General features: G+C 34.7%; 3 protein-coding genes across 8 annotated transcripts; 1 reads left to right on the forward strand and 2 right to left on the reverse strand.

Moving 5' to 3' along the window:
* Nucleotides 1–22,886: 22,886 nt before the first annotated feature.
* On the reverse strand, nt 22,887–23,516 carry LOC140014640 (uncharacterized). Its single transcript, XM_072065719.1, has one exon. It carries the CDS (start codon nt 23,514–23,516, stop codon nt 22,887–22,889), a length of 630 nt encoding a protein of 209 aa, XP_071921820.1.
* A 21,766-nt stretch (nt 23,517–45,282) lies between these two features.
* Nucleotides 45,283–51,050, reverse strand: LOC113709695 (2-methylene-furan-3-one reductase). Of its 6 annotated transcripts, none has more exons than XM_072066382.1 (7): nt 50,711–51,033; nt 49,160–49,244; nt 47,975–48,492; nt 47,526–47,787; nt 47,384–47,445; nt 45,834–45,876; nt 45,283–45,541 (listed from the first exon to the last, which is right to left on the reverse strand). In XM_072066382.1, the coding sequence occupies exons 3-6, from the start codon at nt 47,980–47,982 to the stop codon at nt 45,846–45,848; spliced, it is 363 nt and encodes a 120-aa protein (XP_071922483.1). In that variant the 5' UTR covers nt 47,983–48,492; nt 49,160–49,244; nt 50,711–51,033; the 3' UTR covers nt 45,283–45,541; nt 45,834–45,845. The 6 variants fall into 6 exon arrangements, with proteins under 6 accessions (XP_071922483.1, XP_071922482.1, XP_027088337.1 ...); XM_072066381.1 differs by having other exon boundaries at nt 45,820–45,876; XM_027232536.2 differs by lacking the exon at nt 45,834–45,876 and having other exon boundaries at nt 50,711–51,031.
* A 6,151-nt stretch (nt 51,051–57,201) lies between these two features.
* Nucleotides 57,202–58,985, forward strand: LOC113709634 (tyrosine decarboxylase-like). The gene has a single exon (XM_027232429.2). The coding sequence runs from the start codon at nt 57,281–57,283 to the stop codon at nt 58,805–58,807; it is 1,527 nt and encodes a 508-aa protein (XP_027088230.1). The 5' UTR covers nt 57,202–57,280; the 3' UTR covers nt 58,808–58,985.
* The last annotated feature ends 13,104 nt before the right edge of the window (nt 58,986–72,089 follow it).

The following is a 72,089-nucleotide window of genomic DNA, read 5'->3' on the forward strand; positions in this document are numbered from 1 at the left end:
GACGCGAAAATTGACACTTGTGGTGAAATCTCCGGCTACTAGGCAGCGATACTAGCGGAGTATAGCCAAATACTATTCATAAATAAGCACCAAATTAAAATAAAAAATCACACAAACCCGCTTCATTTCTTAAACATAGATAACTAAGATTAATAGTCGAACCAATTTGCATAAAAAAAATGCTAGACAAATATTTACAATACTTAGAAAAGTTAACCAAAAAGTGCAAAAGTCATAAAATCTCGAATATTCACCAAAGAGATACTTTTAGATTTAACTATGTCATACTTAACACCTTAGAGTGGAAAATCTTAGTAATAGAAAATTTTGAGACATCTAATCATCGTTTATCAGGAACAATAAAAAATATGCATAAAGATAGGCAAAAAATTGGATAAAATTCGACAAAGTCAAAAAAAATCTAACAAAAATGCCTACACTTGCACTTTTTCAATATATTATCAAGGTACTATTTCGCCACACCTAAATCTTACATTGTCCCTAATGTAAGAGATAAAGAATAGAATACGAAACAAAAGAAACAACGAAACTTCCCTGAACACGTAATAGAGGGTCTCGAGCAACTATGACATAGGTGGAAATGGTGGTGTGAAGCCAATATGGACCTTCACTGCCCTCAAACTAAATCAGAGATGCCAACAGATAGTGGAAATGGAGATGGTCATGGGTGGTGGCTAGCGGCGGCAGCATGGTGTTGTAGCGATGGTGACGAGCAGAAACTGCACAAGCAGCGGCGATCGCGTGCGAGCGGTGATTGGCAGCCGCGTACATCCGCGGCGAGAGGGAGAGATGGCAGCGGCAGCAAGAAATGAAGACAAGGGTAGGGAGAAGAGAAAGAAAAAGAAAGAGAGAAAAAGAATAGGACACCGTTGGATTTTTTTTGAATCGCTGCGTTAGACTTGAGCACGCCTAACTGCCCTCGAGTCTTCTGACCAACCCTCGAAAATTAAGTTCCTTAAGCCTGACCACATGATATAGGCACGCCTAACTAATGCTGAGTCTTCTGTCGAAGCGACGAAAATTTCATGCCTTAGGCGTGAACACCTAGCATGAGCACGTCTAACTATCGAAGAGTCTTCTGCCCGCAGGCGAAAATTACCTTCCTTAGGCGTGCCTAATTGGCGTAGGCACGTCATAATGGTAAGAAGCCTGCTAATAATCAACAACGAAAAATTAAGCCATCAAATATGAAAAGTCTAAGAGAAACCTATTGAAACACATAATAAATGATAAATAGTAAAAAAAATAACAAACAACTAAAAAAATGAATTGGGTTGCCTCCCAATAAGCGCTTTTTTTTAATATTTTTGGCTAGACATTGTCATGTTCATTCACGGAAGATAAAACCGTGTAACTCGTTTCAGTGCTTCATCTTCTGTATAGTCCTGCTATTCCTCGTAAATAGAGTAATCATTGAGCACACGAGGTATGGTCTTCCATGGATTAGTAGATGGCGTCAAACAAACAAATAATGACTTTAATTCTTCACTCACTCCTCCATCACGAGCATTTACTGGTTCAAGATATTTTGTCATCGCAACTCTTAACTTATTCCTATCATGAAACTTAAAATCTTTTAGTATAATAAAGTCAATCTCACTAACAGGAATTAAAGGATAAGAGTCAGGAGAATATTGATTAAGGAATGGAGGAGATGTCAACGCTTTTGGAGATTGTTCACTGGATGCATTCACTTGAAAAATTTGATATTGGGGGTCTCATTTCTTGCACTTCAACTTCCTTTTCAACTGCATCTTTAGATCCGTTTTCTTGAAACTCTTGCAGTTCCATGTCACTTGTCAGGATAATTACATTCTATCTTCCTTAAGGTAGATGATGATCTGTGAGGACAATTCTTCATAAATTGGAGAAATCAATTTGCTCAGTGTAGATGCCAATTCACGCTCTCCATCTTCCGTCCTTTTAATCATCCTTTGTGTGTGCTATTAAAAATAATATACCACTTTCTCAAGAGACATATCTGATGTAAATAATGGTTCTTGACGCATTTCATCCTTCATCGCTCCACTTCTCATTTGTGCCTCCTGTTCAAATCGATATGTATTAGCAGTTAGTAATTTCATTATTTTTCAAGAGACATATCTAACATAGATGATGGTTCTTGATACTCTTGTTGTTGGAAATCCATTGGCCCCGTCGCATAATTAAAATTGGAGTTATCCCACCATCCTTGATCATAGGCACTGATGTTGGTCTGTGAAGGCAATTCTTCACGCATTTGAGAAGTCAATTGCATTATCCTATATGTCAATAGATGCACTTGATCCGCCAGATTACGAATGCTCATTTGTGTCTCTTGATGAAATCGATGTGTGTTAGTAACTAGTGATTCAATCATTTTTTCAAGAGACATACCTGACATTGGTGATGGCTGTTGCTATTGATATTGATGTTGAAAATCTATTGGCTCTGTTGCATAATTAAAGTTGGAGTTGTTCCACCATCATACCCATTTGAATAAGAGTTATCACGTTTGACATCGAGGTGAAAAATCTTCATATTTATGGGTTGAGCCATTCAGGTAATCTTGAAATTCATGGCACACAATGGTTGAATGATCCGTGGCATAACAAATTTCACAGATTGCAACTGCCATTTTTTCTATAAAAGAGTTTTGTGAATCTAAATGCTGATCATCAGAAAAAATACAAGCCTCATTATCTCTCCTAGAAATAAAATTCAGTCTATCACCAAAATACGGAATGTTAGCAGCCATAAACTATATATAAAAAAATAAGAGAAAAAAAAATGAAAACAAGATGAACTTAAAAGGAGATAAATTAATCAGACACCAATCCCCGTCAACGGCGCCAAAATTGATAGGTATCGAGTATGTACAATGTTAAAGACTTACTCAACAAAAATATAGATTTTTATATAGCGGTAAGTAGGGTCAAATTCACAGGGATTGGGGATAATTTGTTTCTTCTAGAGTTCAAAATATGGGGGGTTTTTTAATAAAAATATAAAATTAACCAATTAACTAAATAAAAGCAACTCAAGAAAATAAACAGGAATTAATCAATAATAAATACAACTCTAGTCAAGATTATACTTTAGAGATGGTTCAAGTAAATGCACGTTGATGCAGTTATAATTCCAATATTCGTTAATAAATAGGTTTTTAACTGCTGATACGATCTGACAGTCAGTTTTTCCTTACTATTTCGATAATCAAGGTATAACCATTGACTATTTCTCTAATTTAGAAATAACGCTAGGTACGATCATAGAATTTAATTCCCGAATTGCATTAGAAACTAGAGAAACCTTGTTCTAATCAATAAACATGCTACTACGAGGGTTTACTTAAATTAGATTGTACGTTTTCCCGATAAAAATCCAATTATGCCTGTTGCCACCAAGATTAGAATAGTCAAATAATTACGGATTCAACTATTCTAATTAGCAAATAAATTACGTGTATAATTAAATATTGCGCACCTATTCAATCACACGCAATAATCATACTCTATAAAGCAGAAAATGTACAAATATCAAAGAATAGAGAAGATAAATAAAATCAATTAGATCTCACAGTAATAGTTGAACCAAATTCTTGGTGTTCCTTGACTAGAAATATGAAATTAGTTCTCCATTAATGGAGAACAAGCCATGCAAAAAGAATCTGTCGGAAGCTTACAATCCTAGTTCTTCTTAATTGTCCCCCAAAGAAAAGGAACTGCACGACTTTTTTTTTTTCTTCTAAAAAACAATTTCTTTCTTTGCCTAAATCTCCCATGACCGAGTTGCTTGATTGATTGGTTTCCTAATACCAATCAAATTCTTAAAGAGTTTTCTATTACAATTCAATTTCATAAAAACTTTCCTTTTCCTTGAGAATGATCCCGCGAAATAAGGAAGGTCCTGTCAGCTAACAAATTAGGAAGTTGACTCGGATTGGGAGACTGTCCAATATCAATCCCGACTTTCAGATTCTAAGGAGTGAGTTTAGGCGCACCTACGTGCAACCATTAGATGTTTTTCACCAGAAAATCTTCATTTAAGCATTTTTTTATTCCCGCTCCTGAAATAAGTATAAAATATCAAATATAAGCAAAATCCGACAATTAAAACAATATTCGGCTAAAATCAAGGAGAAAATAATTATAAATTTACCAACAAATTATGACCTATCAATTTCCCCCACACCTAAATCTTGTTTGTCCTCAAGCATGAGAACACAAATCAAGCAATCAAATTCAAACAATGGCTATTACTCGAATCATCTATTGCCAAGATACAATTAAAACATATGTCAAGTATTAGTGACAATTTTCAAGAAATATCTCTCTAGTTAGCTTTCAAGATCAACGACTCTTTCAATTTATGACTAACTAATCTAAAAATATAAAATATTCAACCAGCATCCATCAGCAAATGGTTCGACTATTAAGCAAAATCTCAACAATAAAATTCATGGATCAGCGGGCTAACAATTTATTCAAACACTTTCACATTTTTCATTATTAGCACATTTTTTTGTTGTTTTCTAAAACATCCCCACACTTGATTGATTTTTTTTCCAAGGGGAATGCTTAGTCTTTAACCATTTAAACGTTTTGATGCGAATTCCGATATTTACCAAATGAAAGAGCCCGATTATTCAGCTCTCATCGCTTGAAACCACATACTTATAGCTATCGCCGTTTTTTGACACGAAAATCAAAAATTATGGTAAAAACCTCCGGTTACTAGGCAGCGATACTAGCGGAGTATAGCCGAATACTATTAATAAATAAGCACCAAATTAAAATTAAAAATCACACAAATCCATTTCATTTCTTAAACATGGAGAACTAAGATTAATAGTTGAACCAATTTGCATAAAAAAATGCTAGACAAATATTTACAATACTTAGAAAAGTTAACCAAAAAGTGCAAAAGTCACAAAATCTCGAATATTCACCAAAAAGATACTTTTAGATTTAACCATGTCATACTTAACACTTAGAGTGTAAAATCTTAACAATAGAAAAATTTGAGACATCTAATCATCGTTTATCAGGAACAATAAAAAATATGCATAAAGATAGGCAAAAATTGGATAAAATTCGACAAAGTAAAAAAAAATCTAACAAAAATGCCTACACTTGCACTTTTTCAATATATTATCAAGATACTACTTCCCCACACCTAAATCTTATATTGTCCCTAATATAAGAAATAAAGAATAGAATACGAAACAAAAGAAACAACGAAACTTCCCTGAGCACGTAATGGAGGGTCTCGAGCAACTATGACATAGGTGGAATGGTGGTGTGAAGCCAATATGGTGGACCTTAACTGCCCTCAAACTAAAATCGGAGATACCAACAGATAGCAGAAAATGGAGATGGTCATGGGTGGTGGCTAGCGGCGGCAGCATGGTGTTGTAGCGATGGTGACGAGCAGAAACTGCACAAGCAGCGGCGATCGCGTGCGAGCGGTGATTGGCAGCCGCGTACATCCGCGGCGAGAGGGAGAGATGGCAGCGGCAGCAGGAAAGGAAGAAAAAGGGAGGGAGAAGAGAAAGATAAAGAAAGAGAGAAAAAGAATAGGGCACTGTTGGTTTTTTTTTTTTTTTTGAATCGCTTTGTTAAACGTGGGCACACCTAACTACTCTCGAGTCTTCTAACCAGCTCTCGAAAATTAAGTTCCTTAAGCGTAATCATATGACATGGGCACACCTAACTAATGCTGAGTCTTCTGCCGAAGCGACGAAAATTTCTTAGACGTGAACACCTGGCATGAGCACGTCTAACTATCAAAGAGTCTTCTGCCTGCAGATGAAAATTACCTTCCTTAGGCATGCCTGATTGGCGTGGGCACGTCATAATGGTAAGATACCTGCTAATCATCAACAACGAAAAATTAAGCCACCAAATATGAAAAGTCTAAAAGAAACCTATTGAAATGCATAACAAATGATAAATAGTAAAAAAAAATTAACAAACAACTAAAAAAAAAGATTGGGTTGCCTCCCAATAAGCGCCTTTCTTTAATATTTTTGGATAGACATTGCCATGTTTATTCATGTAGGATAAAATCGTGTAGCTCGTATCAATGCTTCACTTCTATGTAGTCCTGATATCCCTCATAAATAGAGTAATCATTGAGTACACGAGGTATAGTCTTCCATGGATTAGTAGATGGCACCAAACAGACAAGTAATGGCTTTAATTCTGCACTCACTCCACTATCACGAACATTTACTGGTTCGAGATATTTTGTCATCGCAACTCTTAACTTATTCCTGTCATGAAACTCAAAATCTTCTAGTGTAATAAAGTCAATCTCGCTAACAGGAATTAAAGAATAAGAGTCAGGAGAATATTGATTAAGGAATGGACGAGATGTCAACGCTTTTGGAGATTGTTCACTGGATGCATTCACTTGAACATGCATTCACTTGAACAATTTGATATTGGGGTCCCATTTCTTACACTTCAACTTCCTTTTCAACTGTATCTTTAGATTCATTTTCTTGAAACTCTTGCAGTTCCAAGTCACTTGTCAGGATAATTATATTCTATCTTCCTTAAGGTCGATGATGGTCTGTGAGAACAATTCTTCATAAATTGGAGAAATCAATTTGCTCAGTGTAAATGCCAATTCACGCTCTCGATCTTCCATCCTTTTAATCATCCTTTGCGGGTGCTGTTAAAAATAATATACCACTTCCTCAAGAGACATATCTGATATAAATAATGGTTCTTGACGCATTTCATCCTTCGTCTCTCCACTTCTTATTTGTGCCTCCTGTTCAAATCGATATGTATTAGCAGTTAGTAATTTCATTATTTCTTCAAGGGACATACTTGACATGGATGACGGTTCTTGAGACTCTTGTTGTTGGAAATCCATTGGTCCCGTCACATAATTAAAATTGGAGTTATCCCACCATCCTTGATCATAGGCATTGATATTGGTCTGTAAAGGCAATTTTTCACGCATTTGAGAAGTCAATTGCATCATCCTATATGTCAATAGATGCACTTGATCCGCCAGGTTACGAATGCTCATTTGTGTCTCCTAATGAAATCGATATGTGTTAGTAGCTAGTGATTCAATCATTTTTTCAAGAGACATACCTGACGTTGGTGATGGCTGTTGCTGTTGATATTAATGTTGAAAACCTATTGGCTCTGTTGCATAATTAAAGTTGGAGTTGTCCCGCCATCCTTGATCATACCCATTTGAATAAGGGTCATACCACATTTGAGATCGAAGTGAAAAATCTCCCAATTTATTGGTTGAGCCATTCAGGTAATCTTGAAATTCATGGCGCATAACGGTTGAATGATCCGTGGCATAACAAATTTCACAGGTGACAACGGCCATTTTTTCTAGAAGAGAGTTTTGTGAATCTAAATGCTGATCATCAGAAAAAACATAAGCCTTATTATTTTTTCAAGAAATAAAATCTAGTCTATCACCAAAATACGAAATGTTAGCAGCCATAAACTATATATAAAAAAAAAGAAGAGGAAAATAAAAAATGAAAACAAAATGAACTTAAAAAGAGTCGAATTAATCAGACACCAGTCCCCAGTAACGATGCCAAAAATTGACAGGTGTCGAGTCTGTGCAATAATAAGGACTTACTCAACAAAATTATAGATTTGTATATAGCGGTAAGTTGGGTCGAATCCACAAGGATTGAGAATAATTCGTTTATTCTAGAGTTCAGAATATGGGGGGTTTTTTTAATAAAAATTTAAAATGAACCAATTAACTAAATACAAGCAACTCAAGAAAATAACAGGAATTAATCACTAATAAATACAATTCTAGCCAAGGTTACACTTCAAAGATGTTTTAAGTAACTGATCATTGATGCAATTATAATTCCAATATTCATTAATAAACATGTTTTTAACCGCTGATACGATCTGACGGTAAGTTTCTTCTTACTATTTCGGTAATCAAGGTATGACCATTGACTATTTCCATAATTTAGGAATAACGTTAGGTAGGCCCATAGAATTTAATTCCCCAATTACATTAGAAACTAGAGAAACCCTTTTCTAATCCATAAATACGCTACGAGGACTTATTTAAATTAGATTGTACGTTTTTCCGATACAAATTCAATTATGCCTGTTGCCACCAGGATTAGAACAGTCAAACAATTATGGATTCAACTATTCCAATTAGCAAATAGATTACATGTATAATTAAATATTGCGCACCTATTCAATCACACGCAATAATCATACTCTATAAAGCAGAAAAAATACAAATATCAAAGAATAGAGGAGATAAATAAAATCAATTAGATCTCACAGTAATAACTAAACTAAATCCTTGGTGTTCCTTGACTAGAAATATGAAATTAGTTCTCCATTAATGGAGAACAAGCCATGCAAAAAGAATCTGTCGGAAGCTTACAATCCTTGTTCTTCTTAATTGTCCCCCAAAGAAAAGGAACAGTACGACTCCTTTTTAAAAAAATAAAAAACAATTTCTTTCTTTGCCTAAATCTCCCGTGACCGAGTTGCTTGATTGATTAGTTTCCTAATACCAATCAAATTCCTAAAGAGTTTCCTATTACGATTCAATTTTCTAAAAGCTTTTCTTTTCATTGAAAATGATCCCGTGAAATAAGGAAGGTCCTGGCAGCTAACAAATTAGAAAGTTGACTCGGATTGGGAGACTGCCCAATATCAATCTCGACTTTCCGGATTTAAGCATTGAGTTTAGGCGCGTCCACATGCAACCATTTGATGTTTTTCACTAGAAAATTTTCATTTAAGCACTTTTCATTCTCACTCCTGAAATAAGCATAAAATACCATATATAAGTGGAATCCGACAATTAAAACAATATTCGGCTAAAATCAAGGGGAAATTAATTATAAATTTAGCAACAAATTATGACATATCATTTTTTTCCACACCTAAACCTTGCTTGTCCTCAAGCATGAGAACATAAATCAAGTAATCAAATTCAAACAATGGCTATTACTCGAATCATCTATTGCCAAGATACAATTAAAACATATGTCAAGTATTAGTGACAATTTTCAAGAAATATCTCTCTAATTAGCTTTCAAGATCAAGGACTCTTTCAACTTATGACTAACTAATCTAAGAATATAAAATATTCAGCCAGTATTCATCAGCAAATGGTTCGACTATTAAGTAAAATCTCAACATTAAAATTCATGGATCAGCGGGCTAACAATTTATTCAAACACTTCCACATTTTTCACTATTAGCACATTTTTTTTATTGGTTTCTAAAATATTCACGTACTTGATTGAATTTTTTTTCAGGGGGAATGTTTAGTCTTTAGGCATTTAAGCGTTTTAATGCGAACTCCGACATTTGCCAAATGAAGGAGCCCGATTACTCAACCCTCATCGCTTAAAACCACATACTCATAGCTATCGCCATTTTTTGAAGCGAAAATCGACGCTTGTGATGAAGACCTCCGATTACTAGGCAGCGATACTAGCGAAGTATTGCCGAATACTATTCATAAATAAGCACCAAATTAAAATAAAAAATCTCACAAACCCACTTCATTTCTTAAACATGGAGAACTAAGATTAATAGTTGAACCAATTTGCATTAAAAAATGCTAGACAAATATTTACAATACTTAGAAAAGTTAACCAAAAAGTGCAAAAGTCACAAAATCTTGAATATTCACCAAAGAGATACTCTTAGATTTAACCATATCATATTTAACACCTTAAAGTGTAAAATCTTAGCAATAGAAAATTTTGAAACATCTAATCATCGTTTATCAGGAACAATCACAAATATGTACAAAGATAGGTAAAAATTGGATAAAATTCGACAAAGTCAAACAAAAAATTCCAACAAAAATGCCTACACTTTCACTTTTCCAATATATTATCAATATACTACTCCCCCCACACCTAAATCTTACATTGTCCCTAATGTAAGAGATAAAGAATAGAATAAGAAATAAAAGGGACAACTAAACTTCCCTGAGCATGTAATGGAGGGTCTCGAGCAGCAATGACATAGGTGGGAATGGTGGTGTGAACCCAATATGGTGGACCTTCACTGCCCTCAAACTAAAATCGGAGATGCCAACAGATAGCAAAAATGGAGATGGTCATGGGTGGTGGCTAGCGGCGGCAGCATGGTGCGGTAGCGATGGTGACGAGCAGAAACAGCGCAAGCAGCGGTGATGGCTTGTGAGCGGTGATTGGCAGCCGCGTACATCCGCGGAGAGAGGTAGAGATAGCAGCGGCAACAGGAAAGGGAGAAAAGGGAAGGTAGAAGAGAAATATAAAGAAAGAGAGAAAAAAAATAGGGCACCGTTGGATTTTTTTTTTGTCTGAACCGTTGCGTTAGACGTGGGCACGCCTAACTGCCCTTGAGTCTTCTGGCCAGCCCTAAAAAATTAAGTTCCTTAAGCATGACCACATGACATGGACACGCCTAACTAATGCTGAGTCTTCTGCTGAAGCGATGAAAATTTCATGCCTTAGACGTGACCACCTGGCATTAGCACGCATAACTATCGAAGAGTCTTCTGACCGCAGATGAAAATTACCTTCCTTAGGTGTGCCTTATTGGCGTGGGCACGTCATAATGGTAAGAAGCCTGCTAATCATCAACAACAAAAAAGTAAACCACCAAATATGAAAAGTCTAAGAGAAACCTATTGAAATGCATCATAAATGATAAATAGTAAAAAAAATTAACAAACAACTAAAAAAAATGGATTGGGTTGCCTCCCAATAAGAACCTTTCTTTAATGTCTTTAGCTAGACATTGCCATGTTTATTCACTCGTTTCAGTGTTTCATCTTCTATGTAGCCCTGATATCCCTCATAAATAGAGTAATTATTGAGCACATGAGGTAAAGTCTTCCATGGATTAGTAGATGGCGCGAAACAAATAAGTAATGACTTTAAATCTTCACTCACTCCTCTATCACGAACATTTACTGGTTCGAGATATTTTGCCATCGCAACTCTTAACTTATTCCTGTCATAAAATTCAAAATCTTCTGGTATAATAATGTCAATCTCACAAACAGGAATTAAAAAATAAGAGTCAGGAGAATATTGATTAAGGAATGGAGGAGATGTCAACGCTTTTGGAGATTGTTCACTGGATGCATTCACTTGAAAAATTTAATATTGGGGTCTCATTTCTTGCACTTCAACTTCCTTTTCAACTGCATCTTTAGATCCGTTTTCTTGAAACTCTTGCAGTTCCATGTCACTTGTCAGGATAATTACATTCTATCTTCCTTAAGGTCGATGATGATCTGTGAGGACAATTCTTCATAAATAGGAAAAATCAATTTACTCAGTGTAGATGCCAATTCACGCTCTCCATCTTTCGTCCTTTTAATCATCCTTTGTGTGTGCTGTTAAAAATAATATACCACTTTCTCAAGAGACATATCTGATGTAAATAATGGTTCTTGACGCATTTCATCCTTCGTCGCTCCACTTCTCATTTGTGCCTTCTGTTCAAATCGATATGTATTAGCAGTTAGTAATTTCATTATTTTTCAAGAGATATACCTGACATTGATGATGGTTCTTGAGACTCTTGTTGTTGGAAATCCATTGGCCCCGTCGCATAATTAAAATTGGAGTTATCCTACCATCCTTGATCATAGGCACTGATGTTGGTATGTGAAGGCAAATTTTTCATGCATTTGAGAAGTCAATTGCATTATCCTATATGTCAATAGATGCATTTGATCCGCCAAGTTACGAATGCTCATTTGTGTCTCCTGATGAAATCGATATGTGTTAGTAGCTAGTGATTCAATCATTTCCTCAAGAGACATACCTGACGTTGGTGATGGTTATTGCTGTTGATATTGATATTGAAAACCTATTGGCTCTGTTGCATAATTAAAGTTGGAGTTGTCCCACCATCTTTGATCATATCCATTTGAATAAGGGTCATACCACGTTTGAAATCAAGGCAAAAAATCTCCAAATTTATTGGTTGAGCCATTCAGGTAATTTTGAAATTCATGGCACATAACGGTTGAATGATCCATGGCATAACAAATTTCACAAGTTGCAACGGCCATTTTTTCTATAAGAGAATTTAGTGAATCTAAATGCTGATCATCAGAAAAAACACAAGCCTTGTTATCTCTCCTAGGAATAAAATCCAGTCTATCACTAAAATACGGAATGTTAGCTGCCATAAACTATATATAAAAAAAATGAGAGGAAAATAAAAAAATGAAAACAAGATGAACTTAAAAAGAGTCGAATTAATCAAACACCAATCCCCGGCAACGGCGTCAAAAATTGACTAGTGTCGAGCCTGTGCAATAATAAGGACTTACTCAACAAAATTATAGATTTGTATATAGCGGTAAGTTGGGTCGAATCCACAAGGATTGAGAATAATTCGTTTATTCTAGAGTTCAGAATATGGGGGGTTTTTTTAATAAAAATTTAAAATTAACCAATTAACTAAATACAAGCAACTCAAGAAAATAACAGGAATTAATCACTAATAAATACAATTCTAGCCAAGGTTACACTTCAAAGATGTTTTAAGTAACTGATCATTGATGCAATTATAATTCCAATATTCATTAATAAACAGGTTTTTAACTGTCGATACGATCTGACGGTCAGTTTCTCCTTACTGTTTCGATAATCAAGGTACGACCATTGACTATTTCTCTAATTTAGGAATAACACTAGGTACGACCATATGATTTAATTCCTCAATTGCATTAGAAACTTGAGAAACCCTATTCTAATCAATAAACACGCTACGAGGGATTATTTAAATTAGATTGTATGTTTTCCCGATATAAATTCAATTATGCCAGTTGCCACCTGGATTAGAACAGTCAAACAATTACGGATTCAACTATTCCAATTAACAAATAGATTACATGTATAATTAAACATTGCGCACCTATTCAATTACATACAATAATCATACTCTATAAAGCAGAAAACGTACAAATACCAAAGTATAGAGGAGATAAATAAAATCAATTAGATCTCACAGTAATAGTTGAATCAAATCCTTGGTGTTCCTTCACTAGAAATCCGAAATTAGTTCTCCATTAATAGAGAACAAGCCATGCAAAAAGAGTTTAGGCGCGCCCACGTGCAACCATTAGATGTTTTCACCAGAAAATCTTCATTTAAGCACTTTTCATTCCCGCTTATGAAATAAGTACAAAATACTAAATATAAGTAGAATTCGATAATTAAAACAATATTTGGCTAAAATCAAGGAGAAAATAATTATAAATTTAGCAACAAATTATGACCTATCAATATCAATATTTGATTACTTTTAAAAAATGGTAAAGAAAATAACCTAATAAGCCAAAAATTCATTACAGAAAAATGAACAAAACAGATGTCCAAATAATCAGCTTTTGAATGTGACTATAAAAGATAAGTAATTTACCTCAAATTATTTAATTACAAGGATATAGAATAAAATTTTTTCTTTAATTTCTTACATTAAAAAATGGATGAAGTTAATTTGAATATAATTGATTGGTAATTTAAAAAATGAGACTATCTCCCACCATGGTCTCCTTCCTATGGATTCCATTTTTGTTTTTTTTTCAATAAAGTTTGTCCCTCATAATTTTTTAGTGAGAGTTCTTTGTTTCAAGGTTCCTAGTGAGAATTTTTTATTCTCCTTGGAGTTTCCAGTGAAATTTTTGTGTAGTTTTTCTTATTTTATTGTCAAATTTGAATTTATTTCATATTTGGTTATCAAATCTAAAATTTTTTTGACCTTGAGTCTATCTCGACGATCTCATTATTATTATTGGAGGTTAAAATAGTACAAAAGAAAGTTGCAACATGTACAACATGTAAAGTTGATTAACAGATTTAACGATTACAACATGTACAGAAAGAAAGTTGCAGCGATTTATCTTATGAGAAGACATTTCAGAATTTCTTCTAATTTTTAGATCTTTTTATTTTTTTTTCGAATCTTTATATCCATTAAATTGCAAATATGTTACATAGTGCATATTTATCTTGCCATTAGCACAATTTCTCTGATGTAAATCAAATTGGACTAAATGATTACCAATAATCATGTTAATGAAGTCCCCTTGAGTTTGTTCACTGTATTATCCCTCCGTTGATTTGCTGGAACATTTGGAAGGTGAGCAATGCAGCTCATTTCGAGGGAAAAATTTCTGTTCCGGTGGCTATTTGTGGATGGGTTTTTTATGACGTAAGGAATCGCTCCCGTTTGAAATTTCCTGGCCACCCTTTTGTTTGTTCAACATGGATGGATTTCTACACTGCGCTCACCTTGGTTCGCAAACAGGTGTCGTTCAGGTTAGTCAAGTGGTTCTGCCCCTCGTTGGGAGTGCTTAAACTAAATGCTGATGGTTGCTCAAGGGGCAATCCAGGGAGGGCAGGGGGTGGTGGAGTCCTACGGGATGATGGCGGAAATTTCCTGTTGGCATTCTCCTCATTCTTTGGGAGTAGAACCAGTATGCAAGCGAAAGTCCGTGCCCTTGTTTTGGGGGTCAGATTGTACATTTCACGTGGATACGCGCGTTTGCATATCGAACTGGATTCTTTAGTGTTGGTCCAAATTTTGAAGCAAGTATTTTGATGTCCTTGGAGTGTTTATTCAGAAGTTCTGCAGCTCCGTAGGCTCTCGTCAACTTTTGTTGAAATCTCTCATTGCTATCGAGAAGGTAACCAAGTTGCGGATTGTTCATCGAATGTTGGATGCGACGAAGGTAGTGACAGAACCTATTTTCAGCTCTCGGAACTTCCTCTACATGTCCGAGGGGCCTTTAGATTGGATAAGATAGGTCTACCTTCGATTAGGAAATACAAAGGCAAATGATGTAAGGGGAATAGTGTTTCTTAGTTTTGCATCTAGGATAACAGTTTCGCTTGTACTTGGAGGTAAGGTTTGTGTCTCCCTCCGCCCCCCTGCTACATTTAAATAGCAAAATAAAATAAAATAAAATTTAGGGGCCAAAAAAATATCAAACAAATGAAGAAATACATATAAATGTGTGTTTGTGTTTGTGTTAGTGTGTATATATAGGTATACACACATGGATTATGACAAATAAAAGAGATACAAATTACTATAGAACTAATATATGCAAAAAAAAATTATAGAACATAAAATTAATTAAAACTTGATTCTTTGACAAATACAAATGTTAGAGAAGGAAACAAGTGGATAGAGGAAATTTCATACTTGTTCAAAAATAAGAATTTGAAATAAGAGAACTAATTAAAAAATCAACATAATCGAGGGGTAATTTTATCTTTCAAGGGGTTAATGAAAACGAATAAAGTTTAAGGTGTAAACCAATGTTTTGAAACTCGGATGGTTAATTGACTCGGCGAGGTGTGAGTCCAGATTTAACAGGTCGGACTGGTTGGTTCAATGAATTTTTTAATAATTTATATAAATATATATGCACAAAATAAGGCATGCAATGGACTAATTTAAGATTTTATATGATGAAAAGTTTAATATTTTTAAAGAACTTGGATTTTTTCAAGTAAATTTTTTAAATTATAAGTTGAAACAAATAAATTTCATCTCAATTTCAATTGTATCAACCAAAAAAATCTTAAATCCAACCCAAAAATACCACAATATTTTGAAATTATACAAAATTCACGTCTACGGGAGTTAGACATTGTGATTTTAAATTTTAATTCACATTTTTGGGATTTAGATATTGCAATTAAAAAAAAGAAACTTGGAGTTTAGAGGAAGTCAAAAAAATAGAAAATAGAGATGCAAATTTGATAAGAGGCAAAAAATGAGAAGAAAGTGAGTGAATGTGACATTTAATAATTAGTCTTTAAGGTTAAGGAAAAACTATTCTTTTTTATATTTTTTTCAATTTAATAGACAAAAACAAAAAACCGCTGATTCAACTGTTCAATCCGATTTACACGATTCGAATGGTTCAATCCAATTTTGAAGTCCAATCAACCCAAAGTATGAATCGAATCGGAGTTATGAACGGTTCGCGGTTTGACTTGCACTTAAAAATTAGTATTGCCGGGATCATTTTGTTCGTTTTAGTAGTGTAACAAGAATGTGATGGTCTTATTATTTGGTTATGGTGATATTAGTAAAGAATCGGCTTGTTATTGCAACATCCACTGCAGGTAGCGAAACTGAATTGTTAAAAAATAAAAAATAAAAGAAACTGAATTATTGAAACCTACCATGCAGATCACTAGCTAGCATTAGTCCATTTTTACACTGAAAGTTAGAAAAAAGAAAGATTAGCCCACTTTTTATCAACCTATATAGCTTTTGTAAATTTTAAGCTCTAATTCCAATGGATAGTTGCATTATGTCCCTTTTTTTTTCAAGGGAAGAAAAAAAATTGTGGTTACCATAGTTTACTTTATCTAGAGTAACATATTTGAGGAGTAATTATTTGTGGCCTGAGAATTGAGAATGACATATTGGTTTGGAAACATTAATCATTCTAACAAAATAAAATCAATCTAGTTACCATAATTTACTTTTTCTCGAGTAAGTAAATTATTGCCCATTGGATTTTTCTACCATGTATATATACATACTACAATCATTACCTCCTTTGCATTTATATACTTTTTCTATTTAATCTCACCGACATTCTCTTGTATTTATTTACTTTCTCTACTTAATATTATATTTTCAAAAATATGACATCTGCAATATATCTTAATGAGTGACCAATGGACATCGGTGAAATAGACCCTTTAAAGATTAATTATTTGTGGCCAAGAATTAGTTAGGTGCCAATTGACATCAATATTTTCGTGTTAAACACCTTCCAAATATATACAAAATTATTTTGCCCAAAACCCATGTATTTTAAAAGACGACCGTTTTCCAGAACTAAATATAGGGCACCAAAAACTCATACTTCATATCACTAAACCCAAAGATATATACACATCCTCGGTATAACACTAAAGATGGAAAAGCTTCTGCGAACAAATACATGCTTGATTTTCTTTGTTTTTCTTGGTCGCCACAGGCTCTTTTGGTTAGTAATTTTCATTTTTAACATATCACCAACCAAATGTTCTATGATTGACAATTTTACCATATGACATGTGTTTTTTTTTTCCTTTCTTTTTCAGGGGTGCATTTGCACCCGCCACCACCAAGAGATCTACAAATTGGTCCACACTCTGCATCCCTCTGACAACTTGCGACTATTTTTTTTTTTTTTTTTTTTTGTCAACACAGGGGTGTCCGGGTCAAGACCCGAAGGCGGCCCGACTAATCCCCTGCGCCTGGAGTACAGCGCCACCCCAACCGCACCCAGGCGTTAGGTGAGGTTCGATCCCACGACCTTACGAGTGGTTTTTCAGTCGCAGACCGGGTGATCTAACACCGGGGGCTAACAACTTGCGACTATTTTGGATCCACCAAATTTGAGTGTTTGGCCTGCCCAAACTTTTCGCTGAGCATTATCTTTATGAAACAATTTGCATTCAGTATCCTTCTCGCATTTTCGTGCATCAACTGTTGGTAGTCCTATTCACAAAAGGAAAAAAAAAACACATGTCATATGGTAAAATTGTCAATCATAGAACATTTGGTTGGTGATATGTTAATCATAGAACATGTGTTTTTTTTGGTTAGTAATTTTCATTTTTAACATATCACCAACCAAATGTTCTATGATTGACAATTTTACCATATGACATGTGTTTTTTTTTTCCTTTTGTGAATAGGACTACCAACAGTTGATGCACGAAAATGCGAGAAGGATACTGAATGCAAATTGTTTCATAAAGATAATGCTCAGCAAAAAGTTTGGGCAGGCCAAACACTCAAATTTGGTGGATCCAAAATAGTCGCAAGTTGTCAGAGGGATGCAGAGTGTGGACCAATTTGTAGATCTCTTGGTGGTGGCGGGTGCAAATGCACCCCTGAAAAAGTGTGCTGTTGCCGTTTCGGGTCGCAACCGTGCGAATGTAGTTGAACACTTTGTCATGTATCACAATTCTCATGTATTGCTTAAATTGTTGCCTCAATTATTTGTTGCTTGAAGACCAAATCGATGCTCAATAAGGTCTTATTATCATGCATTTTCAGTAAACATAAAAATAAAAACATATTTACTCTCTCTCTCTCTCTCTCAATTAACATTGACAAAGAGAAAAATCAAAATAAAATTGCATCAAAGGCACCTACTAATTTATGGACAAGTTTTAAAATCTTTAAAGACTTATCAACTTGCATGAGTTGAGACTTCTAATAAACTAGATTGATTAAAAAAATTTTGGGGCAACTTAACTATTAAAAGTTTTATTTACCTCACTCGTTTTTTTTAATTTGGAAACTATTTGTCATTCTATCCGTGTTTTTAATGATATCGTTTTGATTCCATTGAATCTAAAATAAATTTATGTCTATGCATGATCAATTAAAACATAGAAGAGAAACCATCAACTATTTTATACCATGATCAAGAAGTAATGAAAATAGATGAGGAAAAAAGTTGTTGGATTTAAACAAAAAATTTTGGTGTTCTATAATATTTTTCTTAAAATATTAAGTATGAAATATAGAAGTCCTTGAACTTAATTATAAAGTATTCTCTCTCTCTCTCTCTTAATTATTTTTTCTTGATGAAAAAGAGAAAAACCCAAATAAAATCGGTATTAGTTACACGTGCTAATTTATGGACAAGTTTAAAGATTTATTATCAACTTGAGTTGAGACTTCTACTAAACTAATTTGATCCAAAAGTTTCGGGACCACTTAACTCTTAAAAGTTTTATTTAACTTACTCTAATTTTGACTTTTTAAACTATTATTCATTCTGTCAAAAAAAATTTTCTATTTTGGTTGCATCGTCTTGACTTTGTTGAATTTATATAAACTTGCATATATATATATATATATATATATATATATATATATATATATATATATATATCTGTGTGTGTGTGTAAACTTAAATAGAAAGAAAAAAAATCATCATCCATCCTGTATCATGGTCAATCAAAAATGAAAATAGATAAGAAGAAAATGAAAACAGAGTCCTTGAGAATTATGATATAGACCCACAGATTATTGGTTCAATTGTTCCAGTCTGTGTTATACTAATAGAATGAAAACTCTGTTTGTGCTTAAGCTTGAGTAGTTTCATCTTGAATTTTGAGATTACCGTGTTGAAGCTTTTAGTATTATGATGCACATCCACAGATTATTCGGTTCAATTGTTCTAGAGTGTTACAGGAGAATGTCTCTAGACTATTGTTTGTTCTGCATCTTTTCAACATTTAGAACCATCTACCCACCCAAAAAAAATGTTTAGAACCATCTTATTTTAGTGTCATTGCGGAATGCTGCTTTGAATAATGTGGTCAAGCTTTGTTCTGGATCTTTTCAATTGTGATTACGATCTCATTGATCACTTTGCTGGAATTGACTTGCTCTGTAGAAAGGTATTTATGTAGAAGAATCTCATGTGTATATATTTTTCTTTTCTTTAGTCGTATAGATTTTTCTTTTCTTGAAGGCTGAATCTCATGTGATCCATGCTGTTCTCAAAGGAATATGTTGTGATTATAGTCAAAAAATTATCTTATTGATTACTTTGCTAGAGAAATCAACTTTGTGAGATAGGTATTAAGCAGGAAAATCTTCAAGAAAATATGGCTCTATGACCATAAAGGATATTTTTCTAGTGCACTAGGTGATTGTTTAGTATTTCAAATACTGTATGAGACAAATATAGATCCCACCATCCTTGGCTGGTTCCAATCTACTTGGTGAGACTTTTATTTAGTGCACAACATTATACATAACATAATCTTTAAATTCCCTTTAGGATAACGTATTACAAAGGCTTAAGTATGCCTTGGTCCTAAGTTTTGATTTGATGATCTCTTATTGTTTTGATCTGTTAAGTTTTGTCTGTCGGATAATATCTTTTGCATTGATTTGTTGCATTTAAGTATGCCTTGGTTCCTAAGATCAGGGAGTATCAAAATAGCTAGTAAAAGAATATGCAGTTACTTAGTTTAACCCGAATTATGGTTACACCGGAATTGGATCATCTATATCTATATAAATTACAAAAGGAGTTTTTGGTTAGAACCCATCCTAGACCTTTAAACTCTTAATCCCTTTTTTTTTTTTTGTAGATTTGCTATTTATCTTAATTCTTAAAATGTAATGAGTTGATTTCAAAATTTGATTATAGGCTATATTCTTATCATTTCAAAATTTAAATTATTTCCAAACTCTCAATTCCTTTTTTTTTATAAATTTTCTATCTATTTTGATTCCTAAAATGTAATGAATTGATTTCAAAATCTTGCTACTAGACTATGTTCTCATCATTTCAAAATTTAAATTATTTCCAAACTCTTAATTCCTTTTTTTTTTGGTAGATTTTCTATTTATTTTGATTCCCAAAATTTAATGAGTTGATATCGAAATCTTGATAGTAGTCTATATTCTCATCATTTCAAAACTTAAATTATTTCCAAACTCTCAATTCCTTTTTTGTAGATTGTCTATTTATTTTAATTCCTAAAATGTAATGGATTGATTTCAAAGTCTTGATTGTAGACTATATTCCCATCATTTCAAAATTTAAATTCTTCCCAAGCTCTCAATTCCTTTTTTATGGATTTTTTTTATTTATTTTAATTCCTAAAATGTAATGAGTTGATTTCAAAATCTTGATTGTAGACTATATTCTCATCATTTCAAAATTTAAATTCTTCCCAAGCTCTCAATTCCTTTTTTATAGATTTTTTATTTATTTTAATTCCTAAAATGTAATGAGTTGATTTAAAAATCTTGATTGTAGACTATATTCTCATCATTTCTAAATTTAAATTATTTCAAATCTTAACACCTTGATGATAGACATGACTTTAACATTTGAGAGAAAAAAAGGAGTTTTTTGATCCACATATATTTTTGGTCTTGTCTTATACTAATCTTAATTACTATTGTGAGTTCTTTTTTCGTTATACTTCCAAGATATACTTTGGTTTCTCTATTTATTATTTGTGTTTTCCAATTATGAGATTATTTAGACAAATCTTGGATTTTACATATTACATTTCCATCTCTGTACATTTTAGACTAATAGAGATCTCGAGTTCGAAACCTTCCACCTACACTAAGAGAAAAGTACGTGAAATAATAATAATTAAAAATAAACAACATTTTAAAATATTATGATTGAAAGTAACTTATCCAATTATTAGGTTAAAAATCACTAATAAATTTAGTAAATGAAATAACAATTGTACAATTTTTTGATTTTGCAATTGGAAGGAACATATGCAATATCCATTCAAAATAAAAATGTAGTGAACCAATGGTCTAAATTTGGTTGCACAAAAAATAGATTGAACCTTTAACCATTTTTATCTAAAAAGATTATTTGTGATGGAGAATAGTAAACAAAAAAAAGAGTTTTTTACTAAAAGAAGAACGTAATTCTTGTTCTTATGCCAAGTGAAATACCAATAAAAGATTATAAATAGTATTTTTTTCTTAAGAATTTGTTGCAATCTTGAAGTTTATAAATGTAATTAGTTTTGATAAATTTAGGGGATGGGAAGGGCGTGGATAGGGGTGGAGAGAGTAAAAAAAAATAGTTACGATAAATTTAATTTTTATCCATTATAGTGCATTGATGACACATATTTTTTTATGAAAATTAAACTATAAAAATAATTTTATCAATTTTGCTATGTATTGTGCATGCTTCTATTTGTCATACTCTATACCTTGATTAAGAAGTTTACTCACCTCTATTCACCAAATGTTCTATTACTTAAGTTGCTTATAATTAAAGGATTACATTATTGGTTTACAAATATGAGGCCAAGTTGAAAATTTTAAAATCATGGACTATCAAATGTTTTTAGGCCAAATAAACAAATAAAAATTTTACAATTTTAAAATTAAAATTATATAAAATAGAACCTTGATAATTATTTTTATTCTTCTTGAAAGAAATTTGATATTGTATGAATTTTATGCCAATTGTAATGGATATGATGATTAAGAAATGAATTTAACATTTTTGTAAATACTTTTTGAATTTTCTGAATGTTGAACATGATGGTTGAGAAGTGAATTGGCATTTAGCAAATATAATTTGGTTTTAGATCTATTACAATTTAATATGACATGTTTTATGTGTTATACCACTTTTTTTGTAATGCATGCTTATACTAGGTAGACGGTCGCTAAAAATTGTTTTTTATTTTAAATTTGTTTTAGCAAGGAAAGTATGGGATTTATAAAGGCAGAAGCAGGAAGGGGTAGCTAAAAATTGTTTGACATTTCATAGGTTAAACTATTCTTTATTAATTTTTATGTGTTATATATCCCCATAACTATTTTTTTTTCCATAACATTCTTTTATGGCCGTGCATAGCACGGGTTTTCAAACTAATACATATAAACTTGGGGGATTTCTTGTAAGGTGTCCACATACTTTCCCTGGTCAATTTGAATCACAGATGGCATCTGCCAAAGTTCCATCTGCAATTAAGTTGAGTTTGCACTCTTAATTAAACTTAACATGATCTAATTATGCTAATTAAGTTACTATGTTGGATTACTTTTTCTTTGGTTGTATAGTTTTATGACTAATCTGTACTGGATCTCTTCATTGCTGATTTATACCACTTTTGTAGTTAGTTGAGATTAATTTTGGGGTTAGTAGGTACCTATTACTCACAATACCTTTATACTTGATTTTATTTAACTCGTAAAAGGTTAGGTGAATTAGGGAGGTTAGGTAAAAGATTATTTTACCTTGGTGTTAGTAAGTTCCTTTGGAGTAGTCAAACTGGTTTCAGAGGTTTTTTTTTTTTTTTTTTTTTTGAAGCATAAAAAGAAATCCTTCATTCATTTCAAATCTTCAAGAGCAGCGTCAGTAACAATCTTGGGGAAGTTCACAAACCATACTCTACTTCTCTCAAGAGACATCGACATTTTTGACATAATGTGGGCAGGAACATTGTTGGTCCTCCTCACATAACTAACTTTGACAAAATCAAATACAGCCAACATTGATCTTATGCCATGAATTAAATTACCTAGCAATGACAAATCTTGTTCATCGCTATTAATCCTCTGAACAATATTTAAAGCATCCCTTTCTAGCAAAAAATGTGTGATACCAAAATCTCTCGCAAACTCCAGAGCACTGAGAAAAGCCAAGCATTCCACATGTTCAGCATTATGAGCTCCAAAGACCCGTGTAGCCATTACAGCCTCAACCTGGCCCAAGTGATTTCTTACCACCACACCAACTCCAGCTGCAGTTTCAGAAAAAGCTCTATCCATGTTAATTTTTAGATAATTCTCTTCTGGTGCTACCCATTTGTTATGCACTACATTTCTTTGTGGTCCCTTCTTAGTATGGATACTCCAATACTCATGCAAGAAGGCCTGAGCATATTCACCCACTTGAGTCGCATCCCTATCCTTGCCTTCAAATATTTTTTGATTCCGGCTTCTCCAAATCATCCACATGGTTACCGTGATGAGTTCTATTATTTGGTTACCCTAAACCTTCAAGAAACAGTCAAACCAATCTTTAAAATTTGAGACAGTAGGCTTGCAAACTGCTTTTAGCATTCCCATTCTCAACCAAACTTCCTGAGCAAAACCGCATTCAAAAAATATATGCTTATCAGACTCTTCATTACAACCACACCATCTGCAACTTGTTACTCCTTTCCCAAGTCTAGCTGATAAATTCTGTCCAGTAGGCAAAATGCCTGAGCATGCTCTCCAAACAAAGATTCTGACCTTTGGAGGAATGTTCAAATTCCATATTTTGAGCCAGAAAACCTTCTCATTACTATTAGATGATGCACCCTCTCCACCTTCTTCCAACCTCTTCAAGGATCTTACTAAGTGATATGCTGACCGTACATCAAAACAGCCATCTTGTTTATAATACCACACTATCGCATCCTTTTTCCACCAAAAATTTTCAGAATAATCTGCACCTCATAACTAAAGAATAGATCATATAGCAAGTCCAGTCTCCAGCCCCCAGAATGAGTGTCAATTAAGTCACATACTCTAGCATCCGGCCACAAAGTTTTTGAACCTTGTGACACCCTAAAGGATAGAGGACAAGGAATCCAGGGATCATCCCAGACCTTTATGTCGGTGCCATCACCCACTCTCTACACAATGCCTCTGTTCAGTAAACTTCTTCTTTCTAATAAACTTCTCCATAAATAAGATGGGTTGCTTCCTAATTTGGCATTAAGAAAATCTATCTTAGCAAAATATTTAGCCTTTAAGATTCTGGCTGCCAAGGAATCAGGATTTTTAATTATTCTCCAACCTTGTTTTGCTAATAAAGCAAGATTAAAAGCCTCCATGTCTCTGAACCCCAAACCTCCTCCTGATTTTGGTCTACATAACTGGTCCCATTTCAACCAACACAATTTCTTTTCCTCTCCTCGCTGTCCTCACCAAAAGTTTCGAATTAGAGCCTTAATGTCATCACATAGAGTTTTTGTGAGCTTGAAACAAGACATCACATAACTGGTTTCAGAAGTTTTAGGCATTCTTGTTTGCACCCATTAAACTCCTAAAGGTAGTCTTGTGGAAAGTGTGATTAGTGTGGCCCCTCTAAGCATAATGGCATGGCATAGTAAGGCCAACAATCCTTTCCTATAATTGTCCTCTTATAATCAATGGGTGGGTTCGATTGGTTAGCCTGTTATAGAGAAATTGTACTTTTACTAAGACACATTTACATTAACATATCGAAAATGTTGGAAAAATCGGGTAATTTTTCACTCAAAAATTCAACTAGTGATTTAAACCGATTCAGTAATTCCCAGGAAAGATCGTTAAAACAATCTTCTTAGACAAAACTACCATTCCAAATAAATTCCTGAACAATCTTCAGGAAAGGCTGGAAGGGTCACAAGTGGTCCCACTTAAAGCCAGTCTCTTAGACAGAATTTACGTGCACGGTGTATTATCATAACTAGACCCGTGTATACATAAATAATACGTACACATGAATAAAAAAATACACCCAAATGAACCGTATAAAACACTACAAATAAACCCGATAAATATATTGAATACTATACTACAATTGAAAAGAAACTACCAAATAAAAGCGGAATAAATAAAAGAGATAAGAAAAGAACGCACCCGAAAAATTGATAACAGAGTTCGGCCAATTTTGTCTAATCTCCGAGCACCGCTCAAGCAGCCCACTTTTATAATTTAGGAGAAGAAAGAATTACAAATGTTGGTGTAATTCTTTGGTGTTGATACAATTGGATTGGGAAGGTAGAGAGTTTATTTATAACTCTCAATAGCCTTCCCAATCCTTGAGCCAACCGATGTGGGATTACAAATTTTGCCACAAAAATCAAATTTGTGGGCTATGGAAAAAATCAACAAATCTCCACCTTGGAATAATTTCTAATCCCACCAAAAATTACAAATTTTCTCACCCAACCAACAATAACAAACGGTCCTTGTGGTGCTTTCAAATTTGCGCCCTCAGGCGCCAACTCAAATGTGCAGGATATTGATCAGGTTTAAACAATGTTCAAACTTAGATCTTGTAAGCACCTTGGTCAGCATATCTGTAGGATTCTCCGTAGTCCGAATCTTCTGGAGAAAAATCTCCTCTTCTTCGAGAATTGCCCGCATAAAGTGATAGCGAACATCAATGTGCTTCGTTCTTGCATGCAAGACCTGGTTCTTCGCTAAATGAATAGCACTCTAACTATCACAAAACACGTCAATATGTTTTTAACTAACTCTCAAGTCTTCAAGCAATCCTTGAAGCCAAATTGCCTCCTTCACAGCTTCAGTAATCGCCATATACTCTGCCTCTGTTGTAGACAAAGCTACTGTTGACTGCAAAGTAGACTTTCAGCTAACTGGCGCCTTGGCAAACGTGAACAAGTAGCCAGATGTCGAGCGTCGCTTATCCAAGTCACCTGCATAGTCAGAGTCACAATATCCAACTACACATTGACCAAGTGATTCATCTTACTCAAATACTAATCCAACATCTACAGTATTTTGGATATACTGTAGAATCCATTTCACAGCTTGCCAATGACTCTTGCCCGGATCATGCATTAACTTGCTTACCACACTAACTGCATGCGAAATGTCGGGTCTCGTACACACCATTACATACATCAAGCAACCAACTGCATTAGCATACGAGACTTTCGCCATGTATGCTCTCTCTTCATCCGTCTTTGGAGATAATAGGCTACTAAATTTCAAATGAGGAGCAAGCGGAGTACTTACAGGTTTTGAATCTCCATTCATACCAAAACGTTGTAGTACCTTGTTCAAATACTGCTTCTATGTCAGACAAAACTTGCCTCTCATTCTAGCCCTGCTTATCTCCATGCCGAGAATCTTCTTGACTTCTCCCAAATCCTTCATTTCGAACTCTTTACTCAACTGAGTCTTCATTTTGTCAATTTCAACTTGCTTCTTTGACTCTCATTATAATCAACTCTCTCCTTCCGAGTGTAGCCTTTAGCCACCAATCTTGCCTTATAGCGAACATCATTCTTGTCAGGAAATCCTTCTTTCTTTGCAAATATCTATTTGCATCCAATTGCCTTCTTGCCCTTCGGTAGTTGTGTCAATTTTCACGTTTTGTTCTTCTGAAGTGATTGCATCTCTTCTTCCACAGCATCTTTCCATCTACCATTTTCTGTACTTCGAACTGCTTCAGAAAATGTGGATGGAACATCATCAACAACTGAAAGTGCATAGCCCACCATGTCAGTAAAACGAGCAGGTTTTTGAATTTCTGGTCTTGATCTATAGACGACAATTGACTTTTGCTGTTGTTGAGGTTCTTGGGTAGAAATCTCTTCCTCATTTGACTCTTCCTCTGCCATGGGAGAGTCACTGATGGTGCTGTTTGTTGGGCTCACCATTATTTGTTCAAATTTCACCTGTTTCGGCGTATACTCCACCTGTTGCGGAATACCATTGGTCCCATCTTGTGCTACCTTATTCAACATGGCAGATTCATCAAAGGTAACATCCTTGCTGATAATTAGTCTTCTTTGCTTCTAGACACCACAACCGGTATCTCTTAACTCCAGCATTAAAGCCCATAAAGAGAGCCTTCTTTGCACGTGGATCAAACTTTGATTCATTTACATGATAATATGCAGTAGAACAAAAAATACGCAAAGAATCATAATCTGTTGCAAGTTTTTCAGACCATACCTCTAATGGAGTCTTGCCACCTATTGCAGATTATGGCAAGCGATTGACGAGATGTTGAGCATATGTCACAGCCTCAACCCAAAACTTTCTGCCTAACCCAGCATTAGACAACATGCAACGTACTTTCTCCACTAGTATTTTGTTCATACACTTAGACACCCCATTCTGCTGTGGTGTTCTTCTAACTGTGAAGTGCCGAACTATGTCACACTCTTGGCATATCTTCTGGAAGGGATCATTCTTGTATTCTCCACCGTTGTCTGTTCAGAGGACCTTGATCTTTTTTCCCATCTGGTTTTCAACCTGAGCTTTCTATTTAAGAAAAATTCCTAGCACTTCATCCTTGTTTTTCATAGTAAACACCCAAACTCTTATGAAAAAGTCAATAGTACCTGCCTCCAAGGGATGGAGTCTTAGCAGGTCCCCATACATCTGAATGTACATAATCTAAAATACGCTTGGTATTATGGATGTCTGTGCCAAATTTCACTCTTCTTTATTTTTCTAGAACACAATACTCACAAAATTCTAATTTGCAAGCTTTCGTACATTTCAACAATCCTTGCTTGGCAAGATTTTGTAAGGATTTTTCACCAGCATGTTCCAATCGCATGTGCCACAACTTTGTTGTCTCCGCATCCTTCTTGCTACTGGAAGATGTTGCTGCTGTTGTCCCAACAACTGTACTACCTTGGTAGTAATACAGATTATTCTTCCTCACACCTTTCAACATCACAAGTACTCCCGAAATTACTTTAAAAATTCCATCTCGTATTTTCACTTCCAAGCCTTTTGACTCTAAGAGTCCCAAGAATATGAGATTCCTCTTCAAATTCGGCACGTACCGAACATCTTTCAAGATTCTAGTGGATCCATCATGATTACGCAGTTTAATTGAACCTATCCCAACTATTTTACATGGATTGTCATTTTCCATGTACACAACTCCACCATCAAGTTCTTTAAATTCAAAGAACCACTCCAGCATAAGAGACATATGGTAGGTACAAGTTAAATCCAAAATCCACTCATCTGGATGGGATGTTAAAGGTGATACAACCAAAGGGAAATCTGATTCCGCATCACTTTTGCATTCTGCAACATTTACGTTTTGCGGAGTTTTTCCTTTCTTCTTTAACTTTGGATAGTCTTTTTTCCAGTGTCCTTTCTCACGACAGAAAGCACACTCATCTTTGGCAACTCTACTTTTTGATTTAGACCTTCCTCTTCTCCCCTTTGATTAGCTTTGTTGACGACCTCTTGCCACTAACGCTTCATCTGCTGTAACTACTTTATTTTTCATTTTATCCTACTTTCTCAATTCATGACTATACAAAATAGAACATACAGCATCTAAAGACACATTTTTCTTCCCATGAAGTAACGTAGTTTTCAAATGTTCAAATTCATCGGAAAGGGGTGATAACAATATCAAAACCAAATCTTCATTTTCAAATTTCACATCTAAATTTAACAGGTCTGCTACTAACTGATTAAACATAGTGATGTGTTCATTCATAGTAATACCTGGTTGGTAATCGAATCGAAACAATCTCTTCTTCATAAGGAGTTTATTCTGACCACTCTTCTTCAGAAATTTCTCCTCCAATGCCCTTCACAATTTCCATGCAGAAGTCTTGTTCTTGAAAACATACTTTTGCTCTCTGGACAAACACGATCGAATAGTTCCGCATGCCAACCGATTTATGGTACTCCACTCCTTCTCTTCTATGTCATTTAATTTCTTTTCTTCAATGGCAATGTCAAGACCCTGTTGAAAAAGAGAGTCTATGATCTCGCCTTGCCACATGCCGAAATGGCCAGTGCCGTCAAATATCTCCATCGCCAACTTTAAACTTGACATTGGAGTCCTCGACCATGTAGACGAAGAAGCTGATGTTCCAGATGTAATTCTTGACGTGGAATTGTCTGATGCCATTACAGACTCAAATAATAGTATTCAATATATAAAAAATTACAAATAGGCCAAAGGACAAACCTTCGGCTCTGATATCACTTGTTGAAAAAATCGGGTAATTTTTCACTCAAAAAATTCAACTAGTGATTTAAACCGATTCAGTAATTCTCAGGAAAGATTGTTAAAACAATCTCCTTAGACAGAACTACCATTCCAAGTAAATTTTCAGGAAAGACTGGAGAGGTCACAAGCGGTCCGACTTAAAATCCAGTCTCCTAGACAGAATTTACGTACACTGTGTATTATCACAATTAAATTCATGTATACATAAATAATACGTACATACGATTAAAAAAATACACCCAAATGAACCGTATAAAACACTACAAATAAATCCGACAAATATATTGAATACTATACTACAATTGAAAAGAAATTACCAAATAAATACGGAATAAATAAAAGAGATAAGAAAAGAACGCACCCCAAAAATTGATAACAGAGTTCGACCAATTTTGCCTAATCTCCGAGCACCACTCAAGCAGTCCGCTTTTATAATTTAGGAGAAGAAAGAATTACAAATATTGGTATAATTCTTTAGTATTGGTACAATTGGATTGGGAAGGTAGAGAGTTTATCTATAATTCTAAATAGCCTTCCCAATCATTGAGCCAACCGATGTGAGATTACAAATTTTGCCACAAAAATCAAATTTGTGGGCTGTGAAACAAATCAACAAATGTGGGATGTGGAAAAATCAACAGAAAACACCCAAAACAACAAAAACATCGATAAAACAACAAAATATTGACAAAGCAACAAAATATCAACATACCAAAAAGCATCCAAAAGAACAGCCAAAAAGAATAAAAGCATAAACATATTTTTTAAAAAAGAAAAAGAACTCCATTGCCCCTATCTCCTCATAATACCCAAAACACAGCAACAGCAGCACGAGGAAGACAGTGGTAATGGGTTGGCATCCAAAGCACCCAAAACAACTTGGAGAAAAGCATCCAAAAAATAAATAAATAAGTAAATAAAACAAAATCATTGCTAGCCTAGTGCCCTGAGAAGAGGAGGGAGGCAGCAACAAGGGGTAGATGGGGAGAGGCCAAAGGGTGTAGGAGTAAAGGAAGCTATAAAGGGGTAAGCAGGAGGTAGGGAGTCGTAGATGATAGGGTTTGAAGGGAAGGAAAAATGGGCTTGGGGTAAAACAAGGAAAGGTGAGGTAATGGATAGATGAGAGTCCAGCGGTAGGGATGGGCTAGCAAACTAGGAGGGACTAGGGTGATGTTGGAAAGGGGAGAAAGCTGTTGCTTTGGAAAAGGATAAATCATTCCACCCTTGTGGAGATGATCATATTTATCACTGCATTCTAATTTTTATTTAGTGGAATGGGTAATTTATATTTGATTGACCAACAACCTATCAATGCGAGTCCTCGTTTTGAGGAGAGGAAAAATCTTTGGGAAAATCTAAATGCATGTTGTTGCAAATGCCCAAGATTTTAAATTTTCCATGGTTATGTTTAGAAGACTTTAATGAAGTTCTAATCCCTGTAGATAAGTTTGGGACAATCTCATTAATCTATCTCCAGCTGATTTATTTAGAAATTGCCTTGATTCTTGTAATTTTTTGGATTTGGGTTTTGCGGGGCCTAGATATACTTGGATTAGGAACTGCAAAGCCGGGGGTTTAGTCTATGAGAGACTGGATCGTGCCTTTTGTAACCCTGAATGGCGCGATTTATTTCCTGAAGCCTCTGTCGGCCAATCTGATCTTTGCCGTGTCTTGCTCAGTATACATCCTAAGACCACTACCTTTTCATCTAGAAAAGCTTTGACTTGACCACTCTTCCTTTTCACTAGTCATTCAACAGTCTTTTACCTTCTGCAATTAAAGATGATCTCTCTTTCCTGCCTGGCGATTTTGTACATTTTGCACACTGCATAACTTTATTTACACACGGCATAATTTTGTTTGCACAACGTGTAACTTTAGTACAAGATTTTGTGGGCCTCACACACGTTGTGAAAATCAAGGTACAAGAAGTGATCTGGACCGCACATTTTTTTTGGCCAAAATCTAGCCGTGAACAGCTCAGGAGCGGTCATTCTCATCCGTGCCTGATGCTATTAAAGATTGGAGTAAGACCAATTTTTGAAATGTCTTTGTTAAGAAGCAAAAAATTTTAAATACATTAGCAAGGATTCAGAATGTCATGCATAATAAGCATTCAATTTTTCTTGTATAATCTAGAAAATTAAACCGCCAAGCTGAACTTGAGTCTATTCCGGTTAAAGAGAAAGCTTGTGGCCCTTAAATCTCGCATTAACTATCTTGTTTGGGATGATCTGAACTTGAAGTTCCTCTAGATTACTTTAATCTGTCGGGTGGGAAATAACAAAATCCTTGCTTTTTGAGAAACGAGGTTAGCAACTGGTTAGATCAGGAGCATGATCTAGACAATCACATTTCCCCATTCTTCTCAAAGCATTTTACTTCACTTCTTTTTGAACCTTTTCGTTCTCCCTTTTTTGGAACCTCCATGAACAAACCAAGAAATCTGTCTTCCAAACCAACTTCCCAAGAGGTCAAGAAAGTTGTTCCTAACTTTAACACCATTAAGGCTCTAGGCCTAGATAGCTTCTTTTATCTCATATTTTTCCAGAAATACTGGGATCTTATAGCTCCTTCTCTGATGAAGAATAATGACTCCATTGATCTTCAACCCTTTCCAATCAGCATTAATGATTCCTTCATTTGCCTAATTCCTAAGATTGACAAGCTTGCCTAATAAATTAGTAAAAATATTCTTGTAAATAGTTTGTTAGATTTGTACTACTATAAATATTAGTTGGTCACTTATAATACGTGAACTAGATGTTTTTCTCTCAAAATACATGTTATCATGGAATCAAAGCTAAAATCTTAGTGTTCGGGTTAAATATCTAGTAAAAGTCCTGTTCACGTGATACTATTCATTGTATTACTGTTCACACGTTACTGTTTCAAGGTACTGTTCATCATGAATTTTAATTATTTTTTGTTTGAAGTGCTATTCATTATGGCTGAAAGTTCATCAAAAAGTGTCATGGCGTCCACTAATGTTATGACAATGGTGACGTCTCAAATCACAAATTGGAAGTTGAACAACATTAATTATCAACAGTGGTAAAAAATTGTTAAGATTTATCTGACAGGTTTAAGAAAGTAACGTCATCACACAAATGACTCTCCTACGGAGGACAACAAGCGACTAATGTGGATTCAAGAGGATGCCCAAATTCTTGAAGCACTATACAATTCTATGAAGCCACGAATTGCGTACATGTGTTCTCATTGTGAGGCAACAAAAGAAGTTTAGGATTATATCTGTTTATTATACTAAAGTAATCTTTCATGGATGTATGATATTTCTTTGGAGTACTTTTAGTTGTAACAATATAATAAGACAATAACTAAATATTTTGTTGATCTCATGCGAATTTCAGAAGAATTAAATGATGTAATGCCTCTCTCAAGTGATATTTGTGACGCCCCCACTTCTCCCAAGGGCGAACCCAAGAGTATCGGCGGGACGCCTGCCCAACTCTCGCCAGGACTTGGTACAATCTATAATTCAAAACTAGGAATACTTCAAATAACTTCAATATATATATTTAAAGTACTCCAAAACACTTCATACTTACAATTAGTCAGCTCTCAAGCTTAATACAACCCAAAAGAATATTTACTACAGCCATCTACTATAATACAACTTAAAGTTTTTCCTAAAAAAAAACAATCTAGCACTATTCACGAGCACTTGGACTCGAACCCTGTTAAGGAAAACAAAAACGTGGAATGAGCTACACAACCCAGTGAGGTTCCAAGACATTCTAGCAGTTCTAATAAATCAAGTAATTTGAGCATACCACATGTATGGTTCAAAGTTGCATATTTGGGACCTTAACATGAGATAGTTATCATTGTACGAGTAATTTGAGCATAACATAAGCATAGTTCAAGGTTTCACATTGGCACATTTACAATAAGACAGTTTTCATGATACAAAAATAAATACATACTGAAGGATACGGTGTTCCAGTAGAACCATTTCGGTCAACTTCACATTATAACTCCTTGTCCCCTCGGTTTGTCTGGTCATCACCTTATCCCTCCAGTGGCAGTACTCGAGTATATCAAAACGGTGTCCCAGGGTTCCAACCTACCCGACCGAACCCAGTTCTGGCTCGAGTAGGTCAGTAACCAAGGGCAGAATCCAGTTCAACTTAGAGCTTACAACATGCACAAGTAATCAAGTAAATCGGTAAACGGTAAAAATTTATCAATTTTGTAGGTCGAGTGAAATGAAGTACACACTCGTCGTAAAATTGTGAAAAAGTTCATGTGAACACGTAATTTACAGTAATCACATAATCAAGTAGTCAAGTAATCAAGTAAGCAGGTAATCAAATAAATTGGTAAACAGTGAACGGTAAACGGTAGACGGTAAATAATCTCGATTAACGGTAAGATTTATCATTTTAGTAGGTCGAGTGAGATAAAGTACACACTCGCCTTAAAACAGTGGAAAAGTTCATAGGAGCAATTATCGGTAACACTTAACAGTTAAACACATAATGACCATGGAATAAACATGTCGTAAAACTATTCAAGTAACATACTCCTATATGGAACACTCACCAATTTGAAACAAGTGAGTAAGTGCTCAAACAAGTGTTTAAGCGTCCACTTCGAGTTCCTCTTGAAGGTCCCCTTGAGTGCCTGAACAAATAACAATCAACTAGTACACACTATCGCTTAAAATCCCTACTTATCGAGAAAGATTGCACCCGTGTACAATCTAAGAAAATATTACAAAAATAAGCCTCAATTACTCGTAAATCAAGGCTCAAAGATGGGGTTTAAAACTCAAGTAAAAATCTGATTTTTATCTTTAAAATCATTGGATGGAAACAAGTAGGTATGAAACCATGTAAATAAATTTCCAGACGAACGATCGAAGTCGAACGTGAAAATGCCACGTCACAATCCAGCCAAGAACTGGCTGGATATCCGGCCGGATTTCTGGCCGGATTCGAGGCAGTAAAGAAACCCAATTTTATTCAAATCTCGCCATCAATCCGGCCAACTATCCAACGAAGAACTGACCGGATATACGGCCGGATTCTATGAAATTATTCCCGCACGGATTCTTTTCAAAATGGCCAAAATTTATCAAGTTTAGGGTGTGCTTTGAAAAATAATAACTCACTCTTTGAAAATCCAAAATTAAAAAATTTGGTACCGTTGGAAGCTACTTCCAAAGTACTAAAAGGTCCAATAAAACACTTTTCCATGATTTCAATTGGAAGATATTCAAATTTTGGGTCCAAGATATTGTCTTGGAATACCAAAACAGATTTGGGTTGATTTTCGACAAAGTTTGGAAATTCGGCAAAATTCACACAATGTGAACTAGCCTCTGAAATTTGGAACTCAATTAGAATTATAATCAAAGTTTAAAACACAATAAGCGGAACAAGATTTGGAGTTTTGAGCACCAAGATATAGCGGCTCAAAGTTGCTGAAAAATTGAGACTGTTAGGCTAATTTCCAAGTTTAAATCACGAACTTTGGGATTTTGGTTGGACATCGAAATTCACTCGGAATGACACCAAATTTGGTAGTATTATACTACCATATAAGAGCTATTCCTCTGTCAATTTTCATAGAAAAATCCATTCGAGAAGTGGGTTAACAAAAATCACTAAAATTCCAATTTTCCAAGGCAAAGCTACCTTGTACTTCCATTTCCCCTTTTTTTAAAAAACATTTGGCCAACGAATCTTTTCAAACATGATCCATTTATGAAGACAAATATCTAATAAATATCCAAGATACATTTGGTAGGTGATTAACACCAAGAATTTCAAGATCACAAGTCCCAATTCAAAAAGAGTCATTCAACTAGCCAAAAAGAGGGTTTTTCATCACTGAGTCAGTTTTGAAATTCAGCCACAACTCACTCAATTCAACTTGGAATTGAGCGTGGTTGATGGCGTTGAAAACTACATTCATAAGGTTACAATTTCTCAGAATAAATTGTTTTAAAATTCTGTCCACAACTAGCTCATAATTGAGCATCAAGTCACAGCTCAAAACAGGGCTTCCAATACAGACGAGAAACAAAACAGGCAACTTTACAAGGTTGGTACGGCTCACTCAGGTGGAATCAAGGCATGCATTTTATATCTTTGGAAAACTGGAAATGTCTAGTTTCTAATGCCATAAATAGCACTCGATTTCGATGTCGGAGTAAAGAGTTATGGCCGAAACAAAATCACTGCCAGAGTAATACGGGACACAATTCCAGTTTTGGTAAAATTTCGAAATCTCAACATTTACCCATCCAAATCACGTAATTTTTTGAGAAAACTTTATACACAACCTATATTATACATTTACATAAAAAACAGATCAATTAGACCACAAAAAAGTGCACCAAAGTGCACGGCAATGGCAGGGGCAGAAACGGTAAAAAAATTTCCTTTTCACTTCCTTTGAGCTATCTTTCAGAACACCACTTATTTTCACTAGATTAAACACTAATCCAACATAAATAACATTAAATCTCATCAAATCAGTTCATCAAGCCATTGTGGGATTTCATAGAGCCCACTCACAAGATTTCCAACAATATAAAGCTACCCATGTGAATTTATGAGCTCATAAGTGAAATATAACTTATATAAACCAAGATTCAAGAGTTCGATCGTCGATTACCTTCTTAGATGATTAAAGCAAAAAATTTCGGTCACCTTAAGCCCAAGAAAACCGTGCAAATGAAGCCCCTTTCCTAGCTTGAGTTGATTTCCAAGTGGTTTGCAAGTTGTGTGTAAATTTTGGAGTGATTTGATGAAGAAATGAAGCAAGAATTGATGGAGATTTTGGGTTGTCTTCTTCCTCTTGCTGGTCGGCTGTTAGAGAGAGAGAAAGGAGAGTGTTTGCTGATGAGAAAGCTTCTTGAGGAAGCTTAAGTGTGTGGCAAAAAATGTTCCAAAAGTCAACCCTTCAATAGTGCGCGTTCGCGCGCGTTTCGTGCCCGATTCCTTTTGGATTTGTTTCACTAGTGCACTAAACCTCTAATGCACTTCCATTCATACTATTATTATTCACTCTTAATAGTCTAAAAACAAGTCTCCAAAATCCCTCAATTAATCGCACGCGCAAAAACGCGTGCTTCCATTTTGTGCCCGATAAAGTGGAATTTTCAAGAAATTCTTATAATGATAGTATCACTAACTAATAATTGAACAATTAAACATAAAATACCTATTTCAAGACTAATGTACAAGTCTCCAATTTTCCAAGTTTATTGTATCCTCGAATCGATTATTGTCTCCAAACGCGCATCTACTATTCACTCTAAACAAACTTTCAGAAATAAATTTTCGAATCAAGGCACTTTTAAAATATTTGTAGGTCATAGTTCCATGTAATTGAGTATAAAGAGGTTGGAATAAAATATTCAGAGAAAACGGATGAGTAAATAATTAATTAATCCAGTCAAATAAAATAAAATAAGAAAAATTCGGGTCCTCACAATATTACAGTTATGGAGTGGCAAAGAGAACAAATGCCTGTGCTTAAATTCTTGGTTGGCCTTAAGCCAGAATTTGAACCAATCAAATATCAAATTTCAACAGGTGAACAATTACCATCCTTTGTGGAGGCGTATGCTCATGTCTTACGTTGTACATCTAAGGATAATGCACAGGGTGATGGTGCTCTAATTAATGACAAGTCTGTTTTAGTTGCTAACAACAATCGGATAGAGCAAAGTCCTGGATGTGAGCAACTTAGTTTTGGACATGGCTCTCGTGGAGGAAGAAGTAGAGGAGGTCGTGGGGTCATAGAAGTCGAGGCACCCATGAGTACACTCATTGTGATTTGAAAAATCATACTCGTGATACTTGTTGGAATTTAGTTGGAAAACCTTCTCGGTTTGCTAATGCGGTTACTGATAAGTGTATATTTTACGTGTTTTAAATATATTTTATTAGTTAGTTTTGGTATGTTTAATTACTTTTATAGTTAATTAACTAAGTTTCTAGTGAAAAAAATGTATTTTGTGGTTTAAAGTGTGAAAATTATATTTTTACGGATTTTAATGGTCAAAATTTCATGTTTTTATAGGTTTAAGCATTCAAGCATCAATTGGAGAGATTTGAGAAGATAATTGGATGATTGATGATGGTTTGAAGTGATAAAAAGAAGACATGAAGTGCAAAACATTCAAAGGATGAAATGCAAGTTTCACAGCTTTAACACCTTGTGGTGTTTCAGCTATCTCTTGAGATAAAAATATCGAATTGAGGTGATTCTTAAACTCTTTTGAAGCTAAAACATAGGTCTACATTTGGTATGAAGATATCGAAGTTCAAGTTCAATTGTTTTCCTTGACAAAAAGTCAAAATACAGAAGTGTAACTCTGTTGTTGAAAGCTGAAACAGAGCTCTGATCAGTTGAGGGTATTTTGGTCAGTTCTCAGTCCATGGAGCTCTAAATTGGACGATTATTGATGCATTGGAAAGCTAACTCAAAAGGCCACAATTTTCATGTCTTATACAAGAGCTAGTTCAGATCTAACATTGAGAAAATATCAGTTGAAGTTGGACAAAAAATGGAGCAAGGATGAATTCTGCCCAGAAAGTGCAAACCTGCAGAAGCAATACATGGGTAGATAATACGCGACCTAAGGTTGTGTTTTCAAGTCGCGTATTCTTCATTTTTTGCTGCAACTTGCTCTGAAACTTGTTTTGCATTTACACAACCTTTCCAACTCATCTACAGCTCAGAATTTCGGCTAGATTGACCAAGAAGAGTGTGGAAACTTGGAGAACAACTCTTGATGAGTTAAAAAGCCAACTTTGCGAACCAAAAAACAACATCTCTCTATAAATAGTAGCCTTTGGAGGACATTTTTACAACTTTGAAAGGCTAGAGAAACTTACAAAAAATATAGTCTTCACTAATTTTTCTTAGTTCATTAGTTTAGATAGGTTAGTATAATTTTATCCTGTCTTTATCATGCTAAGCAAGGATGATGATTGAGGTTTGAAGATGGAGAAGATGTTGCTCACATGTGACAAGGAGTTCCATCTCTTCAACGCTTTAACTCTTGTATTTGAATCTTATATTTAGTTATGATACAAATATGGTTTTTTCTTTCATGTTTTTCATGTGTAGTTAAAGTTTATACCTAGAGTTATGGATGAACTTTCTATATCTTGTTAGTGATATTTACTTAGTTATTTGATGATATTATTTTGAACAAGTTATTTATCACTTTTGCTTTTCTAATCATAATTAACCAGCCATTAGTTGTGATTATCTAAAAGTGTTAAGTTTGCAATGAGAATTGGAATTTAACACTAGTTTAAAGAAGTGATAAACCTAGGGAGTTCACTCACGAGAGTAGAGGTGCACCGTTGTGGCTTAAGTGACTTGTTTCATGTAATTTCATAGAAAAAATGAACTTGTAACTAATTCATGACCACGAGAGTAGATATGGTTTAGATATAAGTATAGTTGATTCACTACGAGAGTAGGTTTCACATACATTAGAAAATTACACCATAACTAGTCAAGATAATAGCATTCACTTAATTGGTAATTTCATTAGCGAGAGTAGTAAGGAATTCCATACCTCTAGGAGTTTTCTAGTGTTAATTTTATTACTTTTACTTCATATTTATAGTTTAAATAATAAAGGAGTTTGAAAATCATCAATAATTGAAAATCTTTCCTGTAGATTCGACTCTTAATACCCTATACTCAATCGCGACTCGTATACTTGCGAAAAATCGCGTGTGGGATATTTAGAATTTATAAATGTAAAATTTGATTGTGGATGGACTAATTGATATATGTATACCCCGCGCTCATCAGTTACCACTGACCAAGATGAATCAGGTTCTTCAATACAAGGGTCCCAGAAGACTTGTATCATATCCGAGAAAGATTATGTTAAATTCATGCAGTACCAAACTGCAAATCACACATCTCTTCACTCTGCTTCTTTAGCACAAAAAGGTAATGCTATGCCTTGTCTCTCCACATCTTCTAATTCTAATTCATGGGTTATTGATTCCGAGGCTACTGATCATATGTCAAGTACCTCTAGAAATTTTTCTAATATTCAAGAGTCTACTTCCTTTTCTCATGTTATTTTAACTAATGGATCTACAACTAAAGTTAAAGGACTCGACACTATAGAAATTAACCCATCTCTTCTGATGTCTTCTATTCTTTACGTACCCAATTTACCTTTTAATATAATATCTGTTAGTAAGTTTACTAAATTTCTACAGTGTTCAGTTACTTTTTCTCCTAATTTTGTTATCATTCAAGATTTAAAGACAAAGAGGATGATTGGTAGAGGGGATGAACATAATAGTCTTAATTTCTTAACTCCAATGGTTCAATTGCGTGTTCTGTTACTGTTTCTTCTCTTGAAATTCACTGTCGTTTGGGTCATCCGACTCTACAAATTTTGAAAAAGTTGATTCTTACTTTGAGTCAGTTGTCTTCATTAGAATGTGAGTCTTGTCAGTTAGGAAAGTATCATCGTGTTTCTTTGTCCCTAGAGTCAATAAATGGGTTTCCGAACCATTTGTGTTAGTTCATTTTGATGTTTAGGGTTCTAGTCGCGTCGTTTCAAAGTTAGGCTTTGAATATTTTGTAATCTTTGTTGATAACTTTTTCATATTTACACGACTTTATTTAATAAAAGATCGTTCAGAGGTATATACCATTTTCGGTGCATTTGTTACAAAAATAAAGAATCAATTTGGTATACCTATATGTATATTTCGCAGTGATAATGCGAAAGAATATTTTTCCACTCCTTTTGATACTTTTATGATTAAGTTTGGTATTATTTATCAATCCTCTTGTCCTCATATTGCATAATAGAATGGAGTTGTTAAAAGAAAAATTGGACATTTAGTTTAAATTGCTCGAACATTTTTGTTGCACATGAATGTGGCTAAATAGTTTTGGAGTGATGTAGTTTTAACTGCATGTTAATTAATTAATTGCATGCTATCTAATATTCTTGGAGGCCAATTATCTCACTCCATCATTTTTCCTCTTGAACCTGTGTTTTTAAATTACCTCCTCGTATTTTTAGACGTGTGTGTTTTGTTCATCAGCTTGCTATCGGAGTGGATAAATTAGATCCTCGTACTATTAAGTGTAATTTCTTAGGATATGCACGAGCGTAAAAAGGACATAGATGTTACAGTCAAGATTTAAATCAATTTTTTACTTGTATTTTCTTTAACTCCACTCCTTATTTTATGAAACAAAATATGCCTAGTGAGTCAGACCATTGTTTCTCTTTTCCTTTTTCTGTTTTACCAGTCCCTTCATTTTTATTACCTAAGTTATACAGTCCACTAGATTTCACAACTCGGTTATCTCATCTTAATTTTCAAGTTTATTCTCGTCGTTTCGTAGTTGAGAAAGCTCTTGATACATCATGTGCTTCACCAATTAACTCTCAATTTTCAAATTAAGGTATGACGCCCTTCTGTGTGTTAGATCTTCCTATTGCTTTATACAAAGGTAAGAGGCACTGTATTTCTCATTTTATTTCTTATTTTATTTCTTATTCTCGTATCTCTCTATCATATTTTTCTTTTGTTGTTTCACTTGATTCTATATCCCTTCCTAAGTCTATTACCTATGCTCTCAATCATCTTGTTTGGAGATTAGTTATGCAAGAAGAGATTTTTGCTTCGGAGAAAATGGTACTTGGGATCTTGTCCTTATTCTTTCCGGCAAGCCTGTTGTTGGTTGTAAATGGGTGTACACTATAAAGTGCAGCCTAATGGTTCTATTGATAGATTGAAGGCTCGTCTAGTAGTTAAAAGATATACTCAGGTGTATGGAATAGACTATTTAGAGACATTTTCTCCTATTGCAAAGATTACCTCTGTTTGTTTTCTTATCTCTTTGGCAGCAACTTATAATTGGCCATTGCATTAGTTGGATGTCAAAAATACACTTTTACATGGAGATTTGGAAGAAGAGGTAAACATGAAACAACCTCCAGGATTTGTTGTTTAGGAGGAGAATTAGTTATTGGTTTGTCGTCTGAAAAAATCCTTATATAAATTGAAATAGTCTCCTAGGGCTTGGTTTGATTAGTTTAGTAGTGTTGTCATGGAACTTGGTGTGACAAGATGTGGAGTAGACCACTCTGTGTTTTATTGGCATTCTAATGTTGGTAAGATTTTATTAGCTATTTATATGGATGATATTGTGATTACAGGTGATGATGTTGTGGGGATCTAGAAGTTTAAGTCGCAATCTCCAAGCAAACTTTCAGACAAAGGATTTAGGTCACTTACAATATTTTTTGGGTATTGAGATAGCTCAGTCTAAATATGAATTTTATTTATGTCAAAGAAAATATATACTCGATATGTTGAATGAAATTGGAATGTTAGATTGCCAACTTGTAGATACTCCTATGGATCATAATGTGAAATTAGTAGGAGATCAAGGTGCATTACTAGATGATCTTGGACAATATCAAAGACTTGTGGGTAAATTAAATTATCTCACACTGCAACGAGACCTGACATTGCGTTTGTAGTGAGTGTTGTGAGCCAATTTCTTCAGACCCTTCGTATTAGTCATTGGGATGCTGTTATACAAATTATCAGGTATCTTAAGAATGCTCTTGGAAAAGGGTTACTATATCAAAATCATGGACACATTGAAATTGAAGGATATAGTGATGTATATTGGGTTGGTTCTACCTTAGATCGAAGATTAACTACAGGATATTGTGTGTTTGTTGGTGGTAATTTAGTGTCGTGGGAGAGTAAGAAGCAAACAGCTGTTTCTAGGACAACTGCAGAATCTGAATATTGTGCTATGGCTCACACTGTGTGTGAGTTGATTTGGTTGAAAAGCATGTTACTTGAAATTGGGTTTGAGCATAAATAGCCTATGAATTTAGTGTGTGATAATCAAGCGGCTGTTCAAATTGCATCTAATCCAGTGTTTCATGAAAGGACAAAATATATTGACGTTGATTGTCATTTCATTAGAGAGAAATTGCTTGATGGAGTCATCAAGACATCTTATTTAGCATCCATAGATCAATTGGTTGATTTGTTTACTAAGAATTTAGAAGGGTTTAGGGTGAAATACATTTGTAACAAGTTGGGCACTCATGATATTTATGCTCCAACTTGAAGGGGAGTATTAAAAGAATATAAGTACTCTTGTATATAATAAATTAGTAAGAGTATTCTTGTAAATAATTTGTTGGGTTTGTACTACTATAAATACTAATTGGTCACTCATAATACGTGAGTTAGATATTTTTCTCCCAAAATACATGTTATCAGAGGCCATTAAGAATTCAGACCAATTGCACTTTGCAGCTCAATCTATAAAATTCTAACCAAAATCTTGATGAATAGATCGAGATATCATATCTTATATCCCCCTACCAATCTAGCTTCATCCTTGGGAAGACTAGCACAGATCATCTTGGTTCAAGAAGCCATGCTTATTATTAGGAAGAAATTTGGTGCTAGTGGTTCATGTGCTATCAAGATTGATGTTGAGAAAGCCTATGGCAAATTGGATTGGCACTTTATTAGACAAGGAGACCCTATCACCCCTTATCTTTTCTTACTTTGAATGGAGTTCCTCTCACAAAAAATAATGGAATCTGTACAAAAGAGGAATTGGAAACCCCTTGCTTTTGGTCACAACTGCCCATCCCTTTCCCATTGCCTCTTTGTAGACGATGTTCTACTCTTCCGCAGAACTGATGAGAAATCCATTGCAGTAATAAGGGAGTCCTCAGTTGTATTTAGCCAAAGGTCTGGATTGAACATTACTCGGGATAAATCTAAAATCCTGTTCTACCCTAATATAACCCCTGAAAAATGAGAGTCCATTTCTTTCTTTTTAAACATTAAGGAATCTAATAACTTTGGCTCCCACTTGGGATTTCCTCTCTCCAAAAACAGATCCCTAAAAGGAAATTTCAATTTATTCAGGATAAAGTTCATAATAAATTAAAGGGATGGAAGGCAAATATGCTCTCCTTTGCAAGGTGCAAAGTTATAGATCGACAAACTATAGCTTCTATACCTGTGTATTATTTGCAGTATGCAGTTGACCCTGAAGGCATTCGTAATATTATTAATAGGAACAGAAGAACTTCTTATGGGGATCCATAAGGGAGAAAAGGAAACTTCACCTAGGTAATTGGGATTTGGTGACTACTCCTAAGAAGAGAAGGATTGGGTCTCAAACAAATAGCATTGATTAACACTTTTTCCTTAGCAAAAGTTTGCTGGTAGCTTACAACTAATCAACATACACCTTGGGTGCAAGTTCTTTCAAGAAAATATGTGGGCAGGGATTTAACTCTTAGCCATGACTGGTTAACCTTAAGCAAGGATAGAGGATCTATTGATCTCTTAGGGATGAAAAATGGCATTGATCTCTTTAATCAGGGTATCACCAAGCTAGTTAGGGATGGGGCATCTACCAAGGTCTGGGAATGGTTGTCCAACTCCTCTCTTAGATCCTTAATCCAAGGACCTCTACTCCTTGATGAAGAAAGCCTTCTTGTCAAAGATCTCTTTGAGGTATAAGGGACTTGGATCATTGATAGAATTTCCTTCTTTTTTCTAGATTCTATTAGTCAAGCTATTCAAGCTATCCCTAGATAAACCTATCAGCCAAAGATCTACTTAAATGGGCTCCTTCTAGTAATTGTATGTTAAGTACCAAATCTGCTTGCAGGTCACATATATTAGGAAATTATGCTATAGTGAGCTGAGGTAGTGACAAACAATTAACCCGAGAGATTCCTTAGTAAGAGTAGTTTCACTTCATTTTCTTATATGTTTGTAAGTTTAGATTTACTTTATTGAATTAGTGAGCTTCTAAATAACGAAAGAGCTCGAATAGCGTTAGTAATCAACCCCTAATACTCTATATTCAAACATGACTTGTATACTTACAAAAAATCGTGTGTAAGGTATTTAGAAATTTAAATGTAAAATTTGACTATGGATTGAGGTCACTTTTGTATTCATATCCCGCACTCATGAAAAGTGATGTAAAGTTAACATTTAAAAAATGAAGGACGAAAATATTTATTTAGCGAAATGTGAGGAACATTTTAAAGGATTTTCCTTTGTTATTAATTATCTTATTATTCAATTTATACTTTTCACTATTAACTCTTTATCTAATTGAAGTGAAAATCTAATTGCGTTTTTCATAAGGTTTCTATCTTTCTTTCTAACAATTTTTTCTTTTTTTTAACAAATTGTGAATTTTTCTTTTTATCCATACCTTGCTTAGTGTGGTTTTTATTATTACATAGGTAAGTTCATTGACTTTGCTTGAAATTAGATAATCATTCATGAGAAAATGGATTGCTGCATCTTTTATATTTAATAAAAAATAAAAGGGTAAATTATATATAATCGCTTATGATTTTACATAATGCCAGATGATTCCCCTAAGATTTTAAAATAGCCACATAACCTGCTATAGTTTTATACTAAAAATACGTGTGAGGAAATCATAATATTTAACAAGAAAAATGGTTTCTAGTGACAAGCCATTTTCATCACAAAAAAATAAAAAGTTGTCACTGATAAGTTTTATTGACAACTTTTTAATCGTCACAAAGTCGTCACTGAAGGTCCGTCGGTAAAAGTATACAGTGACAACCTTAAAAGTCGTCAATGAATGGTACTGTTTTGCGACAACTGGTGTTGTCAGTAATTGTTGTAATTTTAGTGATGACATAGTAGTTTGTCAATGATGTACAAAGCAATGTAGTCACTAAAACTAATCCATAGTGTCAACTGGTATAAACTAATTACTGACAACTTTTGTTGTCACTAAACAATTTTCAATTCCATAACAATAGGTGGTTGTCAATGGAGAAATCTGATTCAGTGACAACACTTTACCACCATCAAATTTGATGATTTTCCTGCTAAATTATATCTTAAAAATGAAAAAAAAATGACAATGCTTGACAATTAACAAATGAAGGCATCCATTACATTACGAAATGCCAAAATATCATTTTAAGCATTCGAATATCATAATCAAGTTCAACAATACCCTACAAATAGTTTGATAAGTGGTATTTGGCCTAAATTTCACATATAAGTCAAGACAGTTTTACAAAACAAATCCAAGTCCCCAAAAAAAAGTGTTGTCAAAACATTTCTTGAGCATAAGATTTTCTCTATAGTTCTTGAGTCAATTAACAACTCTTGCTGCTGATCTTCCAAAAATCTATATATGATGAGCAACATATCTGCAGTGAAGTACTTCAATTATTAGTAGGTGATAAGAAAAACTTGAGACAAGAAAGAGAACTTAAGAATTTGCAAGAAAATAAGCTAAATCATTTCTTTTAAGTATCATCTAGACAGTGACTAAATAAGAGCAAAGTAAGAGATAAAGCACTAGAACTTCCGACAAACAACTGGGTATAGATATAAGAATGAGATTGTACTAATCCAACCGTATAAATTCAGTAACTTCCCTAAAGTTTTGCAAACTTTTTTCAAGTAAATATCAAAGAGAACAAACCCAACATTGCTGACCATAGCACCCTCTCAAGCATCAAAATTGATGGAAGCTTCAGTCCTAGCAGCAAGATAGCAACCAAAAACAATATGATTCTAATCAGAGGTTAACCTTCAGAACTGCTTTTGAATTTATCTAGTAATTCAAAAGCCAAACCTAAAACTGCTACTAAGGTTTAGCCAAATTTGAAATTTTGATTGATACAAAGTTACAAACATTTCTTTGTCTCTGCCAAGAATGGCTTAGCACAGTATTGCTACCACTTGTTGTTTATTGATCCTCAATAATTATCACTAATTCTTTGGAACTAACCAATACATCTGATTTTTACCAAGGTGTTTTAAAGTATTGGAAATTAAGGGAAAAAATAAACAAATGGTTTTACTACTGTTCGCCCAATAAAGATAGCCTTATCATCTCCGACCTGATCTTGGATTGCTTATATGACTTTTGCATCATTATGAATGTTGATCAACTCTTGCAAAATATTTGAAGCTCGCTAATTCCAGAACAACAAATCACAAACGAACCATTATTAATATAAAAAAGACAGACTTGACAGACTTGCACCAAAGCAAATGAAAGTTTAAAGTTAAAAATATTGGTTATTTTAGGTTCACTGATTTGAAGGCTAGTTTTCAAAGCATTGCATTAGATCAGAAACCTGCTCAATCTAACATGCACATTAATCAAGAAGAAAGTCAATTGATAGGAATATCTAAGTAACTTTTCTTTGAGACATACATTTAATATTGAATCTGAAAAAAAAATTCTGTTGGCTAACATACTTGACAAAACATAGAACTTTGGATTATACTGAAGAGACATGATAACAAGTATGTAATTCTCACACTCTTTTTTGGATACTTAAAGTAACTTAGACAAATATGAAAACAAAGATTCTCATTCAAACTCAAAATGAAAAGCAGCCCAAATTCACTAGTTCTGAAAATAAATGAAGAGAGTAAATTATGTCCAAAACAGAACAACAGATTAATGGTGGCAAAATGTGCAACAACACATGAATGGTGGCAAAACAAAAGGCTATCTATTGATATACGAATTGATCAGTTTCAGAGAGAGATACATCCAGATGCTATCACTAAAAAGGCTTTTACTCATTTAGATAGCTCCTTATGTATTTTTGCATTACAATCTGAAACATATAGTACAACTGCAATCAATACTATTAGCTTAAAGAAAAGGTTTTGCAAGAAAAAAAGCTTAGCAGTAGCAGTTCGAACCCTCAGCAGCTTGCTATGTGAGAAGGATGTAGCAGACAATAACCCTTCATTTTTTGGCTCATTCCCAACCAATGCACTTATTGACTCAATTGGAGACAACCTATCTGAATCATTTCCAATCCTTTTACAGTTTAAAAAAAAGTTCATCCATCAAAATGGAATACTAAAAACTTATAGCAGAGAGACAATAAAAATAGATATCAATGACTGGTAAAAAAAAAAAAAGGGGTTTTTTTATTATCGAAAGTTAGGCCAATGCTAATCATTTCCAAAACAGAAGCAACGCAAGAAAATAACCCAAAAATAATGAAATTGAAGTTCACCTCAGGAAATTTCCCTTCCTCTCCAAAAAAGGTACAAGAAAGATAGTAGCAGCTGCATAGACCTAGACAATGAAGAAATCCAAAATTATTTAAGGAAAATGATAAAGTTGAACGAAGAAAAAAGAAAGGCCAAAATTTTTACCTGAATGATAAAAGATCCAACTCCACCAGCACCACCTAGAACAAGAAGTGATTTACCAGTTGAAAGCCCAGCGCTTTCAAGTCCCCCATACGCTATTTCAACGGCAACAGGAAGGCTAGCTGCCTCGGCAAAACTCAAATTCTTGGGCTTCGAAGCTAGTACCTTCTCCTCCACTGTAGGTATTCCGCCAGTGACCCACATCCCTTTGGGTACAAACATGCTCGTGAATGTCTCCGAATACTTCATCCCCCACCTTGAATTCCTTGACCAAAAAAATTTTGCAAAAAAAATTAGGGCAAATTTTGCAAATTTTTGCAAAATGAGATGATTAAATCCATGACTCAAATTAGCCACCAAAAAAATTTTGCAAAAAAATATTTAGGGAAAAAATTTAGGCAAATTAATTGGGGAAAAATTAGAGAAACAAGTAGAGACATGAGAGGACCTACATGAGCATTGACCTTGTAGAACTGGAGGACGGCAAGCTTGACCTTCTTCTTCTTGTACTTGATCTTCTTGGGCTTGTGTAGGTCTTTTTCTTGCACTTCTTGACGCCACCACGAAGGCGGAGGATGAGGTGGAGGGTGGACTCCTTGTGACGACCCCACCGTACCCAAAGGCGTACCAAAGGGCTTAGCAGGCCGTCTGCCTAGCTCGCGCCAGGACTCGAAATAAAAAATTAATAAAAACTATTCACACCCAAACGGTTACTATACACATTATATACATGCTCAAAAGTTCACTATGTACATCACATACAGCAACAAAAATGTTCTATATACAATTCAAAAGTAGAAGTCCGAACTACTGCTTCATGCCATCACTACAACTATGACCATAAGGTGGACCCTAAGGTGGGTCCGAACACTTATCACTATTACTATTACACGCCTATCAACTGTCCAAAGAAAGGTCTTAAACCTAACTAAACTAGTCAAACTCCCAAAAGTGGTCCCCGCGTCGACCCCTGAAAGGAAAACAAAAAGAAGGGGTAAACTAAACGCTTAGTAAGTACGCAGGGGTAAAAGCGTAAATTTTACATAGTAGGAGCAATTAAAGTCACATAACACCCAGTTATAAGCGAAATAATAACACATATGTAGGATACAGATTGGCTTCAAAGCCAAGTAGTTTGTCATGATTGACCACCTGCCGACACTCCGTCGACCGCAAATTATGGTCCGTAGAGCTCCACTTGTCAACCCGCCATCCACCTTAGCACCCACACTGGACAGTCACCCACACACACATAATAGCTCGAGCAAAGTTGGTTCATGCACACAGGTTCACATATTTGGTTCACAAACCAATTCACATATTTAATTAACCTAATGATCTCAAGTCTAAGTTAGACTAGCTCCGACCAGGCCCCTGCCGGCTCGATTAGTCCAACTAGGTTATGAGATCGGGCCCCATACATATCACATGTCACACATATCACAAATGTCACCCCGAGCTACAAGCTCTAGGGATTTAGTCCCAACAGCATGTCATTGGCACAAATCAAGCACAAGTACAGGTACATTTTAGGGTTTAGGTCGAGTGTGATAAAGTACACGCTCGCCTAAAGTCCCTTTCATTTAAAGCATAACACATAAGGGCGTTGACTTAGACACATAGCCCTAGATACTTACAAAAATACAAAACGAGTAAGATAAGGAACTAGACGTCGTGGGGTCCGCTAGTGGGTCCCAGTTGCTCCGTCAAGCCCACCGCTGTCTGCAATAGTAAATTGTATCACATTAGGCTAAAAACGGCTAAAACGGCTAACATATAGCAGATTACAACCAAAACGGCTAAAACGGCACGCGCGCGCGTAGAAACGACCCAACGGAAACGGAAACGGTTAGCGACAACGGAAACGGCCGTTTGTGAGAAAAGGCAGATTTGATACTTGTTCCCATTTTGCTCATAAGTTGAGCTACGAATATCGGATTAAGGCGTATGAGAAACCATTTCGAAGATTAAAGAATGAACAACAATTGTTACGAAGACATCCAGAACTGAAACTGGAAGCTTTCATCCCAAAAGAACCAAACAAAGTCATCCACGGAATCTGACCCATGCACAAATGGTCAGTTTTGAGGTGCAAACTGTTTTCTATGATACACACGGCCAAATGAGTTGAAAATTGGCAGTTAGATAGCTCATTCCAAATGGAACAACTTTCATGAAGGCCGACAACCCAAATTCTGAACGGAAACTGGTCATCAAGACCAAAACAGATTTGACCAGAATATGGTCATTTTCTTGGACAAGCCAACTTTGAACGGCTATAGCTCAGGCTACACAACTCCGTTTGAAGTGTACTTTATACCGTTTCGACGCTGAAACTAAGAGTTACATTTCTTATGAAGGCGACAAGACCCAATTCGCATGGCATCTAGACGAACCAGATACAGTCAGAATGCGTACCAGAATTGAATTGGAATCAAAGAGTTGTGCACAGTAGACTTGTACTAACCATATCCCAGGCCACATGAATCGGATGGGTCTGAAACTTTGCAGGTCTACAGAACACTTCTAGGGCTACAAGTTTTGTGTTTTGGTCACAAGCTCAAACAGCTTGTAACTTGGCCAAAATTCGAAGGCAAAGGTCCAGTTCTAAACTGTCCTGTTTGGCTATTTCGCAAGAATAACGCGCGCAATCGCGTGGGACGAATTCGCATAAAATATGTAAGCTTCTAAGGCAATTTTATTCCATTCTAACACATACACCACACTCTCTCACTGCCCTACCAAGACTCCCGAAATGCCTTCTCACGAACAGCCCCTAACCCCCACTCCAAACCAACCAAATTAACATCTCACACAACCCATTTGCAAGCCAATAATATCAATCAAACATGAACCAACACCAAACTACAACAACTCTAATTTCTTTTCCTCTTGGCCGGTTATCATGCAATCAAATTTAATCAAATTTAAGCCATGAAACTTCTCCATAATCAAGCCAATAACCAAACTCAACCACCAAGATAATCAAAGCCACAAGAAACCCTAAGTTCCATAGCCATGGCCAAAACCTAAAGGTGCATATTTCCTTCAAAGTAAACCATGAAATTTCATATACAACCACCAAGAATCATCTCCAATACATTAACCAAGACAATAACATCAAGTCACAACAAATTCAAAGGCTACAAGCCTTAATCATCCAAGAGGGTTTCATAAGAGGTTCTTACCTTGAACAAGGAAGAAGGATAAGGCCAAGACAACCTCTACCAAGCCTCAAGTAGAGCTAGCAAGCCTCAAACTTCAAGATGGAAGCTTCAAATGCAAGAAGGAAGCAAGAAACAAGTCACGGTTCTTCTTCTTCTTCTTTTTCTCTTCACGGTTCTCTTCCCTTTTCTCTCTCTCTCTCACGGTTCTTTTCCCCTTTTCTTTCCTTTGTTGTTTTAACTCTAAGACTTATGCTTCTATGGTCTCTTATGTCTTAAGATTATAAGACATCACAACTTCCAACACTATAGATATTTTGAAGTCTTGGCCAATCACAAGAAAGTATGCTAATTGCCTTTAAATCCTTGCTTCCATGATTTCTTACTTTCTCAATTCTTACCCAACTAACTTTCCTTTTCTTTCAAATTACTCCATAGAGCATATAATTAACCTAGGCTAAAACGCCTAATCACACTTAGCAATTGCACTAATCACCCTTAAACCTTACTTACCTATTCCATACCAATCTTTATCACACTTAAAATCCAACAAGTAAACACTTCCATGTCACACCTAAAATTAGGGTATAATTCCAACTTAATCATTCTAATTCACCACTTAACTAGAGTTTTTCCTTGATTAGGGTTTTCTACCCTTTTAAACCCACTTAACCCTGTATAATACTATACGAAAACATACATACACCTATCTAATACACATCCAAACATTCAATTGCCTTAGAATTGACTAACCAGGGTTTCGCTTAAAAATTTTCAATTTTTGCACAATTAGGGTTTCTCAAGTTCCCAAATAGGGATTTTCGCATTATTCGGAATAAAATTTACTCTAAAATTCATTATTTTCACATAAAAATCATATTTTAGGACAACCGGGTCTCACACTCCTTCTGGATGTTGTAATCGGCTATGGTGCAGCCGTCCTCCAGCTACTTGTAGACAAAGATGCGGCATTGCTGGTCTGGGGGATGCCCTCCTTGTCTTGGATTTTGGCCTTGACATTATCGATGGTGTTAGAAGACTCCACCTCAAGGGTGATGGTCTTCCCCGTCAGGGTTTTCATGAATATATGCATCTTTGACGACGGCGGCTGCTCCCTTCGTTGCTGCTACGGTTTTGGAAAATGAATAAATGGGGTTGAGAATAAAGGAGTTCACTGAGGGATTTAGAGTGTGAAGAGTACTAAAGACATCTGGATCTGGGGAGGGTCTGTTTGGATTAAGAGGTTTTCAAAAAAAAATTTCAAATTTTGTTTTGCTTGCATCATACACACAATTTCCAACCACCTTTTTATCTCACATACATCACATCACAAAAAGTGCTACAGTAATTATCTCAAATAAATATTTCAAATAATCTTCAATCCAAACAAACCCACTAGTGTGGTTCCTTGTATAGTACCTGTGCCACTTTTTTTCATTTTTAGTTTGAACACATTTCTGGTACTAGTCAATCAAGACAATCCAAGTCAATTTTTAGCTTCAATTTTTATTTATATTTACTAATGTATTTCTAATCACTACTTCTTAACATATTTATTAAAAAATTATAATGGATGAAAATTTTTTGTTAAATTCAAAGAACTGGTAAATGTACTCTTTTTCAAGTTGTAATAGTTTATATAGTTGTTCTAACTAGAAACTTTCATTAATTTTTTCCAGTTAAAAACCTATTATTATTTGAGTAACTATGACCAGTTTAATAAATAACCAAATTTAAAAAAAATTAAATTAATATTGAGGCTCACAATTAAATAAATGCATTGGAGATGTTCAAGTTAGTGATGATACTATGTTGTCACTAACTACGCTATAGTTGTCAAAGAAAGAGGTAGAATTACTGACAACTTTTATCAAGTTGTCACTATCGTATAACTCGTGCCTTCCAAGTCCCATGGCGCGAAGTAGTTTTGTGATGACAATTAAGGGTCGTCACTGAAAACTTAGCTGCTTTGAGTCAATTGTGACAACCTTGAATGTCGTGACTAAACAACCTCATTTTGTGACGACTTTTTGTCATCACTAGGAAATGTTGTCACTAATGACCTTTTTTCTTGTAGTATTGTATAAATATCTACTTTTCCCCCTTTGTGATTTTTGTATTTATCCACATAATCTCCTCATGGTTTTGTACAAGGTGGTTAAGTCGTCATTTGATTTGGCATTTAAGTAAGGGCATTACTGATATTTTAACTAATGACATTACAAAGACTATTTTCGTTAAATTTTCAATGTACATGAAGTTATAAGGAGTGAAGTAAATATTTTGAAACGTTTGGAGGATCGTATGATAATAGATGAAACCAAATGGGGGTTATCAGTAATTTACCCAAAACAAAATTAATATGTAGTTCTAGGTGTATAATCATTATACGCATTTTATAACTATCTCAAAGAATACTTGTTAAATTCTTTCTATGCATTAAAGTACTATTCAATCTATATTACTAACATTATAACAAATTCAAGTATATTTGTTTAAGAAAAATAATTTGGTCGTTAAACATTTAGAATATAACAATTTTTTATAATGAATTCGTAAGAATATTGTGATACTTTTTTTTTTTTTGGGAGAAAAAGCAGATTCAATACCAAGATGTTGGAAGGCACGTTTGAACTACTAGTTTATGGATAGAGTTTGTGCCTTCTCTGAAGACGAGGGAATGGTAGCAAGATTGAGCATTGACCGAGCGATAGACAGACGAGAAATTCTTTTTGGAAAGAGTCGTGTTGACAATGAGTTATTCGTGCGTCTTAGTTCTTACACAGCTTTACAACTACTCAAAAGAAAAAAAATTAAAAAATAAAAAGATCTGGTGATTGATGCAGGAGCCAAAAAACTAGTTAGGATTATCTGTCATATTTTACAAAAGGAATACTGAAAAACTTGTCGAACCAATCTAAATTGGATTTTGGATATCGACAAATTGAAATTCACTAAAACCAATATATATCCAAACTCTAGTACGTGTTAAAACATTTTGAGAATGAATTTCTTTGGGATGGGTACAGCACTGAACTAGGATGGTTCTGCTCTACTTCAAACTAGGGTAGGAAATGAGCCTAACTTCATTTGCTTGTGCACTATGATATCCTTTCCTTTTCTGCTTCATTCTTTCTTTCTGAAAGAGGCTGGTCTCCCAACTCTTTGCACTCAGTTACTTCTCTTACTCACCCCAGGCTGGCTTTTAATATCTCCTTCCTAACTAAGATCGCCAGAATTCCAATCCATCACTCTTCAACTCTCAACTTCTGCTTTTCGATCCTATAGATATATAGCCTACCTCGTTTTCTACTTTGGTTAGCTTTGTGCCTGGTTTAGCCTTCAAGTCTTTAATTGGAAAATGTAGGAGAACTTCAAAATAGTGGGACTTTTGTTTTATGTCAATTATGTGTAATTATTTGTTTGTGAATGGGCATGACTCTTGTAACTCTTCATTTGTTTGTTGAAGTGAACGAGGGATTTGTTCTCTTTATTGTTCAGACATAGCACCCTATATAGCTAACTATCAAATGGTTACAACAACAAAAAGTTCACTATTCTTTCTCCTCTACAATAAGCACTCTGAAAAATATTCTGACAATCCTACAAATATTGAGTGCTCAAAGGTTTGCCCATGTTGGTGTAATATGTTGTCAAATTGGGGCTGTGTATATCCTAGAGCGTTAATTTTTAGAACCCTTTTGCATACTAATTGTAGGGATGAATTAAATCTTAAAGATAGTGACATCCACAACGTACCTTAAAACCATTGTTCTCATATTTTTCTAACACAAAATTGTTATTTACTTTTTTTTTTTCGCAACGATAGATGTCCTATAATCTATTCTAGCCTAATCTAAGGGAAGGGGTAAAGGGAATGGTCAACTAAGACCAGCCACATATTGTGGCAAATTTTTGTGGGAGGCGGGGGTTGAACCCCTGATCTCCAGCATCACCATTAAGGTGATGACCACCGGACCAATTGGCCAGTGGCACAAAATTGTTATTTACTTGGTTTTGAAGTTTAAACGCGTGTTGGTTAAACATGTGTCGGCTGAAGGTGTGCAAAATTTGTCTCATATTTGTCTCACATGTTTCTAAATTGGTTAGTGCGTTAACACGTGCAATGCAGGTATTTTTTACTACTTAAAAACAGATATGGATACATTATTGAATATACCTTGGTTTCCAACCTGGCTCACACTTTGATCAAGATGCGATTTTCATGCCCCACGAGTAACACAAACTTGTGCACACGGTAAACATCAGAGTTTTGTCAATTTGAATTTTTTGAGCTGGCAATCACGAATTCAAAATAATTAACTTTAACTTATTCAATAATTCATGGGCCTCAAATTATATACTATTTCTTTTCCCTATTTTGTTTTGATGCGGAACATTTCACTTTCCTCACGTTTAAAACTTTGCATCTTTGCAATAGGACATTTCCCCCTCCCCACATTGAGAATTTTCCTTGCAAAATTCATTACTATCCCAACTATCTACTTAGACATGCTCTCCACCTTTAGAACTTTGTAGCCTTGCGTGACATTTCCATGTGTAGTCGGGCCTAGTGCAAAGACCAAGCGAGAAACGCCCAATACCATTTGTAGTGCTTCTTGCATTTCCTTGTGTAGCCACTCAATATGGGCTCCAAAGTCTGGTCATTTACAAGAAGTGGGGGCTCTGGTCATTTACAAGAATTGACTCTTGTAATTTGATGGTGTCGGTAAAACAGTTTCTCACATTGTAGAGATAGCGACGTCCATATCTTGTGTTTTTATTTACTGGCCTTGAATGTGTGGGTTAAAAATGAGTGGTGCTCATAGTGTACACATCGGGAACGTGGGAATTTTGAATATGATATTTAAGTAAGAGCGGTGGTAGGCAGCAATTTTGGTCAGTTTCTTTCACCTACCTTACTGGCAACATCCTGCCAGTCAAATGAAGCTGCCGACAGCGGAAGCAATGATGGTTGCTCACAACCGTCCTGCATGAATTACCTACTTCATAAGTGTGGGGAAATCGCTTGATAATTGTACGAAAATGGAGGGACAAAAAAGCAAGCATCATTCATTCATACTGTAGGTTGTATCATTTGTTTGACGTACAATATTTATCATTAAAAATAATAAATAAAGAGCACGCATAATACATTTTTTTTTTTACTATTAGCACTGTTTAGACTAATTTCATTTTCCACTCCCGAAATTGTATCTTATTTTTACTTTATATCATGAATTTTAATTTTGAACAATTTGTATATTTAACTTTTTAGATTTGTCCCACTTAAACCCAATTGATAACAGCATTAGTAAAACTAAAGGAATAGAGAAGTGTACATGCAACTTATACTTCAGCCACGAGATAGTAGTAGTATATTACTACCATCTCACAATCCCTATCAGTTGGGCAAAAGAGGTCTTATGTGTACGAACAGTTAGTTTTGCTATTGTTGTCACTAAGTAGATTGAAGGGAGACAAATATGAGAAATTAGGATATAGACTATCCAAAGTTAAAATTTAAATTGCAAAGTGAGAATAAGTTACAAATTTAGAAAAGCAAAAGTGAAGTTATTCCCAAATGTATAGGTAAGTATCTAAGTTCGGGATAATTGTATACTAATACTAATGACAATTCCATCAAGATCGTGACAATTCCATCACGATCCATATGGAACAGCAACGATTGCAATCGCAACTGAGACCACGACTTTAAACCATGTTCTGAGATCTCAAATATCTCATTAAGATGATTTCATGGTAATTTATAAATATTAAGTTGTTTACATCCTACATATCTTTGTTTTATTAGTTTTCTTCCCCACGCCATAGGAATATAACCCGTATACATGCCAGCATTTGATAAAAAAGATTTCTCTTCTATTGCTAATGCAGCCACTCCATAATTGGTTCTCTAAACCGGCCAAATTTCTTGTATAGGGCTCCAGTTTCAACCGTCAAAAACTTCATTAGTGAAACGAGGTAGAAGATAGACTTCCTTGTGTGACTCGTCGAAGCAGCACAAAATGATCTCCTGACAATTGCTAGTTAGTTTGTAACTAATCAGATAACTACAGAGTATTATCGAATATATAGCTGTAGTTAGTCTTGTTTAGTTGAATCATAGTTAGCCATCTCGGCTGAGTCATAATCAGAACGGAGGGACCAGTACAATATTGATTCCTGAATCGTGAATAATTCTATATCTGTGGTGACTCGCTCTGACTCGATCGATATTGGTCGATTCGAATCTGTGATGCATGAAATCGGACAAAATATCCAAATCAATTCGGAGTCGATATGAATTTTTTTTTCAAATTATGCCTTTTATGCTATTTTTTATTTTTAATAATTTTTTCAGACTTTTAAAATTTTTTTATATATTATAATGTGCATATTACTTGATATCCAACCCATATACAGGCGATGGATGTGGAACAATTGCGACAGCGACACGGCCACAGCCCACAACAAGAACCATGAGTTGAATGGAAACTCCTATAAATTTATATCAAAACACAATGTATCCAACTCACACAATCCCATTTTAACAAGTACTCTAGCATAGTTTTTGATTCACATCCTCCCCAAATGGGTATTTGTAATGGTGAATTGATTAGCCAAATTTCAAACCCTGATAGTCCTCTAGACATTGAGGAGTTCAGAAGGCAAGGCCACATGATCATAGATTTCCTTGCTGATTATTATCAAAATATTGAAAAATATCCCGTAAGAAGCCAAGTAGATCCAGGGTACCTTAAGAGCCGTTTGGCAGATTCGGCTCCATATCACCCTGAATCCATTGAAACAATTCTTAATGATGTTGAAAAAGATATTCTTCCAGGCATTACACATTGGCAAAGTCCTACTCATTTTGCTCTTTTCCCTTGTTCAATGAGCATCCCTGGATTTCTTGGCGAAGTTCTCAGCACTGGCTTCGGTACCGTTGGGTTTAACTGGATGTCATCCCCGGCTGCAACTGAGTTGGAGAATGTTGTCATGGATTGGTTTGGAAAAATGCTGAACCTTCCGAGTTCATTCTTGTTTAGTGGTGGTGGAGGAGGTGTACTGCAAGGTACAACATGTGAGGCCATGGTAGCCACCCTTACTGCCGCCAGGGATCAGATGCTTAGAAAAATTGGAAAAGCAAATATTGGAAAGCTGGTTGTTTATGCATCAGATCAAACACATTTTTCTGTCCAAAAGGCTGCACAAATTACTGGGATAAATTCGAACAATTTTCGTGTCATCCAAACGACAAAATCCACCAATTTTGGGCTCTCTTCAGATTCATTGCATTCTGCAATCAATGCAGATATTGATGCTGGTTTAGTCCCACTTTTCTTATGTGCCACAGTTGGGACAACCGTAGCAACTGCTGTGGATCCATTACGATCGATCTGTGGGCTTGCTAAGCAGCATGAGATTTGGGTTCATGTTGATGCTGCATATGCAGGCAGTGCATGTATATGTCCAGAGTTTCAACATTTTCTTGATGGAATTGATGGTGCAAATTCTTTCAGTCTTAATGCACACAAATGGTTCTTTACCACCCTGGATTGCTGCTGCCTTTGGGTTCAGGATCCCAATGCCCTTATAAAAGCCTTGTCGACAAAGCCTGATTACTTGAAGAACCAGGCCACTGACTCTAATAGAGTGGTGGACTACAAAGATTGGCAGATAGCATTAAGTCGCAGATTCAGAGCTTTGAAGCTTTGGCTTGTCTTAAGAAGTTATGGCATCGTTAACCTCCAAAAATTCATAAGAAACCATGTCAAAATGGCCAAACATTTCGAAGGGCTGATAGCAAAGAATAACAATTTCGAAGTTGTTATTCCTAGGAATTTTTCTGTGGTATGTTTTAGGCTTTCTCCATTTGCATTAACTGGAAACCAAAAGATCATGTCAAGTGAGGAAGATTTGAACGAGATCAACCGCAAACTTTTGGAATCCATCAATTCATCTGGTCGTGTTTACATGACTCATGGTATGATTGGAGGAGTATATACCATCAGGTTCGCTGTTGGGGCATCTCTAACTGACTACAGGCATGTTGAGTTGGCCTGGAAAGCGATACAAGAACATGCTGATACATTGCTCAATGATCTCTGTGTTTAGATGAATTTCCTGCTCTTCACTACCATATTTCAACCTCCTATTTTAATAATGTTTCCACCTAATCTCATTGTCCTGGAAACATATTTTTATTGTTATTTTCAGTAACTTGGGCTATGTTCATTGCATGTAATGCAACGGATTTGTCAATAATAAATTTTTTTTTTTGTGTGTTGATTAATCGCCTCAAAGTGTTCAAGATTTCTGCATTTTGAAAAAAGAAGAGAATGTACTAAACTTTTGTGCTTTGATAAACTACTTAAAAGGTGTACTAGGTTGATATTATGTGCAATAGAATCTTAAAAAACCTGTTGGATGCAATGTTTTTAAACTCGGACCGGTCAGTGAACCGGAGAGGTGGCCGGTTCGCGGTTCGACCGGTCCGACCGGTCCAACCGGTCGGTTCAAAGGTTCACTGTTTTTTTTTTTTTTTTTTTTTTTTTTTTTTTTTTTAAGTGTTAAGTACTAAGCAGGTTTCATTCTACACTTGAACTTTACCAACATAACTTAATTTAAGTTATGATAATAATAAATTTTCTAAAAGTTATACACAAAACATGGAATGATAAATATAATTAAAATATCATAATTCACCACAAGTTTTCATAAATTCATTATAAACATAAATAGATACAATCCAAATGTGCACCAATTATCACAAATAAAAACACAAAAAATAAATAAATTAAATATTGAAATTCTTTTACAACCCTTAAAAAAATCCATAAAAGAGTTCAAGTTAAGACAAACTATTTGAATAGCAAACTTTTATCAGTGGCATGATAAGCAACCACACCACCTTCACAATTTCATCAACTTAAGCTGAAAAAGTTAAAATTTTATTATAAAAATATAAATCTAATTGCTCAAACTAAAAAAAACTAAAAATTTTTGAAAAACAAATATACAGTTAAACACATAAAAAATTAATTGCTACTAAACATTACTAATTAACATGTTATATTAAATTCAATGATCCTATACCATTAATTATTTTAAATTCAATTATCAATAGCTTCGATTATGTGCCAACTACCATATTTTTGACCAACCCAATGTTATTATTTGTAATTCCTACCCAATTCCTACACGGATGTGCACTACTTTTGCAAAAATTTCATCCTTAATTAATCGAATAAAAATAAAACAAAAATGAGGGAAACATATGAAAATTGAGGGGAAAAAGAAGAAAATGCAAAAAATCAACTAAAGATAATAATATAGAAAAAAACCTTGAAAAGAAAAAAATTAAACTTACTAAAATGTTGAAAAACAAGAAAAGTTGAAATTTTCAACTTGTTTACAATCTGCTAAAGATAATAACCTGATAATAATGGTGAAGACTTGAGAAAATCTTGTTGTGGATATTTGGGTTAAAAATGGTTAAGAAGAAAAAATTGAAAAAAAAAAATAAGAGAAGAACTTGATGTTTTAATATATTTTTTAGTCAAGTAGAATTCTCAACAAACTTAAGTACAGTCTAGCGGTAAGATTGTCATATTTAAACTTGAAGACCCAGGTTCGAATCTTAGCTACACCATTCTTGATATTTTGTTGAAGAATTTAAAAAACCGCCGGTTCACGGTTCTTAACGGTTCGCACGGTTCGTCCGGTTCGTCCGGGTTTCAACGGTTCTCCATGAACTTCCGGCTTTAACATTAGACCGGACCGGTGACATGGCCGGTTCGCGGTCCAACCGGTCGAACCGGCCGGTCCGGTCCGGTTCTGAAAACATTGGTTGGATGCTTATATGTCAGAGATTTAGACTTGTTTAGACACAATTTTTTAACAAATTCAACCTTTTTAAGTGCAAGCCTTTAAACCACTGGACCAATGGCTTAGTGGCCACAGGGAGGGGCTTAAGTCCTTCCTTGGGCTGTAGGTGAGGGTTCAAACATCACTTGCAGCGAAAAAAACTAAGGGTTGTGCCATAGCACTCCCTTGATCTAGTTGGGTCTGTATACCCACTAACCTCCTACCACAGTCTCCTTAGGTGAGGTCCCAAACATCTCATGCAGATGATAATTTATAAATAGAAAGTTGCTTAGATCCTATATATAGTTGTTTTATTAGTTTTCTTTTCCAAATCATAGGAATATATTACACATGCCTGCATTTGATGAAAAGATTTCTCTGTTAATGCTAATGCAGCCACTCCATAATTGATTCTATAAACCTGCCCTATTTCTTGTATACTGCTCCACTAACTACCCTCCAAGAATACCGTCAAAGTAAAGAAATAATGCAATTAGTGCCCTCGAAAGTTTTAAAAGATCTAATCAAAAGAACAAAACAAGACCAAATCCTAAAGAGATTTCTTTTTTCCACGGAGGAAGGAAAAGTCCACATATCAGAACAAAGTCCCTTGAGTTGGCCGAAACGGTAGAGTTGGCGTCATGCCTTCCTATTATCCCGATTTCGAATCTCTCTTGAGACATATGTCTGTGACATAGGGTTTGCCTAATACATCTTATCCCTCCATGTGGTTGGCGGGTTAATATGGAATAGAGTTTATCTAATGCACACTCTCGAGTAGCAGTTGCGAATTCTCTCGTCAACAGATCATAACAAAGTGCAGGACTCTGTCCTAGTAAGTAATTACTGCCAAGGAACGAATGTGGGAATGAAATTTGGAGATCATAGATGCAGATCTTGGTGGGTTCTACCGATATAGTAGTTTATTTTGAATTTTGGACAGTTTGGTGTGTGGCCTCCTTGAACACAGGAGAAATGTGCTTCATTGAAGAGAGAGAAGCTCTCACAAAAGGACAGAGAGTTTGTGTGCATCTGTCTCCAATAATTAGTTCTGGTGCCAACCGTGTTCCAGTTGATGCCCTGAAAAAGTGGGTGAATTCTTAGTTTATGATGAAAAAAAAAAAGGATTCTACAACTGGGGCGATTTTTGGAGGTTGTTCTACAAATGGGGGGTCTTCGCATTCACGGAATGCGAGCTCACAGAGCTCGCATTTCCTGAATGCGAGCTCAGTGAGTAATATAGTGAATATAGTGAATCAGAGTGAATGATATTAGTTCTTTTACCACTAATTTGGGTTGCAAATAATGTTTGGTCCTGTACAGTGGTTAATGCTCCGCCATTTCTTAAGCTTGGATTCTTTGAATTCTCATGGTCTTCATTTTTTTTTTTTTCAATTTCCAACTTCAGGTATTGACTACTCAAACCTGGATTTTTTTGGAATATTCTCGATTTTTCATTTCTTTCTCAGTTATTAGTACGTAGATTACTGTAGCTGAACTCCTACAAATTTATGTGAATGGGTTGCCCATTTTTTAGAAAATTTTTATATTATTTCTTAAACACTGTTGTCCAACCAAAATTTTACTTTTCCAACATATTATCTCTCTATAGTATGTCACTAAAATACGACACCATTATTCTTAAATAAGGTTTCCAAATATACTAAATTTCAATTTAAACGTAAGTCTTGTCGATGCTTACATGTCTGGTCTTTCTATTTATTGCAGTAATAAGGGAGGTGTCCAAAATAAAGGAAAGGGAGGTGTGCAATGGTTCAAGGAATGGGAAGCTCGCATTTGCTTTTGCAAATGCGAGCTCTAGAGAGCTCGCATTTCGCGAATGCGAACACCCCCTGCGGAATATCTAACCAAAATCACCCCTTTTGTAGAATTTTTTTAAAATTCATCACAAAATTGGAAATTTCTCCTGAAAAGTTGACAATTTTACCATATATCAAATCAATATGACAATTTTACCGTGTTCCAGTGGATATGTCAAATCAAAGGTTGCTTCTACGGTGGAAAGTGGGATGAACTTCGGACAAGGGGCAGGTGCAATAGTTTGTTGCGGTCTATGCATTTTTCAACCGCGCTTAATATTTTTTGCACATCACGTAACTTTTTTTATATACGGAGTAATTTTAGAACAAATTTTTATAGGTCCCACATATGACATGAAAATCGAGTTACATACTGTAATCTGAGCCACATAAATTTCTAAAGTCACATCGTGACCGTGAACCTTTAGGAACGATTGTACCGTTCCTGCCCCATTTCCGGTGAACTTCCCACCATAGGCTGAATGCCTACTAGAAGTACAAGTCAGCATGAGCGTCTTTGTACGTGTTTTTGGGACCCAATTGAGGGAAGGTAACTGGCAGAGGCTGTTATCATCTTAAGGGGCTAACGGCAAATACCAATATAAACTGTTGGGTCGTCAAATGAATAAAGAATGTCCCAAACAGGACAGTAAGAGTCATTTTATTAATTTATGATATGAATAGAATCAAACGATTATATAGGATTTTCAAAATATTATTATTTTATTATTTTATCAAAATTATTAATTTAACTCGTTAAGCAAGTCGAAATCAAAAAATTTTTTTTTAATTGAAGTTATTAATTCATCGAGTACTAATTTATAGAGGTTTTACTGGTCATTTGTGAAATTAGCATTTATGAAAATTAGTTTATGTCATGAATATTTATGATATGGTAATTTTTTACAGTAGTTGGTTATTTGGTACTTGATTTCAATTGGATAATTACTAACATAACTTAAGTTCTTATTTAAAAATAGAAAATAGAAGGGTATGTAACTAACTAATTAACAAAGCTACCCTTGAAGCCATAATTTTTTATTTGAGAGAAAATAATTAAATACTCTAAATAGTAAGGATATAAATGAAAGTTTAGAAAATATTAAATGTGTGTTGACACGACACGATAGTGCTTCCATCCTTTGACTTGATAATTTACGTAGATAGTATAGAATTGGTCAAATCTTTCCTCTATTAATAATAGATACACTAGTCGCGTTGATGCATCACATGTACAAATTTTCAAATTAAATTCAAATTTAGATTACATGCCATGTATCACATGCTCAAAATTTAAATTGAATTCTAATCTGAGTTTTGAGTCAGTGGATTCGAATGACTCATTTAAATGTAAACGCATATTAAAACTCAATTATTCATGGGGTTAAGTAAATCCACTAAGTATTTTTAAAATTTGTTATACACATTTACTATTACTGTATTTTCTTTTAATTTTCCCCTTCTCTTTCGTTCTTCTTATTTTGAAAATTAAGGAATCTTTTCAATTGTTGTGTAAATGATTTCTCATGTTAATACACAAATCCATTTTAACTCTTGTAATATTTCATCAACTGAAACTCGTCACAATTACCATTTATATTATGGTACAAATTTTCATTGGATCTTTTCTTTTTGATTTGGATAAAAAATTTATTTACTAAATTAATGTTTTTATTTTCTTATTTTAATAAAATATTATTACTTATGTTTAAACAATATACGAGAACCTTTTTTTTTCCCTTTGTAGATCAGATGGTAGTGTATATATGATAATTTATCATTCAAAATGCATAATAGGCAGAATAGGACCATAAGGTTGAGGCCCAAGAATTACAGATCTTAGATTCAAATTCCTCTACCCACCCACTATTTCTTAAATCCTACCTCTTCTCTATTAAATTTTTTTAAATGTAGGGACTTAACTCTTACATGCATAAGCAAAATCTAATTTTCATCCAATTTCTAATTAAATATTTATTCATAATACTAACAACTTATTGCTTTCGTCAGTTGTTCATATACCATGTCTTCCTAGTCGAGGGAATCTGGAAATTCTGATGCAATTAATAACTTTTTTGCTTCATGAAATACTCCTCTCATTTCATTTTCCATTTCTCTAAGATTATGTGATTTATATACAAAATGTCATGCGAGAGTAGGATAAACTTACATGTATATATAAGCGTGTGTGTGTCTATATATATATATGCTGATGATAAGTCAAACAATCCTAAGGCTCTAGCATTTAGAATACAACGTTTTAATTTAAAGGCGCCATCATTTAAATTCCAAATTTTCAGTTTAGAGTCCGAATTTTCAATCTAAAGGCGTCAACATTTAAAATAAAAAATTTCGATCTAACCCGCAACTACCAAACTTCAAATTTTCATTGAGAAGGCGGCAACTACTAGACCCCCAAAATCTTCTATTGAATATTGCATAGATTGAGAAATAATTAAACTCCATTATTGGAAATACATAATCGTTAATTTTAAAAAATTTATTTATAATGGATACGTATCACCCCCTAGCTTGAAATAATAATAAAAAAATTTAAATACTCTTTTGTGTATAGCTGGCAATTGGGCAGGTTGGGCGGGTTAATAATGGGTTTTCACTTAAATGGGTTATACCCAACCCGTCAAACTTTAGATTGGGTTGATTTTGGGTTGGATCATATTGGGTAATCTCAAATCCATGACCCAAATATGACCCAACATATTAATTAATACATTTTAATACATAAACTTTTTCAAATATATTTTAACACACATAAAAGATTTTTAAAACATATAAACACATTTTCACATACATAAATGTATACAAACACACACTCACTTCTTAAGTTCCTTGGAAACATATCATAAACAGAATAATATGAAATGACCCAAATATGACCCAACAATTAATTAATACATTTTAATACATAAACTTTTTCAAATATATTTTAACACACATAAAAGATTTTTAAAACATATAAACACATTTTCACATACATAAATGTATACAAACACAGACTCACTTCTTAAGTTCCTTGGAAACATATCATAAACAGAATAATATTTCATATTGCTTGTATTGTGAATTTTAGATAATAAATTGTACATTTAACGAAGAGCATAGCGCCGCCCCCCCCCAACACAAAACACCACCTTAATCTTTTCAATAATCTCTTCCATTGATCCACTATCAATTTTTGTGTCCCTTAAAAAACTTTGATTTGTGACGTGCATCTACTCTTAATATATAAGACATGTTATATAGGGAATTTATATTTGGGATTGTGTGAGACTATGCTTGCTTGTTTTGTATCTTAATAAGCAACTCTTTGCTGGATGCCCGATTAATTATGAATATGATATTTCTAACGATGCTGTTAATAGGCTTATATTATATAATAATTTAACATGTGAATACGCACAATTATAATTATTACACTTCTCCTTTGAAAAAACTTTCTTAAAGTAATTGTAATTCTCTGAAAAATTGTAACACCTAAAGATTCTCTTAATTATAGGAATATCTATTAATTCCATTAGCCAAACTGTTTGTTTGTTGTTAGAATTAGGGAGTAAAATGATGTGCGTCGTAAGTTTAGTTGAAATCCCGTTTATGAGAGGAGAATTCATGAACTATTCTGACATTTTTACCACATCGGGATCGCATTATTTTGAATTAGCAAAAAATTAGGCCGATACAAAGTAAGCTTTTATTTGTAAATTTGAAGAATCTGAAATTATATAATGCTGAAATGTTAAAAAAGAAATTTGTACAATATTATACATACATGAAATATTAACAAACAAAAGTAATCATGAAATATTAAAAAGGAATGCAATTAGAACACATTTAAAACTCTGGGCCTATTTGGAACCTGAGTTTTTTGGGAGTTTGTCTAAAACTTTACTGTAGTACACTGTAGAAGTTTTTGAAAAAATTTTGTAGAAGTTTTTGTAGGACGAAAAACTTTTTTTTTCCTTTTCTTTTTTTTCTTTCTTTTTTTCTTTCTCTTTCTTTTTCTTTTTATTTCTTTCCTTTTTCTTTTCTTTCCTCTCCTCTTCTTCTTCTTCTTCCTTCCCCCTTCCCCTTCCCCGTTACCTCTCCTCTGCCTCCCACCTCCAGCACCTCCGCTAGCACCACCTCTGTTCTTCCTCTTTTTTTTTTTTCCTTTTCTCCTCTTCCCCCCTCCCTGTCCCTCCCCCGCCACCCCTTTCCTCCCCTCTCCCCCGCCATCCCCAAACTTTTCCACCATTCCTTTCCTCTCCCCTCTGCCCGCCACCCCTCTCTCTCCCTCCCCCGACACCCCCTCTGCCCACTCTCCCTCTTTCCTCCCCTCTTCCCTCTCCCTCTCCTCTCCCCTCTCCCTCGCACTCCGACGCCCGAGGAAGGCCGACAGCTGTGCATTATTTTTTTTTTTTGCTTTCTCTCCCTCCCTCCCCTCCCCTCTTCAGCCACCCACCCCCTCTTTGCTCTGCGATCTGGTCGCGCGACCAGATCGCACCTAGCAGGAGGGGGAGGGTGGCGGGGGAGGGAGAGGGGAAGAGGGAGGAGAGGGGGTGAGGGTGAGGGACTCAAAATTTTTTTTTGAGGTTACCGGCGCCGGAATAGGTGACCGGCGCGGGGAGAGGTGGTGGAGGTGGTGGCTGGTGTGGTGGGTTGGGTGAGGGAGGAAGAAAAGTTTTTGGGAAATTTTTTGTGTATAAATTTTTGAAGTGTGTAGATAAAAAACTTTGGGAAGTTTTTTGGGGTTCCTGTAGCAAAAGTTGTTAAAAAACTAGTAGCTAAAAAACTTGGTAAAAAACTAGGGTGTCAAACAGGCCCTCTATTTTACGTACACGAAATATTAACAAACAAAAGCAAGTAGCAACTTGAGAACAACCACAAAAAATAAGGGAGGAAAACAGCATACTCTTAAAAGGCATAATAAATTATTATAGAAGTTGAACAAGTTTAAATACTATTATAAAAGTAAAATAAGCATGAGTTTTTATTTTAAATTTCTTTTTTCTTTTAAATAAAAATTAAAAAATTGATTGAAAGAAAATATATATATATATATATATGAGAATTTTGAATACAAATTAATCAATGAATTATTAACACATGTCCAAATACAAATAGTTGGGCATATGTGTATTAAATATTGTATTTGTTATTTTGAATTGCTTTTAAACAAGTTGGGTATTGGGTACCCAAATAAAAAATTCAACCCGTCCAATGAATAAGTTAGGTTGTTCTTACCCAACCCAACAAAACCCATAACCCAATTGATCCAACCCATCCTTTAAAATTAATGGGCGGATTGGGCAGATTGTTGGGTTTTGGATTTTTTTGCCAGCTATGCTTTTGTGTAAAGCAAAAGGCATATTGAATAAATTTCCCCAATTGGTGATCAGGAGTGAGCATGGAGGCAATATTTAAAAAATGGTCTCAGACAAGTAAATTTTAATAGGTAAGCACAGCTCGGGTGAGGAGTGGGGATGAACATGCATTTGAACTCGGACAACAACTGGGATCAGCTAGGCAGCAGGTGGATTTTGCAATTTGTCTTTCGAGAAAATGCACTCTTATTTTTTTATTATTATTGGCACATTGTTCTATCCGGTCTCCGGTATCTTCTTTCCATGTTGTCCCTTGTTTGGCTCCACAGTGATGTGTTGTCCTCATTTGCTTGGTTCTTTCCACCATGCACAGATGACTCAGCTTTCCACCGCAGATGAAACCTCAAATCAATATCCAAGCAACCTCAATCAAGTTTTTTCTTCTTTTTTAGGTAGAAAAAAGTTTGTGTAAATTCAACTCCGATCACGGTGACTCATGGCTGAGTTTTCTTCGATGCAAACGACTTGGATATTTAATGAACATGTCAATTGACACAGGTAAACCTTTAATAGTCCGTTGTCTAGTAAGGGCAGATCGAACTACCAAAAGTAAATTGACTAATTTCCCTGGGCTCTTTAGTTCCTATTTATTACCAAAAGTGCATTGCTCAATGTTTTGCAAGTACTGCCCAACAAAAACCTTTCAACAAGAAGAAGAAGAAAAAGTTGACTGTTGTTCTAGAACAGCAACAATGACTCATGAACAAGGACCTCCCACCTTGTTACTCTTCCAGATTTTAACAATGCTGTAGGAATTCTATAGCTAAATTACCTTGTTCTTTTGTAGAAGGAGTTCAGCAAGACTATCAAACAAGTTAAGCCAAGCTTAGCTTGCAACCAGCTCGTTCGGGTTCGCAAAGAAAAGCGAATAAGTTCTTTTATCATTATGGGCTTGTTTTTGAGCATTTTAACTCATATTAGAGGACATCATTAGGAAATGATTGATCAGCGATTGCGTAATGAATCTTTATATTCGTTTATAAGATAAAACTTCAGAGCATATTTTTTTCAAATTCATTGAGCTCAAACTTGTTTGAGTTTGTTTTTGTGTTCTAAACAAGTCGAATTCAATCTCAAACTTGAGTTTGGGACCTATTTTAAAAAATCAGACTCAAGTACAATTTTACACTCGTGAGATAGATGAGTCAAGCCTAAATGCCGAATACCAACTCAAAGTCAGTTAGTTTATAGTTGGCGATGAAGCCATATATAATTGACGGTGGGCAATTGCCTTCTCTTAATTTTGCCTTCCCTTAAATTGCACCATGTCTGCGGTCTCCACTCCCAATGTTAGCCTTTTCATGTTCTAATTATCCAAAACTCAGATAAATAGAATGATTTCTATCATTAATTTGATTTACTATTTAGATTAAGAGGTATTAATAACATAAATGTCTATCAAGTAGCATGGGTTAATCACAAAATTACCCCTAAGATTTAACCAGTTTTACACTTTATCCCATAATGTTATTTTTTTCTCACTTTAAAATGCTATTCAACTCTAACATTGTGTAACGGAAATAGACATTGATACCCTGAAGGGTTAATTAGATTAAATTCCCTTAAGGTATAGCCATTTTACACTTTATCCTCTGATATCATTTTTCCTTAATTTGTCTATTTGTCCTTAAAACCATCAGGCAAACTCTAATATTTTATACCACTCAAGACCAATAATGTTTTAAAAAATTAATGTCACTAACATCATAATAAAAATTATTATATATTTATGGATATAGGTCTTATTAAATTTTATCCCCATAATTACAGGTTTTTTAGATAAAGAAAAATATCTCGCTCATCTCATGTGATAACGGAAAAAATATTAGTCCAAAACTAACTATGAAAATATTATTAAAGGTCTATAGATGGGTTTGTTTGGATTGGAGATTATTTGATATTTTTTTTAGAATAATAGCACTTTTTGCATTTTGATATTTGTGAGAAAAAAAGATGGTTAAAAAAAAAAGATGATTAAAAAACATCTTTAGATGTAATAAATTTTTTAGAAATCCAAATAAATTTTAATAACATCTAAGCATGGTATATTAAAAGAACAACTTTGGAAACTTTAAACTTCAAATCAACCATATTTATTTTTTTTAGTACTACCAACACATTAATGTACACTTCCATATTAAAAAAACATCTAGCTACTAAAAGAAAAGTTTAGCCATATGTACATTCCCAAAGAGAAACTAACAATACCTCCATCACTTTTAGACTTTAAAAATATTTTCACATTTTTATTTTTTAATAACAATTTTTGCCCATATTAAGTCAAATTAGCAAGATATTCTCCTCAATCTAAAAAAAAGTACAATTATGGAATGAAATTTAACTAAGACCACAAATATAAAAATATTAGTATTTTTTATTATTATGTTAAGAACGCTGATTTTTTAGATGTTAATTGTCTTGAGTGTTATCAAATATTGGAATTCACTAATGATTTTAGGAACAAGCAAACAAATTGATAAAAAATGGTGTTAGAGGATAAAGCAAAGAAGATGTTATACTTTAAGGGGAAATACTGTAACTAAAATAGATATAAAAAAGATAACTTTTAGTCAACTTTTAGTCGACTCTCACTTTATTCCGAAACTTTTAGTCAACTCTAACACTATAATGGTGATATAAAAAAGATAACAATAAGGGACAAAGTGCAAAAGTGACTATACATTAGGAGAGCTTTTGTGATTAACCCTTAGTATTATCACATCTTACGTGATAGTCAAAACTCGTACCCCCTAAGCTAAGATCCTAACTCCACCATTCTTTACTACTCTTGTAACAATGTTCAAACTCAACGAATGCAAATAAGGGAATGACAAAATACCAGCTACCTGAAAGACTCCACATGAAACAAAACTACTCAATTTGCAAAGTAAAAGTTGGTTATTTAGTTCAACCACCAGTTTTCGAACAAGCCTTATAGGGGGTTTTAGGAAATCTTGATGACCGTTTGGACAACAATTTCCAATTATAAGTTCTGCGTCATAAATGCACTAAAAAATTTGGCTGATCGTGCTATTACACTTGGTCGCAAGCTTTCAGTGGGGAAAAATGTATTTAGTAGCCAATATGCCACGGAAAGATTCCACAAACAAACTTTTGTCAGAATCCACATTTACATTTCTATAAGGTTCTCTTGTCTAAATACAAGAAAACTCTGTTTAAAATACTAGCTACCTGAAACGCTGTTCAAAATACTAGCTACCTGAAAGACTCCACATTTTGTCAGAATCCACGTCTATCCGGGGCTATAAGCCCAACTTAGGGCTAGTTGGTCGAATCGAGCCGATAAGGGTTTGGTCGAGAAGATCGACGAATCTTGGATACTTCTTTGACATTCGGATCCGGTAAGGAAATGATCGGTGGATGGAGATTGAGGTGTAGTAGTGATCTACGGACATTATAATTTCATGGCTAACGGAGAGTCAATGGGCCGACAAGCTGCCGTGGAACTTGCTCCTGAGAGTAACCTATATCCTTTGCCATGAACGTGCTCTTTACTGTATACCATTGCATGATCTATCTGATTACCTGCTTTATTATGCATTATGTCCTGCTCTATTTGGGTTTGACTTAATAGTATCATGCCTGCTATTTTACCTACATGCAAATAAGGGAATGACAAAATACCAGCTACCTGAAAGACTCCACATGAGGCAAAACAACTCAATTTGCAAAGTAAAAGTTGGTTATTTAGTTCAACCACCAGTTTTCGAACAAGCTTTATAGGGGGTTTTAGGAAATCTTGATGACCGTTTGGACAACAATTTCCAATTATAAGTTCTGTGCCATAAATGCACTCAAAAATTTGGCTGATCGTGCTATTACACTTGGTCGCAAACTTTCAGTCGGGAAAAATGTATTTAGCCGCTAATATGCCACGGAAAGATTCCACAATGCATTTTGTCAGAATCCACATTTACATTTCTATAAGGTTCTCTTGTCTAAATACAAGAAAACTCTATTCAATTCTTAGTCGAAACGGAGTTTTCTGAATTCTTTTGTAATTGGAAGATCATTTTTAGATCTTTGGAGATACCCATGGGCTCAATGTAATTATTGCCAATTTGACTGAAAAATAAATAAAATTTGAGAAGAACTAAGAAGTTTAAAGGGAAAGAAATTAACAAAGCAGCAGAGCACGAGAGAGAGAGAGAGAGAGAGAGAGAGAGAGAGAGAGAGATAAAAGATTAAATCAAATAACAAAGAGTAACAAACTACATAAAAAAATAAAGTTCAACCTACAATTTTTTGTCCATTAGCCCATGACTACTAAAATGGGTTTAGAAATTGGCCCAGTGATTTCAGCCTCAA

Source organism: Coffea arabica, chromosome 9e, assembly GCF_036785885.1.
Source record: "Coffea arabica cultivar ET-39 chromosome 9e, Coffea Arabica ET-39 HiFi, whole genome shotgun sequence".
Lineage (NCBI taxonomy): Eukaryota > Viridiplantae > Streptophyta > Magnoliopsida > Gentianales > Rubiaceae > Coffea > Coffea arabica.

What these genes read in the sequence shown, in the direction of transcription:
- LOC113709695 (XM_027232534.2), bottom strand. An exon ending in TTGGATCTTTTATCATTCAG is followed by an intron (nt 47,446 to 47,525) that starts GTAAAAATTTTG and finishes TTCATTGTCTAG; the next exon opens with GTCTATGCAGCTGCTACTAT. An exon ending in AGGAAGGGAAATTTCCTGAG is followed by an intron (nt 47,182 to 47,383) that starts GTGAACTTCAAT and finishes AAACTGTAAAAG; the next exon opens with GATTGGAAATGATTCAGATA.
- LOC113709634 (XM_027232429.2), top strand. Translation starts at nt 57,281, where the DNA reads ATGGGTATTTGTAATGGTGAATTGATTAGCCAAATTTCAAACCCTGAT.
- LOC140014640 (XM_072065719.1), bottom strand. Translation starts at nt 23,516, where the DNA reads ATGTGGATGATTTGGAGAAGCCGGAATCAAAAAATATTTGAAGGCAAG.